Source organism: Rhea americana, unplaced genomic scaffold, assembly GCF_003343005.1.
Source record: "Rhea americana isolate MKP2758 unplaced genomic scaffold, rheAme1 scaffold_55, whole genome shotgun sequence".
Taxonomy (NCBI): domain Eukaryota; kingdom Metazoa; phylum Chordata; class Aves; order Rheiformes; family Rheidae; genus Rhea; species Rhea americana.
Window position 1 is genome coordinate 3507158 of NW_028186701.1, and position 61840 is coordinate 3568997.

The 61840-nt window shown below is 41.9% G+C and overlaps 1 long non-coding RNA gene across 2 annotated transcripts; it reads left to right on the forward strand.

The window, feature by feature from the left end:
* The first annotated feature begins 29130 nt into the window (after nt 1–29130).
* On the forward strand, nt 29131–60745 carry LOC146587993 (uncharacterized). Of its 2 annotated transcripts, XR_014897529.1 has the most exons (4): nt 29131–29294; nt 29976–30020; nt 31437–31576; nt 60573–60745. It is a non-coding gene; the product is annotated as an uncharacterized LOC146587993 (long non-coding RNA). The 2 variants fall into 2 exon arrangements; XR_014897530.1 differs by lacking the exon at nt 29976–30020.
* The last annotated feature ends 1095 nt before the right edge of the window (nt 60746–61840 follow it).

Sequence of the window (61840 nt, forward strand, 5' to 3'; positions counted from 1 at the left end):
AATGTTCGTGTTTAGAGTTGAAAAAAGACAATGATTTAATGAAGTATTGATTTTTTTAAGGATAGAAGGAATTGCAATTGGTGACTGGAGCAGGTCCAAAAAGAGATGGAGGCAAAGCAAATGAGAATATTCATCTACTTATGTTAAGTACTTAGTTTCCCTTAGTTAGATAATTACTAATCTGCYATTACAGAAAATCTTACAAACACAAATGCCATGCCTCTGTAAGCTAGGGAAGCATGTTTACTGTATACTCATTATACTCATAACAGAAGCCCCAGGAAATCAAGGCAATGCCCACTTTGTTTGGTGAAGTCAGTCCTGAAGCTGCAGTGTCCACCACCACAGTACAAGCCCTTAGGGCACTCCAGTTGTCATCTTACCTGGGGCGTGCTTGACCAAGCAACCTGCATCAAAAGGTTCTCAAGCTTGTCCTGCACCTAACTTGTATACTCTGATTACACTCCATGAGCCCAACAAATCAATCCTGCATAAGGAGTCCAGCCCCCTGCAGCCCTCAGCTTCCTCCCTGACCTTGGTGCTGTGGCAGGCCGATATGTGTGAGCAGAAAAGGACATTTTAGAAAAGGGACTACTAACCCCACCAGTTCTGCAATTAAGCACTTTTTGTTTATCTCAAAAGGCTACTAAGCCCTGTCTAGCCTACAGTTGCAGGTAGACTGCTCTCCCCTGTACCAAGAGCTCTGCAAGTCTCCAGAGGTTCATTCCACCAAGCTCGGGCCTGCTAAGTTCTGGGCACTATTATGATCTTCACTTGCTGTTTGCACAGATAAGGTGGAAGAGAGAACTAAGAATCTACCCAAAGCCCTAAATCAAAACAACAAGCAGATATTGTAAAGTGCAAAAATATTATGTTATTGTGAAATGCAAAAAGATGTTTCCCATTCTCAAATGTAAGAAATTTTACTGGTTTTCYGCGGAGAGACCACGGGCAAGGAGTAAGTCTGAAAACCAACCCACATTTAATAGCTTTGTGCCATTCATAACTAAAAATAAAATAAAAAATTTACAAAAGTTCCAGACTTCCTCACTGGGGAACCCACAGATAGAAGGTATTTTCACATAGCCACGCTTTCCTGCTTGCACAGATCACACACTGAAAGACTGGTCACYATTACTATAGCTATCTGGAATCCCCTCAGATTAAAGGTGTCCAGACTATGTCTGGTTTATGGTTGGAATAGGTTACTGCAGAAAAGCAGAAAACRTAAAAACATAATGTGTCCAAGCCCTTAAAGGTATCTAATAGAAACATAGTCTACAGGGGAGCTGAAGGAGTGCAGCAGCAGATAAAAACCTAGAGCTACTAACCCTTTCTGACTTACAATTTCAGACCTTGGATCCAGAATTATGAGCTATCCATCCATCTTCTTGGTTAGGTGAATCTGTTACCATTATACGTAAAAGAACTAAGACAGGTCATTTTACCCTATAAAAACAAAATCAAAAGAGTGGGGAAAAAAGAAAAAAAAAAAAAAAAAACAGAAAATAGCCTGATGGCTTTCAACATTCCCCTGGTCTTGTTCTCATTCTGCATGCTGTCTTTTGCCTCCCTGGCCCACCACTGCCAGCTCACTTGCTTCACACCTAGGCCAACATCCCACAGATGAGGCTATTTAGACAGCCCTCAGGCTCAAAGGGGGAGACATCAGGGGGGCAGCTAGAGGACCAGCTTGTACAAGCTGCTGAGGAGCTGTGGGTGACTGTGGCTATGAGTGGGATGATCTYGCACACAGTGGCCCAGAGCCAGCAGTAAGATCTGGCTGTCAAGTTCCCGCTGCCAGGCCTCCATGARATTGCTTGTATTGCTGCTCCTCATGCTATTTCTGAGTGTGTTAGTGGTCCAGATGTAGCTCATTGCTTAAATGTCTGACTTTCAGGAAATATCCTCAAAATTAAACTCTTTCCAGACCTTCTCAGCAAGAAGGATGTCCATCTCAGCCAGGATGTCATTTACTCTATGCAGTCTACATGCCATTTGCAAGATAACCAATAAAGGCAACCTCAGGCTGGAAGCCACCTTACTCCAGACAAGTAGGTGACCTAGACAAGGTGGAGGCTTGACTCTGGCTCCTGGTGGTCTCAGCTGGGGTGCTGGTCTGTCTGGGTCAGAAGGCTCACAACCCTGTGGATGTGCTCACTGTGTCGCTGYACCCCTCCAAAAGCTGTCAACGGAGTCATGCTTAGGTAATGCCTGGAGCACTTCTTACCTGAAGCAGAATTGCATCTCCTAATCATTACCTCATTCCTGGGGCTGTTTTCATCTCTAGCCTGGCAGCAGACCTTTCCCATTTTTTTTCCTTTTCTGTGGCATTGGTTGTGGCACGTCTTTTCAGTGACMCCATTTGGCCATTCAGGCAATGATCTCCATGCAGCAGTGTTTGCTGCCAGTGGCTTTTCCAAAACAGTAAACTAATTCTTTCTATAGGGAAAGGAGAATGCAGGGCTCCACTCAGGCCATATGGCTACACATTCTGCCCATGCCATGGCGTTTTTAGAGAAGACAAACTGCAAGAAAGTGCACAGGGGTGTGATAGGTCTTGTCACTCAGTTTTCTCATTGCTTTAGAGCTGTGAATAAGAGAAAACTCAGAAGAGGGTATTCCACAGCATTAGCCATCTTTCTGAGAGTAGAGGCTGGAGGTATCGTAAGGTGAGGTTTCCTATATGGGTTTCACCCACTGTAATAGTAGCTGAAATACATGCTGGCCCTCCCTTGACAGCTAGGCATCCGGGTAATCTGGAAAACTGGCCTTGAGCTTGCCAGCCAGGGAACTATTTGTTAGATAGTATTTTATCTAATGATCGTGTTGATGATGGCTTAGGAAATAAATGGCAGAGCAAGGTATTAGAATTCAGATCTCTAAATCCCAGCTATCAATCTACCCATGAGGCCATCTTAATCACTGGTGTATCCCCTTATATGGATGCCTATACACAAAACAAACCCTATTTAAAACAAACCAAAGCAAACCTTTTCTTATCATCTACTGGGCTTTGTAACACACCATATTATTTTCCTTCCAAGCGTAACAGAACTCTGTGACATGATTTATCAGAGCACCGATAACATTCTTTATTCAGTGCAGGTGAGAGAACAAAGAGGTGCCTCAGTGCTTGCCCTCGAGGACCTTATGCKGTGCCTGCACAAACATTAGCAGTATGTGTAGCTGTTGTACTGTGCACTTACAAGGTAGAAGTGTCAATCTGATCTTCTGAAAGGGCATTTTTCATGATGCCTCATGACATAATAGTCTTGTAGCATCTTTAATTTAAAACAAAAATCTACTGCAGAGGATTGCTCTTAAAGTCTCACCAACTCAAAATCAAGCAGGGGGCTGGTATTCAAACTGTAATACCTTAGAGAATGCTGTTCACCTCCCTTTCATTGTTTGTTTGATGGTAATGCAAAAAAGGCACAATCAAGATCAGCATCAGCTGTGCTGTGTGTCACCCAAATACAGCTGCTCACCTGAAAAGCTCATAATCGGTAGGCACATTTAACTAGCTGCTTTTGATTTGTATCGTGTCTTGAGATAACAGCAACTCTCACTTGACAGGTAGAGGACGTGATGAAGAAGCCAGAGGCCAGGTCTCCAGTGCTTGTCAAGAAGCAGTCTGCACTGTGTTACCTGCCTGCCTGAGCAGTACAGAAACTAGTGAAACAAGGTATTGTTAAAAAAAAAAATGATTGGAACCACCAAATCTTAGCTCTGTTGGTGCATTGCATCCATTCTGGGAGTACTGTTAGCAGACCTGTTGCTGGTCTTCAAGCTGATCCTCAAACTCCTCAGTCCACTCTTTGAACACTATTTGTGTGTAACAAGTTGGCATGTGGTCACCATGCCTATTTCTGCTGAGGAGACATCATCTCTCCTCAGAGCCATAACTAAGGGGCCAGCTACCAAGGAATATTCAGAAAAGCTGTATGTCCTAAAGCCTACACCCCACTGGGGTTTGAGTGCTTTACACCAGTCATACAGTAAAGAATTCAGGCRACAGTTTAACAGTACAGAGGCTTCAATAGCAGTAGACACAAGGCATCCCTACCCTGTGTCCAGGCTTTTTTCCCACCCTCACACCACAGTATATCCTCTTCCCAGCTGTATCAGCACAACTGTTGCTGGACCATATCATCTTCCAGACCCAGACATCAGAAGAGTTGCCTAATCCAGYTTACAGTGTGGACCCACAAGCAATTCTTGTTAATACAGCTGAGGGGAAGGAGCCCTACAGGGAGGGAAGGAGCAGCTGAGGAGGGGTCAGAAGCTCCTGAAGCTGGCACTGACACTACAACTGAGATGTCAGGAAAGCCTAGCCTTGGAAACCCCAGGTATGGGCATCTCCACTGATGTCAGGTAACTTACGCCCATTTAAACTTGTCAAGGTCTGTGCCTGGGGAGAACAAGGATGGAGAGAGGGAGAATTAGAGCATACAAAGAGAAGAAAAGACCATTAGCTGCACAGGAACACTGTTTTTAGGTAGCAACTGCCATTCTTTTTCCTCTCTCTTTATTCTATTTCTCTGACATGAATAATTTAGAAAATTAATAGATTAAAAATTAATATATGCCACTGTAGAATGTGCATGAAGACACATTCCCAGAGATTATTCTCTTCCCATTCAGATCGCAGGCCTGAAGCTGACCCTACCCCACTAGATTCAAATATTTTTTTCTTTTGTGAATTTTGGATCCAATACTTAAGGGGAAATTAAAAAGCTGGGAAATTAAATTACCAGCAGACAAGCAAGACAGATCATGGCTGTGACATTCCTACACTAAAAAAATAAAATAAAAGCACAAAGAAAAGAAGGACTCGTTGAAAGGGTACATGAAGAATTACCCTTTGAGAATCTGCCTCTGTATCACTTGAGATTAATTTAGTCAAGGAGGTGACTATGGATATATTAGAAACGCCTGCTGTTTCAACTGTAGGCTCTTCTAAAAACATAAAATATTAAAAATACACAAAGCAAAGGCATAAACCCATGGGAGACTGACATGAAGTAATATGCCCAGTGTTCAACACCCTGTATCTGGCAGTAAAGTTTTTATTCAATTGAGATTATGGCAGCTTAAAATATGTATTTCTATCAGAAGAAGGAAAAAAAAATCACGGTAAGCCACAAGCTAACGATGATTTGCAAGGAAGAGCTGTACACTTGTCAGAGAAAGAAGTTCTGTCATCCAGCCATAAGGTTCAAATTCAAGTTCAAATTTTAGTACAATTGTTACCAATTTACAGCACAATCAATACAAGACATAATTTTTCCAAGGTAAATAGAGTGAACACCAATCAGTGTTTTATCTATTTTTATACTCTAAGGATTCGTGGCACATCACTGTATTTTCCAAGCCCCTACTGTGTGTGAACTTTTATAGGAATATTATTATCTGCCTGATATGGGCATGGAACTTTTTGGTCAGTGTGAGGCTGAACTCTGATATGGTGCGTTCAAAATTTTCCACAGCATAGGCTGGATTTTAACTGCTTTGGGTCGATTGGTTCTTTGTTTCTAGTATATTTAAATTGCTTGTAATTTCTTCACCTTGGGCTTGCTCTCTGTTTGCCTGCTTACCTATTTCTCCTCTATTCTCATTCCTTACCTCTCCTCCCACTCATCTTTTATTTCCATTTAGACCATGTCTTCCTAATCAGGATTACAACCCCACCAAAAAAGAGAAATTTAGAAATTTGAAAAAGAGAAGAACACAGAGGAGAGCAGAGCAGAGCAAAGATCAAAACAGAGACCACACAAGAAGCATGCAATTTGTTTTATATTTGCCACCATCACATTATTTACTACGCCTGTATGCTCCATCCTGTTTCTGTCTGAGTCCAGAACTAGATGGAGACATTGCAGCAACCAGGACCTCTTGAATATCCCTTTTGCTTTTACATTACTTCATGTGTCCTCTGCTCCCTTCCCACAAATGCCGAGCACCCAGAATAGAGCAACACAGCTGTGGGACACTCTACTGCTTGGGAGAGCAGTTTTTCCTCTCCCCACGGCTTGCAGACACTGCTGCTGCCACAGGGGTTTCTCTCCTCCCAAGAGAGGAAAGTAGCCACAGCTAAATCTAGGAAGCCAAGGGCCCTGTCGAGAGCAGAAAGCTACCTTCCCACCAGGAAGCCCCTGTCACAGGTCTTCTGGGGCAGTTTTGAAAGGGACGGGGTGTGGAGAGGCATGCATGTCATACAGGGGAGAAACAGGGGTCTCTCCCCTCTGCTCATTCAGGAAAAATGGGACCGCTTTCATTCAGGGGTCCTCCCAGGCATTCTCATTCCCAGGCAAATGAGGGTGCCCCCTCACTTTGGCAACTCATCTTAGACCCTGGGGAGGTGACCATCCTGCAGGAGTCCTCAGTTACTACCAGCACAAATGCCTGAGCAGCATGAGGAACCAGAGCGTATTTACCTCCATTTGACAGMGCTCTTCTTAGTGGCATCAAGGGCAAGTTCACATACTTAACCCTTGCTAAAACCTGTCTATTGTTGGGGTAGGAACCACTTGATGGTTTTGTTCAGTGTCTGGCACACCACATTTCCAGTTCTGGTGGGTCTTTAATGACTTTCCTTGCACATCTTTTTATTATTAATAATTATTATGTTTGGTTTTCATTGTCCAACACCATAGTGTACAAGTTGGCCTTGCAAAGCTGTTGCTTACAAGCCTCATCCCCAGACATAGCTAAATTTTTAGTGGTGTGCCTTATCTGTGTATAATTCATGGCTCAGCTGGGAATTGTGTGGAATAAATAGCATTATACCATTATGAAATGGCAATAGATGCCAAAGCTGTTATCCACCAGAGCAGAGCAACTTCTACCAGGCTAGAAACAATTAGATTCACAAATGTAACCAGATACTAGTGTTTAATCTCAGCTCTGTTTGGGCATCTGTAACAACTGATTATGTTGTAAGACCACTATGGCTTCCAAATAAGAAATCACAGTGTTTTCATTATGTACTGAGTGTTCATCACATCAGATCCATTCCTCAGCATTTAATGTTAATTACTAGCTTGGTTTTGTATTAGCTGAGAGCTAAATGATGTAGTACTGCAGAAAACTATTAAGATCTGCGTCACATAGGCAAACATAACCATCCACTTCCAGAACGTGAAATGGATAATGACTGGATATAAAAGAGTTCTCAGAAACCCCAGCTGAATGTATTCAAGATCAGCGCTTTCTCTTTAATAGGCCCTCTGCCAGAATGACACATCACTCTGCCTCACTGAAGTCATTTATAAACTGTCCTTTATAACACTCTTCTCCCCCCTGCTTGCGATGTGTCTGCTCTCACAGACAGTCACAGAGGTGCAGAGATGCACCTGACAGTAAAACACTGCACTGTTTAGAAAAGTAAATCTGCTGGAGAACACAAGAACCTAACTTTCCCCACTACAAAGCCTAGAGAAAAAGAAAGAGCAGGAAGATTTAAAAAGCAGAGCTGCACAGAAGGAGTTGGATATCAACCAAGTTCCTAATTCTTTGAGGCTGACTTGGGTTTTCCACTCGAATGCATTCCCTTGGTTTCAGACTGTAATGTAATATCTGAAAGCATCCTGTGTAGTTCTTGCATTCCTGGAGAAAGCCAAGTTGGAGCGCAACACTGGAAATGGGAATTGGAGGTTGAGGTAAAGGGCTGTGAGGTTTGTGCAGCACTCCCCTGGAGGGACCGTGCTGAGGTGTATCAAAGAAAATCTTTAAAGGGAGGGAAAGGAACTTTTTTAAATCTCTACATATCTCTCCCCTCCCTTCCTTTCCTTCTGCCCAAGCATGCTCCAATACAATGAGTCACGGGTAGTTGTCGCAGACTTGGGATCCCCATTGTGTTAATCAGCACACAAAAACACAGTCCTTGGTTACAGCACGGACACGAAAAACCAGACTCAAGAGACAGAGTGCACAAGAGAAAGTAAGAAAATTTTGGTCATCCTGATAGGTAGTGGTTACAGTAAACTACTGGCAAGATTTTGGCCCATGTTTTACAGAGGGGAGTCTTTCTCAAGCAGAGGCTGGAAGACAGGGAGAGCTTTGCAAATTTTTAATGAGGAATTCCTCCCAAGCCCAAGGAGAAAATAAAAGAYGTGCTTGCTGGTGGCTGAGGAAGGTGGAAGTCAACCTCGTGACCATGAAAGAAGGTTTACGGGCAGGGTGACRACAGGCTCTAATAGAGCTTGAAAGTGAAAAGAAATTATTTCTGCCTGATATTACAAAGAGACAAGAGCCAACACAGGGGCATGATCACTACAGAGACTACAGAGCCAGCAAAGAAAAAGCAATGGAGTGCTCCAAGTGACGCACCGAGAAAATGACCATTGCAGCAAAGCTCCTGCTGTAATAAATGTGCGGAGATGCTAGGTGCTAAGAAGGGATGCAGAAAGCTAGGAAAGCTTATAGAAGAAACCCGCAAGACATAAATTGGGCATGATTAGTTAAAGAGAAAATATCATTTACTTGGGCCATCAGAAAAGAAAAAACACCTTCACTAATCTCTGAGAATCTTTACGGCAGAAAGACAGTTTACCTTTGTCAAGAAAGAGGAGTTAGCTTTTCTTCTGTGTAACCTAGCCACCAATTACCTGCTTCATCAAAGCAATTGCTTCAGCCACTGTCAGCCTAACTGGTTATATACTGCCTTACAGATATTCTGTATTTGCATTTCAGATGCGGAAGTTATATTGAAAGCACAGWCTGGACTGTAGTATGCAAAGAGTTCCTAAGCAGATAATTTCTGGGCAAAATCCTTTTGGATTTAATTTGTCTAATTTCAAAACTTTGCCCTGTCTTTAACCAATTCCTTTATGTTATGAGAAGCAGTATAGAATCCTGAATTTGAGATATAGCAGCTCTCACAGCAGAGTTGAGAGTGCTCAGAGTTGCAAGGGAAGCATAGCTGCACAGTAGCTGGCTTTATTAAGAGAAACGGCCTGTTTGTTTTCCCCTCTCTTCTCTCTCCAATTTCTGTTTTTTGCGGGGGAAGCATTCCMTCTTGTCCCCTTGAACACCTAGCTCTTCTGCTTAGCTATGCTAGATCCCTGTTTCTTCAAAACCATGACTGGTAAAGTCCACAATGACAGCCTTCTACAACGCTTGGAAGACAAGGTGGCTTTGACAATGACCTTCGCATGCAGGCAGACAATAAATGTCTTGTGTGTCCCCAACTGCCTTTGTTTTCCTGTGTTTTGCAGAATGTACTCCTCTCATCAACCTGCTGAGGGCTGCCAGGGGCTGCCATTGCCCTCAACAGCGTTAAATTTGCCAGTTAAATGCTTCCCTTAGAACAGAGAGCATGCTACTTCACCATTAAAATGAGCTGCTGCCTGGGGAAAGGTGAGGATGTTAGCTCTAAGGAAAATTTTTTGACTTGTCCAGTAATCCCCTCCCTTTTTCAAGACTTCGTGGTCTCAGTGAAAAGATACTACAAAGATTGTCACCACAGACCTTTTAGTGCTTTCAGATAAATCCTACTGAACCGCTTTGTTTTCATCTTTAACAATAGGCTTGGAYCTGAACACTCCTGTAAATTAAAAACAAATGTAGGTTAAATACCCAGCAGGGATTCCCCTACCTACCCCAAAAGCTAATTAACACTTACTCTACTCCTAGAAGCACGAATAGGCTCCTCCTTATTAGGAAAAAAATTACTAAGACCACAGAGAACTATATGATAATATGCAGTGATTACTATGGAGTAAAACTCTGTAGTTTTATTAAAAWTGCAACAATAGTGGATCCCAAAGTGGAAAGATAAGATAAGTAGTTACATAACTGTGGGGTTTTGTAAGGCCTGCTCTCATTCTGCTGGTGTTAGTGGACTTTTGCTCATGACTAGAGGAGAAAATCGTAAAAAAAAGTCTGTGGCTCTTACATATAAATTTTGTAACTACAGGCCATATCAACATTCCTGTTGTTTCTGCCTTCTGCCAATGGCTGTGGGGCCACATTTTAACAATATTGTACAAGCATTCAGGGAAAGAAAACTTAAGTAGCAACTTCACAGTTCAGGCACATTGGATTTTTCACAATCTCGTATTCAAACTAAGAGCTCTCACATAAGCATCCAGCTGTGGCAACCTGTAGGGTTTGCTAATAGAAAAAGTAAAATTGCTTGTAATGAATTTCGAAGTTTGGGATGGGGGAGGCAGTCATTGCAGATGTTCAGTGTTGCTCTCAGGTAATGCAGATGCTGAAGGAAGTGAGTCTCTTTGCAGCCATCCAGCGCTACTGAAAACAGTCACCTTCCCTGGGCAAAGCATTGCCTGGGAACCGGTTGCGCTGCACAGATCACAAGCATATTTTGTTTTCAAATGATTGGCAAATTATAGTTCAGGAGGCAACTTTACTCCAGGGCTGAAGTGGTAGGGCTAAAAGTATGAAAATCATTTTCCTCTTTTTTTTTTAATCATATATGTCTTGTGAATATGCATTGAATATGCATTTGGGTCACCATTTGGGGCAGGTGGGCATATTCTCCAGGGTATTCTACCAGGCATGTTCTCGCCTGACAAGGCAGCATAGGCGAACCCACTGCAGCCTTATCTGCTCTCTCTTCCTGTCTTATCTCTGGAGAGTCTGTTTTGCTGGAGATTTCGCTCCTTCCCTCCATTTCTTGAATTGGACAAAGCCATTTTAGCCAAAAGACTAGGAGGAATCAGTGGAGGGGTGCTGGTGGAGTGGGGTTTTCCAGTGGTGCACTGCTGGCAGGAACCTGTCCGCAGTGCTGAGCTGTTATGTACGTTCCTCATTTCTCACATAGGTTGATGCTAGTTAAGAAGAACAATTATTACAGTGAGAGGCACCCAAGGAAGCCCAGTTTCTTCACGGGTTGCCTCAGTTTAGATATACCCAAATGCCCTGCAACATCCCCGTAGAAATCAAAATTTAATGAGGTCAGTCAGTGAATTGCAATCTGCTCTTCATAAAACCAATGGAAAGTGCAGATGCCGTGACTGCACTATATACGCAGCATGGTGTGGGGCTGTCGTGAAAAGACATTACCCATCTTTAATCTGCAAGAGACCATTATTTCGTTATTGCTGTATCACCTGCTAGTGTTGCTACAGTTAATGTTTATTAGMGACAGTGTCCCTGTTATTAACTTTGGTTTCTAGCAGTTTATAGCTTGGCGACCACTGTAGTCTTTGCAAGGGTTTTAAGGTTGACATATAAGAATTACAGCCTGGGAACATTTTTATTTCTTAAATTCTATGTTTCATCATTGCCATCATTTTATTTACAAAAAATAATTTCAGAAGGTGTCTTAATTTAAGCATAGAGATTTTAAATTCTTAGGGTATCTGTTCCATCCTTTTTTCACTATTTTTGGCAACAAGGTTTCAAGATAGCTGGATGAGTTGTAAAGGGAAGGAAAAGGGACAGAGATATCTGCCAGCACTAGTTTTCAACACCGCCTAAGCCTGAGATTGGAGGCTGATTCCCCTAGTGCCCACCTGGACTTGGTGGAGAAGGAAAGGTGACTCTAAAAGGCAATTCAGAGGACCTTAATGGACTTCAGATTTGAATGGTCTTGATCGCTGAGRTAGAAGGAGCTAAGGGACACCAGCTGTATAATTTATGTACCTTTAAATGTTACTACTTTCCCTGGGATGATAAGGCTGATTTCAAACACTTCACATGAAAATAGCAGCCAAAGCCTGGGAGAGAAGTAGAGGGAAAAAATGCTCCCCRATCCTTAGACTGAGGGAAAGAGTAGCTTAGTCCCACTGGGCTGGATGAGTAATTTCCRCAGGCTGTACCCATCATGGCACCTCCTGTGATCATAACCAGGCAGACACCTGAATTTGGAGGAAACATGCCCAAAGAACAGCATCTTTCTTGCGAAAAAGGAGCTAYTTCCCCCACACAAGTAAGGTCGTCAGATTTGCTGACAGGGGACAGCGTCGTACCAGAGCGGATCTGCTCTCCATTTCACAGGCTGTCACGGAGCGCTGGCAGGAGGCCATGCAGCCACTGCAAGAGGGCTGAGCCCAGGGACTGAAAGCTTGCAGTGCTGTCCTGGACCATGTGGGGCAACTTAATTTCCCTAAATCCCCGGGGCATAAGTGAGAAAGAGCAGATCCAGAGCGTACCACTCCCTCACAGCCTGTGGGCTGTGAAGCAGCCCCTGGTACCTGGAGAGGGCAGCTGCTTAAATTAATGTGTTGGCAGAGTACATGCTCAACTATGGTATATGTTCTTCATAGGTTAGTTCTTGAAAATGAAAGAAAGAGAAAGAAAAAGCCACTCTAACAGGGAAAGTTGATAACAGAGTTCATAATTAGGAGAACGGATGTCAAATTTTTCAAGGCTGTTTTACCTTGACTGTATGTCACCAACCTTGAACACCTTAAAAAAGAGCAAGTGTGGGTGTTCAGCAGAGACAGATGCCCCCAATTACTAGTTATCCATGCTTAGAAGAAAACTGTATAGAGTTTGCTGCCTTACAGATTTCACTGGTAGGGTTACTTGTCAAAGGAAGTACATATGCATAGTACTAATGTTAGCAATGAGTGGGATTTACAAATGACATTTATCTCCAACATTCAGAGAATAATAGCTGGGGGAGTGAAGGACTAAGGAGCTCTTCTTTGGCTATTTTATTACTCTGATATTGTCAAAAGCCGCAGCACCCGATCTCAGGCTCGTGCACTCTGCACCATGAGGAATTAGTGAGGAGATACGTATATAGCTATATATAAATGTATGTGTGTGTGAATGTATTCGGTCATAAATTGAAAGCATTTTCCCTGATTGCCCCTGAGTCATTACAGTGATCCCTTTTAGTGTGGCTAAAAATACGAACATGGTGTCAGAGAGCAACGAGGGCTGGCAGCTCCCGAAGGGACGTTGAGCCAGGCCCAGGGGAGACCAAGCACTGGCCGTGCCCTCACCCATGGGGCACAGTCCCATAGGGGCTCAGCAGAGCAGGCAAAGCCAGGACTGCTATTGGGGCCCATCAGCAGCCCCAGCAAGGCAGCAATGAACGAAAGCCAGGGACCATCCAGGGAACATCAGGAATGAGAGGAGATGGGACATGCTGGACTGCAAGCTGAAGTACTAGCAGACCACAGACAAGCTACCCGGGCATGCTGTGGCCCCCGGGAAAGCAGCCTTTGGGGCTCGTACTTCATTAGGCAGTAGAGATCACAGCCACTGGTTATAATGCCACAGAAAAGCAACCTCCCTCAGCTCTGCTCCTCTAACCTATTTAGTTTGGATCTGGCTGCTATTTTCATGTGAAGTGTTCGAAATCAGCCTTATCATTGCAGTAAAGTGCATTATCTAGCAGTGTTTTCCAGCTAGCCCCAAGAATAACTCTGATGTCAGCGGGGAGCCCTCTCTCTGGCAGCCGAGCCTTCTTTGCCAGCTGCCCAGAGAAAAGGTCAGCTGGCTCCCTGAGCTCATTAGACAGACCTAACACATGTGGTGCCCAAACCACCCCAAGCAAAGCTGTCCCAGGAAAACCAGCTCCCTGATTCTAAGATCTCACACAGGTTTGAACCTGCCCTAAATTATCTCAGCTGTTGAAGAAGTATATTCCTGCTGGGGGAATGCTGGTGCCTGGTGGTCCAGTCACTCCTCCTCCACCATGTCCACTCTCAAATGGGGCAAGGTGAAGGGAAGGTGCTCAGCTAGCCCTGCCTCCATGAAAACTCCTCTTATCAGGGCATTGACAGCAAGGAGCTTCCAGGAAGCTTGCACTTTTTCACACTGCATGGCTGGCACAAAGGGAGGGGAATAAAGCAAATACCTGGGATCAGAAGTACTTACTGCAGCCTTTGGCCATTTGGGAGACTACAGGTCTTCCTGGCCACTATTCGTGTTGGCCTCACTGGTAAAACCTGAGATATTTTGTCAKTCTAAGGCAATTTATTCTCCAGCTGAAATACAGCCTAAAACTTCCTTTAAATCACTACTCTATCAAGAATATAAAAAAAATGCAGGGTTACAAAGTATAGCCCACCCAGGAACCCAGCTCTGAATTAGCAGTATTAGCAAACTTCATTCATATCACTAACCACAATGACCATTTTGCCTTAGTAAAGACAGAGTTAGGACTTCAGAGTTTGGCCCAAATCCTAGAGTATATAAATAGATTTCTATGAATCAAAGATCCATTATGTAAGACATAAAAATAAGAGAACAAATGAGAGGAAAAATAAGCTGAAGTTCAGAGTCTACAGTGAAGCAGCAGCTGAAGATTTTGGGCACTGAGTCAAGACACAGATCTTTTCTTCCCCCCCCAAGTTTGCCTGCTTTGCTTTAAAAGTGACTCATTCACTCACTCCCCCTTCCACCACCACTTTTCATGTTGTTTCAGACATGTCTGTACATTTTAGCACTCGCAGGACCATCAAGGCTGCCTGTTCGTTCACTGCTTGTCTACATCTGCACTTCCAAATTAGAGGGGAGAAAGGGATGTGCACGTGTGAAAAAAAAAGCCTCAAATATGTAGCCAAGGTTAAAAGAATTCTGGTGCGGTGCATGCGGCAGTTTACAATGAATTGAAATGTGACTAAACGCAGCATGTGACGGCTTTCTATATTTAGCAGTGGCTTTTGCTTTTACACTCTTTGAGATATGCTGTCAAAGAAAAACATCTATGTTTGTGCATTTCAGCAGAAGAAAGAGCCCCTGAAGGTGTAGGAAATCTCAAACAATGCCTGTGTATACATTCCCGTGGTCGCTCGGGCACTTGTTTATGCGTGTTACAGGCTTGCCTGGCTCCCCACCTCTGGCACATTCTCATATACTCTTTGGTCTGACCACAGAATATTTTTAGCTGGGGTGACACAGTCATTTCACCATTGGATCTTCTTGTCACACCTTTTCCACAAGCCATTAATAGAGAAGCTTTGAGAGCAAATCACTGTGCCCTTTGTAAATGTGTTGTGCCTATCATCCCCTTAAGAGATGAGGTATATATACTACATTTACTTTTTTTTTTTTAATTTAGGTTAATTTGCAGGGTCAAATGAGTGATGAGTGTGCATTTTGTGCAAGGTTATAAAGTCATACTGAACATAAATTAGTCTGAAGTCTTTTATTGCAGCTTTTCTCCAGTATTGGTAGATAAAAGGTTATTTTCATACATGCACTTGTATTACACACATCCTTTTAGGATTATAAATAGTTACAGAAAATGATACTTTCTTTCATAGTCCCCTTTTCAGTCTGTTTAAAGCTTTGCCTGACTGCTTTTAAAGAGGGCTTAGAGACATTTAGATAACATAGCAATGCATGCATATAAGAACTTGAACAGCACTAACAGTCTAGTTGGAATAAGAATTAAAGCATTCCCAGTATTCCAGATTTCCATAAATAACATAAATTAACCTCACAGCTATTTATATGCAGCAGCAACCACAATGGCCTTTTATTTCATTCCTTTTTTCTCCCCATTTGCAAAATCAATATTCAGYCGACATTCTGTGGACGGCATCCATTTTTGCAACAGGCTGCACAAGCACAATGGGTATTGCATAAGTTTACTGGGAAACAGTCACCAAAATGTCTYGCTCTAGCCCATCGCTGCTCCATACAGGCCTCTCCACAGGGAGATTCATAAAACAAAGGTAAGGCTTGCTTTACAAGAAGCCCTACATACTGTTATCCCCAAACAGGAGGTCCATCTGGCATTGAACCCATGTCAGCCTTGARACTATACAACAGCAATTGCAGAAAGATATCTTCACATAGGCCAGGAAGGGGATAAAATCCTTGTCCCCCAGTTCTTGCAGCGATTCTTGGTCCGCAGCCCAGTTCTAGACCTATATTCTGTGTTTCCAGGGTTTGGACATAGTATTTTGTGTGCTGCCATAGCAACTGATGCTCACATATCTGCTAGCAGATGGCAGTTCCAGGAAGGAGGCCTGAAAATGTCTGTGCAACAATCTTCGCGTCCTTTGGACATTTCAGAAATACTGTACCTTCCAGGCATCTCCTTCCACAGTTTTGTATATTGCTGGTCGGCAGCACATTGCTTCAAAAGTAAAGATAGGGCACATAGCAAACCGCAGACCAGTGAGACTGATAGTTGTACTGGACAAATCAATATAAACTTTTAAAAAGCATATGGCAAGTAGACAATGGAAAAATATTATATAATGGAGAAGAATCATAATAGCTGTTGTACAGGGAAGCCTTGTATCTCATGAATTAACTAGAGTTTTCTGAAGAAGGTAATGAGAATGTAGATAAGGCTCATTTGGTTGACACAGTAGACATGGATTTTCAATAGCTTTGACAAAATCCCTTATCAAGGGCTCTTAAAGATGCTAAACTAGGAGGAAAGTTCTATCATGGGTTAAAGGAAACAAAGGGTAGGAATAAATCTTAAGATCCTGTGGAGATCTGTTCTGCCTCTGTGTTGTTAAGCATGTTCATTAACCACCTGCAAAAGGCAATGGACAGCAAGCTGATAAAGTTTGCTGATCCAAGTGATTAAAGTCGTAAAAATGAATGATGACTGTGCAATCTCGTGATTCAAAGCAATAGGGCAACAAGACATCAGATGAAAATCAGTACTATGAGCACAATGTCAATGTGCAAAGGAAAAAGCAACCCTAACTTCAGAGACACAGTGGTGGGTTTTGAGCTAGCTATTTCCATCCAGAAGAGTAATCCCGGGGTTAAAATAGCCTGTTCTGTGAAGATGTTAGCTCAGTGGTTAGCAGCACTAAAAGAGCAGGTAGCATCTTGGGAATTATTAGGAAAGGAATAGAGGAAAAAATCTGCAAATCTCCTGATCTCAAAATACATAGTCCAATTACAAAAGGTACAAAGAAGAAGAAGATTGGTTAAAAAAATATAGAAAAAAAATCAAGAAGCAAATAAACAGCCTAGGATTTTTTCACCTAGAAATGACTGAGGAGGAGGATGACAGCAATCTTGGAAACCTTGAAAGTCATTGAGAAATTGAACAGGGARTAATTATTCACTCTTTGCTACACTGTGGGAATTAAATGGCCTCCAAAGAAATTACCAGGTGGTAGGTTCAAAACAAAGGTGACACTTTTTCACAAAGCAAAAATTATATCAAGGAATTCAGTGCCACAGGATGCTGTACATCCCAAACATTTGCATGGGTTTTCAAAAGCAGTTGGACAAAGTTAGAGGAAAAGAGCTATCACACACGAAGCAGCCACCACTGGCTCAGAAAGTTTCTAGGTTAGAGATTGCTGGAAGCTGGGAGTATACCAGTATCACTGTCATCCTGTTATCATTTTCCTACCTACTACCAGTCACTGTCAGAGACAGGGTGCTGAGCTAGCTGGGCCTTTGGCCTGAGCAAAGTCCTCTCATACTGCATCATCTGATTAATAGGAACTGCTCTTGGGCTGTGCCATATGTGAGGCAACACATTGAAAGCTAAGCTACATCAGCTGCTTCAGATTTACCATAAATTTATAATAGCCCACACACAGTTATTGTAACACCCCATCCCTCSTTGGCATTGCATACTGCCTTGCTTTGCACATAAAAAAGAGAAAACTCTTATGAATACAYAAAGAGAAACAAAATACTTGGTCTTAGGCATCTGGGAAAATGGCTAATCTTATTCTTTTTTTTTCCAGTTTTTGTCCTTTTCATTATTTTTCCTGAAATGTCATCAATGATGCTTCTTTTGTAGAGAAAATGAAGCTGTGCTGATTTGATAACCTCCCCAGTCCATCAACTATTCGTTCTTTAGTAAGAAATGGCTGCCGTTTGGTTGGAGCTTTTCCACTGGAATAATGAAGGGTCAAACTCTGAAAACGTTATTCACCCTGCACAGTATCTCGCTCAAATACTAGTCACACTGCAATCACTGCAGCTGCTTAGAAGATTAAAAATTACAAGGCTAATGAGAATGAGAATCTGCCCCTAATGTACCAAGTCTCTCTTTAAGAGTCATATTTGGTTCATCTTACTCCAGCTGCTGCCCCATTAAAGCCTTAAAGAGAACTCATAAATATAAAAATACCCAAGAGCACAGCAGAAAATCCTGCCCTGAATAATTGTACTGAAATGTTCTAAAAGGAACTTAATTTCCTTCTCGGTAGCCTCGGTGATACTTTGAAGAGAGAAGAATGAAGGTGAGGACATGCATTACATTCTGCAGAGGTACGAAAAGAAACTTTTTTGCAGAGAATACATCAGGGGAATATGTCTAAAAGGGCTTATATCTGTGAAAATATGACCTCTGATTTTGCCAAGGTCAGTAAAACCTACTGTGATTCGCTTTGTAAGTGTCGGTCACACAAGTTAAAGCTGCCTCAAGGCAACTTTAATTTCTGTACCCAAATGCAACAAGACATGATGTTTCTGAAATGTTAGCAAAGACCTCCTCTGTGTGGAGGAGCAAGMTTATCTAGACCAACATTTGTTTATGATTATTTATGGATGCAAAACTAGTCAGTGTCTTTTCTATGAATTCATATAGAATGACAGATCAAAAAGCCATTGAGTTCTGTTAATCTAACATGAAAGAGGCTTCTTGATTTCAATGTCTGTTAGCCTCAACAATAATATACGCCAGATGATCTTCACATCCCACAGGCCTGTGGGGCCACTTATTGAGATAATCTGCTATAAATTTGGGTGACATGATTTGCTGTGCATTTCATGGGTGAAAGCTGAGAAGAAGAGAGGAAGGCATTCTCCCCTGAATGCCTTTATAAGGCTGCTCAGAGGCTGTAGCTGCACCCCATAATAGCCATTTTTGGAGAAATAGATGGGCACATGGGATCACACCATTACCCATCCCATCAAACATTCCTGATCCTTAGTGTCAGAAAAATGAGCTCCCAACATCCACTGCACTCATGTTCACATGGGATTTCTTTATTGTGCTAGGAATAGGAGGATTTCCATAGAAGGTTAAAGCATTTTGTGTCCTATCTGGCACTGGCCTGTTATAGATGTTTCTGAAAAAAGGTGCCAGGATCTTATTAAGTAGTTATGGAGTAGTGTGTTCTTCAAAACAGTTTCCTATTTACCTTCACCAAGAAAATAAACTGGCTTATCACCTGTGAAGTGTTTACCTTGCTTAGATTTTCTGGTTATCCTAAGGAGAATAACAATAAATAAGATTTTTTATTGATGTGAATGTCTTAAATGCCTAATAGTGCCTTGACTTTTTTCATATCTTGTGGCAATGAACTTGACAGACTGCTGAAAAAGTATTTACCATTTACTGGAAATGGTTATCTTTCAGTTTCACTTCATTTTTAACCAAGACAGAGCTATACTCATTGTCTGTATGCCATAGGGTGCTCTTCTGAGTCTCCTCTTATTCGCCTCCTGCCTGAGTATGCCCAGCTATTTTGTTCACTTTCCAATGAGAAGTCTCCCTTCACTTTAGTTGTTTTACCACTAGGTTTCTGTATCCCCTTTAGGAAAAGTGGCCTACAACTGAAGCAAGTGTACCTTGTATGCCATATTACATTATAACGGCATTGCAGAAGCTCCTGGGATGTAAATGGTATCCTCCTACTCATTTTTAAATTGCCCCAAGCGTCTTGTTTGTTTCTAGCAGCTACAGTATATCATGTAGCAGCCTAATACTCACAAATCCTTCTAGTTCTTTTGGGAAATCTCGGTCCTAGCTAGAGCTGTACTTGCACTGGGAGGGTGCATGGGGGGTCTATATCCCATTCCCAGTCAGCCACTGAAACCCAAATCTGTACACACCATGGACTGGGAATGCAGCTATGCTCTGGTGTGACACCACCACCAAGCAGCAGTGGTAAGAGTGCATGTTTATGAGCCAGAGCCAGAAACGTTAGTAAAACTACACGGCCCCCACAGACTGAGAGCATGAAGAGTGACGGTTGACCTCCCATGCAGCTGTCAAGTGAGCACCCGGAGGGCACAGCAGACCCAACCCTCCAGAAGTGTTAGGCCACAACTATCAGCAGCACAGTTTCGCCACCGACGACTAACTCCATCTTGTTAGGCCTCTTTGCAGTCCTTTCTGACTCATGAACCAATTACAGGCTGTGTACAGCTTTGTGGCTGCAGTGGTTTCCACTTCTTTCCAGACTGACGCATTTCAAACACTTGTTCTAGATAAGGTGCTTGGAGCTGCTCCTTGTTAGCACTGAGCCATGCTCAGAATCATCAGCCTACTCCTGATCTTTGCTTCTGGCCCTTCAAATATAATTGTCCTCACCCTGTGACTATTTTCTCTAGCAGTTTTTTTTTTTTTTAGAAATTTTGTCAAGGCTTCCTGAAAGCCCAGGAACTCAGAATTTCCTGGATCTCTGTAGAGCAACCAGAACCTTCACTGTGCCTCCAGGCCTTCCAGGCATTGAAATGTTTCCTTCTTCCTTTAAACTCCTGCTTTCTCCTGTGAATATTCTTTATGTTCAGATGAAGAAGCAATGCAAAATTTCACAGGAGGGAAAAGGTATGCAACATAGCAAGATGAGATATGGAATATGATAATGCAGGAATCCTGGACAACTTGAATTGTAGGAGAGTCATCTCACCTCCTGATCAGGAATGTCTTATGCTGATGGGTGCGACCCTTTCCCAGTGACTGTGAAAATCATGATAAGGAAAGTGATGAGACACTCGTGCAACTTGAGCTCTGAGACTTGGGTTTGCCCTCCCACGCATTTTGGGTGGGCAGGCAAACCACAGACTGTCATCTGTGAAGTCAGAAAGCACTGGGTACATTTAATTACTACATTAGTACTTGCTAACACTTTCTATGCCAAGAACTGGTTGTGGAGAGTTTGGGGTTGTTGTTGTTAGTGCTTTGTTTTTACCACGAYGTAACTATTGGGGTAGGAGCTCACACCTCTAAGAGCTTGAGTCAACCCATTAATAAGCACCTACTGCAATAAACAGGTCAGGAAATAATTGTGGCAAAGCAAAGAGCTGAGTGGCCTTGGTTTATTCTCATACTTCTCTTGCAATTGTTTCTTATTCTAGCATTTCCCACTTACAAGGTTTTCCCTCTGGCAATTTTCTATTTCCCATGGTCTTTTGCGTTCTGAAGATGAAGAAAATAAGGTAAATAAAGGCTTTTTTTAGTTTAAAAAATCTCTTCCAGCCACTGGAATCTGGGCACCGCAGAAACTTCCCCTGAGAACTAAGCCTGACAGTTCATTTAAAAAGAGTCTGTGGGTTCCTCACTGCCCATCCTATTTATCAGCAGTGCCCAGATCACTGGCCACAGCCTCATCATGTATCCCACAGCCTCATCACCCTCCTCCCCAGAAGACTTAAGGGAGTGGGCTACAACCAGTAGCAGCAGCAACCAACTCCTGACTCCCACCTTTCCGGTGGGTGCATGGCCKCACGCTGCTGTGTGATTTCATCACATGGCAGCGGCACAGAGGGGAGCCCCAAGGTCCCAAGGAGAGAGGGCAAGTGMCAGCAGGTCCTTGCTGCTGCTACGAATCATCTGACTCACCCCGTGCCCTGGGTGCTCCCTTAGGGAAGCGGACAGCCAAGGTCAGGCTGTATGAGTTGTTCGGGTTAGGAGCAGCTCGCTCCCGAAGCCCTCTTCCCTCGGGACACACGTGGGCTGAGCAGGATAAGCACGGCACGCTCAGCGCCTCCAGGAGGTTTGCMGGGCTGTATGCGACGGGAGCGATCGCGCTGCACCGCGTTGCCTGCCGCAATGATACGTCACGTGGCTTTCTGAGCTAAAAAGTTTGGGTGCTGTTGCTTTCCACGAGAAGGGGAAATTATAATCTTGCTTGGCAGTTTCGCTCAGAACATCGGCTGAGGCATTCACAARAGGTATGTAACTGTTCTGCTGTGAGCTAGTTAAATACTTCAGTAGGCAAATACATGRCCCAAAACAAGCTTTGTAACAGAATTGGGATGTTTCAGTTATTTTTCCGTGCTTGGGATATCTGAAATGAGTCAATGCAAAGTCACTGTTGCTTGATGTTAGCGCATCGGTGACAAAAAACAGTTCAGAGCGCTTTTGTTAGTCAGCATTTCCTTCCTGATCCCACGACAGCAAGCAAGGAACGCGTGCAGCAGGGCTGTGTTCAGGCCTCCCCGYTCACCCTTACCTTCTGCTCGCTAGAGCAGAGCAAACGTGCTGGTGCTGCATGCACGTATACTGCAACCCTGCCACTTGCCCCCGGCCACGGAAATGTCCTGACGCCGTATGTCTCCCCAAAACGTGCTCGGACTTGCAGGATCCGTCTTGTCTTTTCTACCTCAGCCCTCAGCTTGGTGTTGAATCACAGTCACAAGGATTGCAGCATTCCTTGTTCAAAGTAATTGTAAAACACTACACGGGTGAAAACAGGAAGATTCCCTTCCCTCTCCTCTTTATTTTCACCCTGATCTCCCTTTTCCAAACTAGTAACTTTGTTCAGGGGTAACTTGTTCTCTTTCATTTTAYCTTCAATTTCTGCTGTCCATACCCTTTTCAGGCACAAAGGTGACTGATTTTATGCATCAGAGCACCACGGTTTTGCTCCACCAGGAGTTATTACATCCGATGTAAGCACACAGTTGTTTTCATTCAGCTAAAGATGAGATATTAAGTAGATTTTGATTAGTATGAATACATCTGATTGTTAAACCGGAGGTAGATTTCTGTATGTGGATACCCTTAAGTGGACTTAAACTCAACCTCCTTCATGTATAGAAAGGTGAATGAGTATAACCACATCCTAAATCAATCCAGACAGATTTGCGCTGATATGATTAAGCTAGTGGAAGTTTGAGCATGGATAAAATGCTTAACTTCTGGCAAAATACAACGAAGTTCTAGTAACAGTCTTTCTGCCCAGGATAAAATCTGTATTCACACATGCCGTTTTCTAGAAAAAAAGGGAGCACGGATGGCACAGAGAGCACGTCGCACGCACCATTGCGTTACGCTTACAGTGAGTTCAACTGACTGACCAGCAGTTTTGAGCTCTTAGCCACAAGCAGGCAGCAACAGTGACCAGGAGGACCAAGGAGCGCAAGGGTCTCTGCCCAAGAAGAGCGCGCCCTCGGGCAGGGAAAGCGCGCCAGCGCGGGGGCGCATCCACAGCTGCGGACGGATGCTGCCAGCTGCGCTAACYGTGTCACCTCGGCACCCCCGCCGCGCTTTACTCATCCACCCCACTGTGGTACATCACTGTCATCGGTTAGGAGGCATTTATGATGACAGCGATTTTCTGATATCATGGGAGATGATAGAAAAGGCCTACAAGGGCAAAGCTGTCCTTGGACGAGGTACACAGCCCCTGCTGTTACACGCTGTCTGAGCTTCTCTTCAGCAAATACAGACTACTCAGACTTTTCCTTCAACTGCATAACATTGACTGTTTGTTTGTGGTTATAAGATCATTTCTTTCCTTCTGTTTTGTTTGTTTTAGCTCTGCCTTTCTATACCTGTGGCCGATGCACTTAAACAGGAAATGCAACCTTCTTGAGCCACAACCCATCACTGCTCCCTCAGCTGCCAGAGAGAGGTAAATCGGGGTCACCTCTGCCCTGCCGTGGCCCTCTCCATCAAACTCCCAAGTTGGCAGTGTGGATTTCGGCATCCCCAGAGGCCCCTCCTTAGCTCACTTTTCTCTCCGCTAGAAGACTCTGTGGCTGCCTGGAGCTCACCAGTGAAACAGGAGGAGCTCTTTCCTTGGCAGCATTGCAGAGTGAAAAAAGGAAGAGAAACGTAGAAATAAACAAAGTGCATGCAACGTTTTCAACACCAGCTTCATCAAAAATATCTTTCATGAAGAATTCTGTTCCCARAATACACTGCAGCTCTTAGAAAATCTTCTGTTCTGTGCAAGCTCTCAAGCATAGCCAGCCTCCAAAACATGTTGGCACCAACTTACCCTGACCACCCAAGACACTATTTGAAAGTGCCAAAATCTACCTGAAATGGGGAACTAATGAGGTACAGAGGCACCGAACGTATTAACTGGTGAASTAAATGGACCTAAAAGCTGCAGTAGGTGTCCCGATGCCACCAGCCAGAGGTGCTCATTCGTACTGATTGGAGTGGAGCTACCTGGGGCTCTAGACCCTGGGCATGTCACTGAGGCTGCTGAGGGAAAAAAAAGGCAGATAATGAAAAGAAAAGCTACAAATTACACATAGCAGATGTTTCTCCTTGCATGTAGTATAAGACTGTTCAGGAAGGYAGATGAGTGCCTGCTTGTTGTCAGATATTTATATAGTTTTGTTCTTATTTATACTGTCCTCACAGTGTATCGAGCTCTCAGAAGGGTTTTGGTTAAATCATTCTATCAGTGGAATTAATCCAACTTGTTCTTTTCTTGCGCTTCTTTTCCCACTTAAAATAAACTCATTCTAGGACTATACTGCCACCTCTTCCTTTTAAATTTAACCTTGCTATCTTTCTCTCTCGTTTTATCATTGTGGGTCTGAAATTCATTCACATATAAGCCAACTGCTGAATAGTTGTTGTGTAATGTTCCTCGATTTTACTATTTAATCTTCTTTTCATCTTACTCATTTACAATATCTACACTTACATGCATTCAACACTGTTATGAAATATCACATGCCTCCCTTTTGCTTCCTGGGGAGGGAGGGTGAAAGGAAAGGGAAGATTTCATCTCTATCCCTTGGTATCCTGCTCTGAATGTTATTCACTGTGCTAATAACTGTATCAGCATTTTTATAAGCTGATGTGCTTTTAATTGTTTTGCTCTCTCATACACATGAAGTAAGCACTCTAATGGGTTCTGTACCTTTCATCCTTTATTTTATTGCTAATGGTCTTTCCAGTAATATAAAATGACGGATGAGTGCAGTCTGAGAAAAACAGAAAAATCAATGCACGTCCAGACTCCATACCAGAGCAGGCGTGGAGCTGGGGTTGCCAGACACTAGGATCCCTCTTGGGCTGCACCGCAAGCGGGCGTTTGGGGTGAGGAAATAAGAGAGGAAGGGCACATCAAGAAAATCATTCCACTGAGCAGTGGAGTAGGGCAAGTGCTGCAGCTCTCACGCACCCTCTGCCCTGCGAGCCCACCTCCTGTCTGCGTTTTGCCCTGTTTACAGAGAAGGTGGCTCCAGCCGYACTTCATGTACGCACATGTATAGTAGCTACCAAGCATGTGGGCGCAGGATGTTTCCATCCTGCTTGCRAGCGCAGCGCTCAAGCCACAGCTGCGGTCATGCACTATTTGGGCAGTACGTGGGTGGAGTTATCCGAGCGCAAAGCAACCGAGCAAGCTAGTTCTTCTTCTTCCCAGGCTCTGCCCGACGTGAGATCCACAAGGGCRTCGTGCAATGTGCAAAACAATCACAGGCTCGCTCTTTGACCCCAGCGGCCGGGTGGCACGAGAAATACAGATGTCAAGATGTGCATGGGTTGTGAAAAGCAGCAGGTGTAGGCGGACCCACATGTCTTGAACAACTGTGCCAGGAAACATGTGACAGTGTCAGACGGTGTCAAGCGTAACAGAAGAATAGCTGTCCATGTCTTGTGAGGAACACCTGATAGTCCTCTTCATAGTCAAAGGAGCATGTTATACTCCCCAGGAACACAAAATCTCAGCATGTAACACTATATACAGCCATCAGCCAAAAACTGGCATAAATAAATGCTCAGAGGTGTCTATTTGCCACCTCTGGTACTCTAGACATCTCTGTTTTTCCTACATAGTTCAATTTCTGGCCATGAAAACCTGTGTTTTAAGGATCAGGAAGGTTTATACTTTCTTTTAAAAAATAAAAAAAAAAAGCAGTCAAAAATCTATCAGATATACTAAAAATTTTAGTGGTTTCGGAGAAAGGAACCCAAAGGTAAGATGTATTATTTGCTTTAGAACAAAATCCCACCCTTCATGTCAGGCTCTAGCCTGGAGTGGGTACTGTACTGCCAAGTTACAGGAGTCCGTAATGGAAACGGTGACATACCCTCAGCACCACTGCAGTCACAGTCGCTCTATAAATAGCCCTTGCAAATGCCTGCTGTGTGAGATGGGTTCAAGCAGCCACTTGACAGAATCTGGTAATTTAACCATAATCTTTCCAGAAAATACTCATAGGTGGGATCTAAACAGATGCGTGTACGTGCTCTTGCAGTTGGGTCTGGGGCGGGTGTGGGTGTGTATCCGTCCTATCCTCCAGTGCCAGATACGAAGCACTAAGGACGCTGCTCTGCCAGGTGCAGTGCTGCTTCCCAAACAAAGCTGTAATATGACCTACTTTGCTCAGTCTAGTTCTATTCAATTATAAGTGGCCTCTGTTGGGTTTCCACATGTAGACAACATCAAACACGTTTCATTGAAGCGTTTAGATATTGATTTTACTCAGCCTGGGAACTTCAAAGTGGGTTCTTTCCATGTCAACTTGAAAACGCGTCCTCCAGCTCCAGCGCTACAGATTCTCTGTTAGTGMACATGCACATACGACTCCCTCAGCTGCTCCTCGTCCCTCTGCTCTTTGTTTCTAAATTAAGGACAATTGTTGCATCCCTTAATGCCCTAATGACATTAACTATTGYGTATAGTAACCTAGAATCTCTCACTGCTGCTTGACTTCTGTGTCATCACCCAGCCATGCCTAAAAGCTCTGTTTTTTAATTGGATTGCAGAATAAAGTGCAGGTCTCAGGTAGAAACACTGAAGTCACTGGAGGACTGTTTAAAATTCGTGAGCCTATTTCTAAAGGCAGAGGTGTTCTTAGGTTTTCACCATGTGTTTGTTCACCACATCACATGTTCTGGGGATGTGTCTCTAGCTAGAAGCTTCACGGAGACTGTTGTTGTTCTCCATCTATCAGGATTGCATTGTTGGTTTGGTTTGGTTTGATTAATTTTTCTGAGGGGGCTTTTTTTTGGGGGGGGGGAGGGGGAGAAGAGGAGGATGCTCAGTTAGATAGAGGTTCAAGTGCAGCAAATACATTTTGTTAAGAGCATACCAGAAACTGAAAAAGGGTATCTGCTACATTTTCAGCTTGGGGTTCAAATGTTGTGCCTGAGAAAAATTTCCAAGCTCAAAGTAACACTTTTTTTCCCCCTAAAATTATCCCAGTAGTTTCAGATGGGAGATGAGAGGAAGTTATTCCCTTCCCGTCCAGATTTGTTAAATTGCTTTTCTGCACACTGTGAAATGGTTGCCATGGTTCAACCCAAAGCCAGCTGCACCCGGAGYGAAATGCAGCCCTCTCTGGCCTTGAGCCACAGTCCTGTAAAGCGYTTGGTGCAAGGAGCAGTCATTGTCCACCTAGAGTGCTGATGAGCTGGTGTCCTCTGCACCCTGCCAGAGCAGCACAGAGCCAGGGTCCCAGCGTSCCTCCATCCTATCTATGGGCCGATGCACGCACCCGAACGTAATATCCGTCCGGCTCGTTCACAAAGCCACCCTTCAAATTTGAGCACGTGGTACCTAATAGTAAAATGAGCAGGTGAATTTTATTTTTTAGGAGCAGTTTTGATATGGAGAGAGTCTTTACGCAATGTGTTATTATGGTGTGCTAGGTTTGGTATTATTATTATTATGCTGCCTAGACTAGCATCACTGGGTCTAACGGCAGTTATTTCATCATAGAAAACAATGAACTAAGAACTCCACAGCAAACGAAAATCAACAAATACCTGAAGCAAATGAGCAGTGAAACTATGCTGCAGAAGGTCAGATCTCCGTCAAACGAGGCATTTTTGCTTCTTCGTTTACATAAATGAGTGTTCTTGACCAAGTAGCTTTTCCTGATTATTCAGTAATYTTTCTTCCTAAAAATTTAGGGCAGATAGTGTGTCATTTAAATTCATAGCAATTATTTCCTGCAAACCTCATTTATTTGAAAGGGAGAGTACAGAAGTCAATGTAATATCACAGTAATACTTGAGGAGATTTGAGCCTCAGTGAGACTAATCGCGTAAGGTACCAGACAATGAGCAAAACGTTTCATCTGAAGAAGCACAACTTAGRCTGATAGTGGCAGTGGCGATTATTAGAGCTATTCGCAGCTCCTGAAATACCAGGGCTCTTCCCTTGGCCTTTTGCTGAGTCCGTGATTCACTATGTGGGACACTCATCTTTTTACAGCTGCTGCTTCTAATATTTCCATGTTCTGGTATTGCCAAATGCAGCCTGCTCAGTCAGCACTGCAGCACACACAGTTCTTCATGGAGACTTTGATGACAGCAGATGGTTAATCAGCAAATAGTGCCAAAGGCAGAAAGGATAAGATTGTTGTTTTAAGTAGGAATCCTTAAGGTATAGGATAGGGGATGTTAGAGCACTTTCAGCATATATTACCAAGAAAAATGGGACTGTGGATAAATCAGMACAATATAATACTGCCAAAGTGAAAAGCTTGTTATTATATTTCTTTATGCATAACATATACCAATTAACAATTGCAGGTTTCTTTCAAGAGAATGCGTTTGATCCACTGTGGTTTAAAGATGGTGGAGAAAACTGATAGGAAATAATTATGAGATGCAAAATACATAGTAAATGAATGTCTTAGCAGAGATTGTTTTTCTGCATCCTTCCTGCTTTCCCTGGAGCTAAGAATTATGCTGCACTTAACTCTGGACCGGATACTGTTCATTTCTTCAAGGCCCAACATCTTCAGTTTCACTCCACTTACACAGCCATTGGGATTCTGTCCTGTGTGTTAATATAGGGATATTAGCACGCAGACAGACTCCCTTGCAGAGGTATGAGATAAATGATGGAGTCGATCCATTTTATGAATGCTAAAAGAGAATGTGCAATGTCTGGAAAACATTAAACTGACCTGCGAGGTTTGAAACCTGCCTATAAAATTCTCATTTAGATGAGATGCTTTCAGAGTGGATAGGCCAAACTACACTTCTCCTAAGTATTTGCTAATAACTTTAATGGGATGCAAAAGCGTAAAAAAGCACCAGAAGGGATTTAAAAGGGTGGAGAGGGGAAGGGCAGGAATGTCGCTGCTTATAAAAAAATCACACAGAGAGACTAACACAGAATTGTTGAGGTTGGAAGGCACTTCTGGAAATCATCTAGTCCAAATCTCAAAGTGAARCACTCAGATCTGCACATTCACATCTATTCAAAATGGCACTTAGAGGCACTGACATCACATTATTATTATTATTATTATTTGACCAAAATCCTCAACGAGCAAAAACGTTGATAAGGAAAGATACGGTTGGAGTTATAGGACAAACAGGTCCAAGAGAGCTGAAGTACGCAAGGCTAAATCAACCCAGTGACTGTATCACTTCACCATTCAGACCAGTAGAAATCATAGTTGCAAGACTGGAGCCCACATTCTCCACCTTTTGCATGCAGAGAGTCAACAGCCTAACAACAGGAACTTGAGAAGCTGGCAAGGTGAGYGAGGAGACAGCATCATTCAAAAGTGCATTGCAATCAGAGGAGAGAGCAGACGAGGCAAAGCCCAACACAGACTGCTACATCCTTCACTCCATTTGGGCCTTTCGCCTGGAGATGGCTGCCAAAACTTGCTCGGCCCTTTCTTATCTGAGGCACATTGCTCAGCTGCTCTGTCCTGGCTTCGCATGGCCATTAGCCCACAAACAGAGCAGCTGCTGGGGAGAGCAGCTGGGCTCACAGCTCCGCATGTCTCACGGGAGCGGGTTACGAATCCAGGGCTCCCGCCTGCACATGCAGAGGTTGCCCTACTTGCCAAGCTGTGACCACTTCGCGTAAGCCTCTCTTAATCTCTTCCGTGAAAGCCAGCCCGTTTGTTATGGCCCTGTTGGGGAAGGATCCTATGGGAGAGGAGCAGTCAAAATGGTTTCTCCAAATGAGGAGCACACAAGCGAAGCCTGGGCATTGCCTGTTCCTAGGGAAATACCCTGAACATGCAGCTGGTGTAGGAGCGGTGTTGCCCTGAGGGTTTCATCCACAACTTTTTGCATAGCATAGTGCTGCTCTGGGAATGCTTCAGCAGAGCAAAGCCCAGCTAAGACAGGCAGGGTGGAGATGTGAGCCACGGAGTGAAAAACCTCAGCAGCAACAGGAACCGGTGATCTTGCTCATGTTTTCCAGGGGAAATTCAGGCTGATGAGAAGTGCTAGATCCTAGAAAGGTTAGGTAAGTGCTGAATAAGGTTTTGTTTTGTTTCCTGGAAAGTCAGTGGCGTCTGAGTGCTGGACTCAGGTTCTCACAGAGTCATTTAGGCAGCAGTTTCTTTGGCCAGGGCCCATGGGAGCGTGATGCCTTGCTCCCTCAGGTGTTTCRAGAAATCGCGCCCAGAAAAAACAGAAGACACCCAAATGTCCTGCTGAAGTCGGGGAACGGCACTGGTGGTGACCCATGAGCAAGGATGGCTCTGAGGATTTAGTGCACCCCAATGGCTGCCAAAGCCTGTTGRGAGAGCAGGAGTCTGGCACTGTCTCAGCAGCACTCGGGGTGGGGGGAGCCACAGAAAAGTGCATTTGGCAAGGATAACACCTTTCGTTGAGACAACACAGCCCAGCTTTGAAAAGACAGAGAACAAAAGGCTGACTGGCAAACAGGGGAAGAAAGTGCTGGAAAGGAATTTGTTTCAACAGGAAGCTCAATAGCTTGTTGTAAAACAGGCTATGATTCTGTCATTTCCATGTTAATCCCTAAAAAGGGGCAGCTCCAGCAAGCAGCAGCTTTTCTGGTGAAAAAACAGTGGAGGTTTGAAAAAGACAAAAGGGAACTTTAGCTTCCCATCTGGATCAGCAGTAAAAAATAACAACAGAGAGCAAGCTTTTTCCCTTTTTCTCCTCCTTCCAGAAATTCTCTGRTTTCATCTTTTTGAGCCTTAAACATTCATTTAATCCCAGGCTTGCTTTTAAGAAAAAGAAAATGTGTAGAAGGCCTTCTGCACCCCAAACCTATAGAAGCAGCTCCAGTTTTCATTACCAGAAATAGTAAGCGGAAATAAAAAGCAGGTGTGGGAAGGCTTTTCTGAACGATGCCAGGGCTGTGCTTTAACCTTTACTGGAGGGAARCATACATCTGCGTATGCCAGGCTGTTGCCTTATTGCATAGTTCCTTTACAGCCACAGAACCCCGACAAAAGCAACCAGACATTCCCAAGGTCTTTTAAGCATGTTTGCTGACAGTCTGTGCCACTGAAATATTGCACTGACCTTTGACAAAGACAGTAAATATGGTTTGCCAGGCTGTATGGAGAAAAAAATCAGGGCATTGGGGAGCTCAGAATTAAACGCAGAAAATGATAACATTAAAACAACTTTGAAGAGCAGTGAGAACAAAAATAAGCACCTTATTTGCCTGTCAATCACACCATGTCCTTCCTGCTTTTTTGCATATATTACTGATAGCTTCTTTGAATCACTTGAGATGACTTTGGTTTGATCCTGTCGGATGCTGAGTGACAGCCACTTCCAGACTCAGCAGCTCCAGAAGAGGTGTTCAGCACTTTGCAGTGAATGCGCTTAGATTAGCCAGTGTAGCCTGCAAAAGTCACTTATTCTGCTTTTTCTTTTGTTGTTTGTTTCTGTGGCAAAACAGCAGAGATCTTGGGATTTGTTCTTCCTCCTCCTATATACCATTCAATGAGGCAAGAATGAATGCCCTGGAGGTAGCTGTACGCTGCCAACTCAAGCCTTTAAAATGAACACAAAATCACAGCCGAGCCTGAACAAGGAAATGTAAGTCTGAACCTGGCCCCATCGAGAGTGCTTGCTGGAAAGGCCCCCTGAGGCTACTCCGGTGCTGTAATAATCTACGTAAACAGGGATGGTGTATTTTTTCATCCTCCGTGTTGCTTCAGTAGAAAGGGGAGGAAAAATAAGCCACTTGCGTATACAGTCATTTAGGCCCAGTCATGATTCCTTTAAAGCTTGTGCCAATGGATTTTAGTCATTCTCTGGCAAAGGTTTCTCTTTTAACCACAAACACTGAATAGTTATTGGATGAGTCACCACCTTGAGTAATCTAATTCCTTGACCAGTACATGCTTGCTTGCTGCACTTCAGAGTGACTTTCTTTAGTCAGATACTTTAATACATGCCTTTCCCTGTGAAGTTTTTCTTTCCTGCAGTTTCCAGGGTCACAGGACGAAGGAGTCCACTGTTCAAGGTAATTCCCACTGCACAACCAGGCAGTTTTGGGGCTGGGAGTGGCACTGCAGTCCATTGCCCTCCCTCACCTCAAAATCAGCATGGGCTGTCCTTGAGAGCACAGCAAGCTCAGGGTTAGACAGTAATTTTTCAGACAGCAAGCCCTTACTCAGCAATCCTGGTCATATCTGGGGGCAAAATGCAGCTTTATGCAGCTTTACCAACAAATTGTAAAACAGCCACACCTGCAACAGCAGGTTGTAACAGCGAGTGTTAACTGTTAACCTGCCTTGTAAGAGCAGCTGAAGGAAARCCTTCCAGTCAGCCCTTTGGACAGCAGCAACTAGTGCCGAGGGCTGCTCGGGTTGACTTAAGAAAGGRAACATTAACAACAACCACAAGAAGCATGTGCTGGTGTCGATGGCAAACCACACCAAAACCCAACTGCTTGTGCTTTTGCACGGAGAGTGGAATGCTTCCCATATTTGAAGTGTTTCATGTGTTTTCYTTATGAGAAAATGTACAGCTAAAAATTTTGGGGGTTTAGAAACACTAGAGAAGATTGATATTTCTCCTCCCTTTAGAATATGTAACATTTCAGGAGAGCTTAAACATTCGAGAATTAAATTTTGGTGACTGTTCACAAGAAGCCTTTTGAAGAATGTTATTAAAATTCTTCATAGCCCCTTCTTTCATGATTGCAGCTTTCTCTGTCATTTCCTATTTATGGGGGACCAAGCTTTCCTCAAGGCATCTCCTGGCCACTAGTTACAGCAAACTCCTTCTCTTCAGAGGAGGAACACAACAGAAAGGCAGCAAATGGGGAGGATCAAATTATACTCTGATGTTTTTTTTCAAGCCAGGAAGAGCAGACTATAATAAAAGTACCCTAATAKAAATTTATGATCCCAGTAGAAAAATGTCTTAGAATAAGGTGTCTTTATGTATTTATGTATATATGAGCACTGCTGACAAACAGAGCAGAGCCAGCTGTGACCAAGTTTGATAGCCATGTCCTATCCAGACCTAATCTGTATGCACACCTGGACTCAAAATGAACACACTTCTTTGAACGGGGAAAGAAAATACGTTTTACATGAATTGTCCAGTGAGAGGATTGATCCTGTTTCATGAATGAGCATAAGAATATTATCATTCTTAACGTTAACACCCTTCGGAATTTTTTTTTCAATAATTATACCATATTGCATGTATGTATTAATCCAGGCTTTTAATATATCTTTTTTCTKTCTTAAATCTTGGTATCAATAATGTGGCTATCTCAGGAGTAGAGAGTAGAGTCTGAAAAAACACAGGCTATTTGTATAACAAAATATTTAACAGTCATTTTAATTGTAAAAGGATTTTTTTCAATATGTATGGAATAAAAATGGTGTCAAAAACACAAAAATAACAGGAGAGGCAGGCCTGTTCAGAGACAATCTCAAGGAACCCAACTAGCTAAACCAACATTGTCTACAAAACATCAGTCAGTGGAGACTGGGACAAATGGTATTCACTGGTGCTTTCACTAGCAGGGGCTAAACATTTCCATATTTGATATCATACTAACATGACTACCTTTGCTGTTCTCTCGTAGTCCTTCTGTCAGCTAATTTTTCCTATCCTAACAATAGAAGCATAGCTAATCAGACAGGAAAGGACAGGAAAAAAAGTTCTCAACCTTTTTTTCCATTATGGAACTTGAAAAATTTTTCAGCAGTAGCAAGGACCCCTTCAGAGATCATCACATACGTAGATTACTGGGTGGCATTGGTGAACATGTGGTTTTTCAGAGTGTAACTTGACATCACATCTGAGCAAAACTGTTGCCAAAATGAGTGACCTTATTCCTTCATCCTCACGTGCTTATTTGTGTCCTCTTTCTTCCCCTGGCACTGGTGTTCRTCTGAGCCTACCCAGTGCAAGGATCTGGACCAGCAGGCAACAGTTCACTTTGATCCCTAGGCTTGGTTTCCTGATGGCTTTGTACCTTAACTAGATGCCTGCAGGGCCAGTGACCTTCCCTTGCTAGTAATAAGCCTTTGCTTTACAGATGATTGTCAAGCCTATGTTTTTAACAAGACTTCAATTTCATCACTACAACAGTTAGCTTAGTTTAGCTCCTAACTGGTTTTATAGTAGCATCTATATAGAATCATTTTGTTCTTATGTAACCCACATACAGTCTGAACAATGTGAAGAAGATACGGACTGAAAATTTAAATTATGCTTCAAGACCCCAGCCACATGCCACAGGCCCAAAGTAGGACAAATAAAGATTTATACCTATGGCCACTTCACGGGAAAGGAAATAATTAGATGATCTGGATGCCTAGATGGGTCCATTAGGCATCACCTCTGCCCCTGTGCATAGCCCCAGCACTACTGTCCTGGTCCTAACCCATTACGCCACTTAAAAACCCCAACCCCGCCTTGCCTTGCATTGGCCCACAGCTCTAGGGTATATCATCTCAGGTGTCCCAGAGATTAACATACCCAGTTGTGCCATGACAAAATCCCCGAGACACGGGAATTTGCTCTAGTCATTGCCTATCACATTTCTGCATGTAGTTAAGCACATGAGGGCAAGGTGGATTGTCCTGCACTTCACTCACCCGTGAAGGAGACAATGAGTCTCTGCTTCCTACTTCCAGAAAATAGGCAGAAAAGGCCAGAAATAGTCATATCAGCCATCTTCTCCATAGACTCTCTGCCAGAAAAAGGCATTATTCAGAAAGGTAACTGATCTCATTCTAAAGCTATGAGGTAATGTCAGGGCTACCACCATTATGGAAAGCTATTTCAATATTCATTTATCATCACTGTTAGGAAGTTGGTTTTATTTCAAGGTTGAATTCATTTGACTTCAGCTTACAGATATTGGATCTTGTTGTACTTTTATCAGTGAGATTAAAACATTGCACAGGATCTCATTTCTCTGTGTAAATACCTATAAATACTGACCAAGTCATCTTTTAGCCATCTCAAACTGTATAAGCTTTATCTTTTAGGTTTGTTTTCTAGTCCTTGGGTCATTTCTGTAGCTCTCTTTTGAAATGCCTGCAGTATTTCACGTCTTTCTTGAAGCATGAAAATGAGAAGTGGACAAAGTATCATAATAGCAGTCATTAATTCAAAATCACTTCCCTACTTTTACTTTATATTCCCTTATTATACATCAATGGGTTGTACTGGCCAATTTTTCCCACAGCATTGCATTAAGTGCTTGTGGTTAGGTAATTATTTGCAATGACCCCTGTGTCCTTCTCTTCAGTACTACTTTCCAAGAAAGAGCTCCTCATTCTGTGCAAGATTTCAATCAAAAGATAATGTGGTATTAAGTCAAATGGCATTGAGAAATATTAGTGTGAAATTCTACAGACCTGCAGGCTGGCGGTCCTGTCAAAAAAAAAAAAAAAAAAAAAAAAAAAAGCAGTGTGTTTTTTGTGATGAGGCGTGCTGCCCCTGAAACCATGCTAACTGATATGTGTTATAATTTTAACTGTAACTGTAGCTTATCTTATTCTTTGTAGTGTCCTGAATTAGATCTTGCCCAAAATCTCCATCGGGGTCTTATATTTCCCTGAACCACAGCATTCATTCCTTTCCACAATATCAGAAATCTTTAAATATCTGAGCAGCCTGATTCACTTCTTTCAGTCTCTTGGCTATGAGTAATCTGAACAGGTTGATTTGAAAATTTTGATCTCCAGCGGATGCTGCTTCATGTCCTTTTTTCTGTACCTGAGAGGCTTCAAGTTCTTGCCCTACCTTCTTCTGAGCTGGGCGTATCGTCCTGTTCCATTCCACCCACAGAACAGAAATCTTTCTGAAAATGTCTGCCTTTTCTATATCCTATTTACAGGATCTATTATCCCTTTGCAAGCAACAGTGAGCCCTTACTAATGTAGGAATTTTTAATTTYTCATAGGATAAAAATACTTTCTTACTGATATTAGCCCTTCAGCCCCAAGCAACATGAATGATTCCTTTAGTTCTCTTCATCACTGTACATTATCTGTCATTGTTAGCTTCACTTTTCTCCCATTCTTCAGCATGGAAATCTTTCTGGCAGCGCAGTTTATCCACATGACCACAGATTCACAGCTTAGGGGACACCAGTAGGATATCATTGAACAATTCCCAATTTGATATAATGCTTCCCACATTGCAAATCAGTTATGTCAACAGAGGTATTGAGTTTCTGGAAAATTCTTTCTTTTGACGTTCCAAATATACATGATAGATGTTGGTACTTTCTTTACAAGGCCAATGAATCCAGGCTGTTCTCACTGGTGCAGGGGCAGCTGCCAATTTTTAGGTCAGTGATGATTTCATTTCATCCAGCAGAATGAGGACCAGTATACAGAGCTGTCGTGTGTTCTACTGATACCTATGTACCGCAGCATGGAGGTCAATACTAATTTAATCTGCTTTTGTGACTGCAGTGAAGCCCTAGCACTTCTGCATTAAGAAATCATTTGTCATTTCTGAAAACTCAGAAAATGTTGTTATTGGCCAGAAGAGTCTAGCCAGCGCACCTCATGAGAAAGGTGTGCATGATAATGCAGTTTCACTGCATAGTGTATAAAAAGATTAAAAGTAAGCAAGATTAGAGGCACTTTAATAAAATGCTCACCAGCACCTATACCTCTTTAATTCACCAGTTAAGAAGGAAACCTGTAACCTTTCAGAGATCCTGGGAATCATCTAAGCGTCTAAAAAGTAGCAGTGTCTTTAATGGACAGTGTAGTCACCACCAAATACACCAGTCTGGGCTGCCAACACATGAGTGTCCTTTACTGTTGTGATGATGTTCTTCACCTCACAGAGGSGTGAAGCTGCGAAGTGCAGTGGGATCCATCTGTGCCTTGAAGAGCCTTATGCGCTTCCTCCCCACCTGGCTGGGGTGGAGGAGAGGATCATATGTATTGTCTGTCTCAACTTTGACCAGCTGGGAGGCCCTTATGGGCTTCTCTGAGGTTTGTTTCATTTGAAACAAGAAGCATTTCTCAGTTTTCTACTCCACCATCTGTGTTCCTTCTCTTCTAGTTGATTCTTGCAGGTTCTTCACTTCAAATGTCTGATTCAGCACCTGGTGGTGATTTGATACTTCCAGATGTGAAGATAACGTTCCGGTTCTTCTGCTTCTGGTAACAACAAATTGCCAGCCTTTTTCTTTGTTTCTCATGTTTCCTAGGCAACTTAACTCCACTGCCAAAGCTCAAAAGGTCTGCCATTATACTGACTAGATTGAGGACATTTTTCAGAAAAACTTCCTTAGTTCTGGTCTTTTGGAAAATGSCCAGCTCTTCCTTAAGACCATTGATTTTCTTCAGGAAGTTCTAGTAGAAGGTCTAGTAGCCCCAATTGATGGAGACCACGTGCACTTTCATTTTGGGTAAGAAGCAAATATGACATGTGCTACCAAAAGAATCAGTAACGCTCTTTTCATCCTGACTGCTGTGGCTAAATTGCATCTTTGGAAAAAAATCAAACCCCCAGCAAAAACTCTTATGAGAGCTATCTCTGATCCAACTTTATCTTTTTTTCGGGAGTTATCAGTTCGCATAAAAGTAACTAAACACTGCTGCCTTTCTAAGACAAGTGCTGCCACTTTTAAAAGATACAAAGTCTTAATGCTGTTTGAGGATGATACAAAGATGTACAAAGAAATTGACACTATTAAGGTCCTATTCCCCAAAAAGTTTTAAAAGGGATTAAAAGATAACTATAATAAGGATTAAGGAAGGAAATACTAGCATTTTTTTTTCAGTGCTTAAGTCTCCAGAAAAAATATCAGRCAAAGGATATTTATACTGCATGTAAGCTTAGCTACAAAAAATAAGCCTATCATATCCTTATGGTATTTCKTCTTTTGTTTTGTGGCTTTCAGTTTATTTTTTTAACTACAAAGACAAGCATTCTATTGTTTAGATCATCATGTATGAATACTAGTTTTTTAAATGTACTTTATGTCAAGTTACCAAAATAATATTAGAGAATTGACAAAAAGTGGGTCTTTGACAGGAGAGTTGTGTTGTACAATAATTAGAAGCTGTTGTGTGCATTGTTCTGCTATTACAGTTTCATCAGTGCAATAATAGGATCCAATGCTGCTCCTATTCTAGTAGAGAGGATTTTTGCTATTGGCTTTTAGGACAGTAGAGTCAGATTATACATTATGTTAAATGAAATGCTTAACAGATTTATTTTCTTAAAGGGCTAACTCTTTACACTGAGTTGCTGAAAGCTGCTACAGAATCTAAGAACGAGCTGTTTCAACCTTTCCTGGAAGCTCCATGTTTTTGATCTGGGTTCAACAGGATTACAAAGGATCAATGAACACGAACAGACCTRGTGGCTTGAAAACTAGCCCCAGAGTGGATGTGAGCGTAACTTGCCCTGCATCCTGCTCACTTTCAGTCCACAGCTGCCTCACAAATGTCTTGCCCATGGCCTCTTTGAAKGCACCTAGGAACATCCTAAACCACCAAGCAGCCTCAAGTAGGCAGCTGCTGCAGGACAGGGGCTGCATCTGCATGTGGGAAACAGTCCGGTCTACTGTTGATAGGAATGTTGGCATAATCAATATTTATTCTCTTTAGAGATTTCTGAGGATCTCTGAATCCTTTCCTTGACCAGATTCTGTCTCTTATCGCACCACTGTTTGCCCACAGCATTACCCTAGTGTGGGTGGGAAGAAAAACATGTTGTGCACCAGGTACAGCTGTGGGAAATGGCTAGGTGCTCYCTGCTCTGAGAGCAGTATACCTACATATTCATAGGAGAAGCCATAARGAGAAGCACAGAGCCAGGGTGTGCAGGAATTAAGGGCTAAATCTGCAATTAGCTCAGATCAGCAATGCTCATGAGACGCTGTTCTTACGTGTGCCAGCCAAGGATCTGGCTTCTGACATCTTTCTTGGCCATCAGAAAAGGACAAAATACAATGTAGCTGTGAGCAAAAGAAGAATAACGAAGCACTTCRCTAGCAGCAAGGGTTAGAGAGCTGTATCGGTTTCTTCAGTCACTGTCGGAGTCCCTGCTGCTGGCCTCATCACCTGCCTGGTTCAGGCAATCTCTTCTCTAGGCTGCCTTAGCCATCTGGTAAGATTACAAACAGAACAAAGCAACAAAAAGGAGAAGAAGGAGTTAGGGGGAAAAGCGTGTTCATCCTCCTTCCCCCCTGCAACGCCTCCTTTTCATCCTCTGAATGTATAAATCCTGGCTGTGGCCTGGCTCCTAACAACTGCATGCATAGAGGTAGCCAAGGCCATTTGATTCAGTTCTATTGGAAATGTGATTTCTCATTGGTCTTACACAAAGGTCTATTAATTAGGGCTGATAGAGCTTAGTAAAAAATCTGCTTGGCTAGCAAGTGCACTTTCTCACTCGCTTTCTCTTTTCTTAGACCTTGCCAAGATCTCAAAAACAGAGGGAGCTTAATTACAGTCAGTGGATTAATCTCCAAGGGAAAGAAATTGTAATTAGCACTTTGAAATGTGCCACTTATTTTTCTGGGCTTTCAGAGTTTGTCGGTGTCTGTCTGTCCTTCTGTATGGCTAGAACAAATGTAATTCTGCATAGCTTTTAAGTGCAAATGGCAGCTTGACTTCATAAATCCTCCCAGATGATCTTGTAGAGACTCCTGTTTCTTCAGTTTCTCTCTTAAATCCTGTTCACCACTTTCTGTGGGTCTTTTTCTAGTTTCAGTCACCAGTGGTTCTTCAGCTAAGGCTGTTAAGGCCTCCCGGTGTCTCTTTGAACTCTTACAGTCTCATTTTCCTACTTCATGACAGTAACAAGTAAAACTATGGTTTCAATAACCTGTGGACTTTGAGCTGTTCATTAATGGCATGAGTTGTAACAGCCCATCAGTGATCAATAGGAAGGCAGTAAACTCAGTGCCTTATAGTATATCACGTATGTTCATGTTCAAGTAGATTTGAAGGTGAAAAGAAGTGTTGAGAGGAAAATTTAAAGCCACAACAAGCCATTGAAAGAGATTTCAGTGAACAGCCTAGTTCACAAATGGGAATTAGGCACAATTTTAAAAATCACTTTGATAGATGAGAATGTTCCCAGCAAAGACACACCAAGCACTCTGATTTATAACAGCCTTTGAACACAGTCATGTCCCTGATACACAGCACCTTTTGCTGTTGAGTTTGCATACATGCTAGCTAATTTTCCAGAGATGTACGCTGGGCGCATCACACAGCGGCAGGCAAGATCAAGCCCTTTATGTGTGCACAGCAGCAGTGTATCAAGGAGAAGAATAAAAAGAGGAAATGAAATACTCTCCTATGGGGGAGTAAGCATGGAGGGAGCCTTCAAGATGTATATCCCTTAATCCTTCTATCTAGTATATCATCATTCCTCAACAGTGCAGTAAAGCTACCCCTTCATTAAGACTCTCAGTCCTAAGAAAGGTGACCCAAACTCCCCTTCCATCCATTTGAATCTTGCTCTGACAGCCAGTGACTTGTTAATTATTAATATGAAATATTTGATGGTACATAGAGCAGCTGAACCCAGTTTAATGTATGCTCAGGGCGACTCTCTGAAGCTGAAATCAGCCATTCTGGTGCTTTGGATTTTTCTACTGAAGTTTTCCCTTTTGCTTCCTCTTTTACTTCCCTCTCTTTCTTTCTTGTGCCTTTGTGCCTTCATGCTGAGATTCTGCTTTCATCTCAGCAATGATCTTACAGGTCTGCATTTCAATTCTATTCCCTTACTTACTGATCAGACTTAATGGAAAAATAAGAAACAGGATGCAACACCTGGCTTTCCCCCATGCCTGGAAACTATTTCTTTCTTCATTCTGAAATGTTTAGTCTGTCCAGTGTTACACATTTTTAAACACTTTGTGCATGCACAGCAGCAGTGTATCAAGGAGAAGAATAAAAAGAGGAAACGAAATACTTTCCTATGGAGGAGTGACTATGGAAGCTCATCTCTATGTACCCTTGGAGTTTGAGCTGTGGTATTAGCTTCAACTGTAAGTGAAATCACATCACCCAGAGTTAAACATGTGCTACATGTGGTAAATACAGGCTTTGRAAGACTTATCTTCTGGCTTAGGGCACGCTTTTAGGATGCAAATCTCCTCTGTAGAATGATTCRCGTGCTATGAGATTATGATTTTCTACCTGCGTACTTCATCAACACAAACATACGTTATTGAGGTCATAACCAGCCACCCACCCTGGATGTAGCACAGTTACCTATAGAATCTGGTGCTTTATCATTCAAAATAGAGGGACATCATGTGCTTGACTGCCAAGCAAATTCTTTAGCATTGATTTTCAAAAGCACTTTTCCTGTCTCAGGGCATGTCACATTCRGCTATGCCACCCTCTCCCTTTTGTTCACGCAGCATCTCCCGTGGCAATCAAGAAAATCCCACTTTCGACGAGCAAACAAGCTAAACTCTTGTTTGCAGCTTTCTCATTTTTTGTTCACCTGGTTGCATTTTGCCCTTTGGAGAGTCATGAGCTGTGATAATACACAARGGCTGTGCCAACACGGTCCCAGAATCCAAGCTTAGCCCTGGAGAAAATCTCCCTCCTGATTGGCAGGAGAGAGCCCCAAAGCACCCATGTTATTATTCCCCAGTGACCATGAGAGTCAGCTCAGTTAAAGCCTCTTTGAAAACCTGATCTCCAGGCCATTCAGCAAAACATTAAAACAGCACAGCTGTTTAACAGTGCTAATATGCAGGGGCAGTGGCAAAGAGCACTAGAATCTGGAAATTCCTGACTCTGCTCTTTCCTGCTTGCTGCACCATCTTTACTCRTTTTATGATCACCACAGTATACCCAGTAGTTATGCACTTACTGTGTGATGTATGTCCATCCCTCTCTAGAGAGATACGTGAGCATGTATTTAACCAATATTCTGTTGTATGCTRTAATTCTAACCCATGTTAGGGACCTAGCAAGCAACGTACAGCAGAAGCAACAAGCCTAGCTCTTTGTTTCATCTCTGCTCATTTAGTAGCTGTACTAAATTGCTCACATTATGTTTTTCCTGAAGAATAACTTTAAGTAGCTTCATAAAACGGCAGTATTTGCATTGCAGAGGCAACCTTTGTTCTACTTAACACAAAGTAATACTCAGTAACTGTGCAAAKGCAGACTGGCAGGTGATTTGGAAAGTATTTTGGAAGAGTTTAGAAAGCAGGATTGAGACTTTATTATTATTATTATTATTGGAAATTTGAACATTTTCTATCACATTAACTGACTTACAGCAATTTATTTTGCCGCTATCATAAAGAGAGGTAATGAACCATGAAGTTTCTTCAGGAAATTGTCAGCATCTGCCTGCAAATAATTTTCAAACACACGTGAGCCATGAAGGAAGAAGTGATTCAGAGCAAACTGCTTGTCCGTATACTAATGGAAAACCAGTCAGGGTCACTGGTGTTTGGCACACTTGGGAGATGGGCCTGTTTTAAAGGCATGTCACTACTATGTGACAGTGAGAAATTTAAATGCGTGTTAGTCATTGCACAGATAAGATTAACTTCTTTGAAAGCATATGTTTCCACAGATGGATAATCTTAGTGAAAGGATAATCAATAAAACAAGAAGAAATTCAACAACCTGCTTTTTATTCTCTTCAGAATCTCACTTTTTAAAACAATTAYCTCTCTGCTATCTGTGACACCTCCTTTGTTCCTCATGGTAGGTGCCTAACACTAAATCAAAACTGAAACCCATATCTAATCAAAGATAATAGGAAGTTTAAAAGATTTCCTTATCAGTTCCAAACACATACAGCATCACATAGTAGTTACCTAGGATTAGGAAGCTTTCTGGATGTGATTCAGTGATAGCATTTACATCATATCTCTGTAACTTTGGTTACAGCCATGGCACTGAAGAATTGAGCAACATCCTCAGATCATGTTATGTTGGAAATCTGTGGGAATGGATTCTCCATGCCTGGAGCCTTCTGTGGTCATTTGTACAGGTGCAAGGGGAATATAAAATGCAATTAGTTAAATGCGAATTGTTTTATTCTCACTATGCCTAGATGTGATTGATTGTGGTAGAAGGTAGTGAAAAGTTAAGCTCATACTTGTTTTAATCTTTAGAAGTTTCCCTGTGATAGAAAAGTTGTACATTTCCTCTATTCAAGCTTCCCTTATCTCCAGTTAGGATATCTATCATTCCCTTTCTTGGGTATTTTTTCCTTGATGTAATAGGAAAAAAGAGTTTCTCACTTTTTTTCTTTACTGATATATCATCATTAAAAGTACCTCAGACTTTGTTATGACTTCACACAAAACACTGGTCGTTGATGTTTCTCTGACTAGGAGGAAGCCAATGTTTGTCTTCATTCCACGTTCACTGACCAGAAAAATAACTTGCTTGAACTCATCACAAGCAGAGAGTTAGAATTCATCAATTTACCCATTTTCCCCTGTGCTCATCACTTTAATGCTRAGCATTTCATAACTTTTGAGTGGATTTAACTCCGAAGTAGATCAGTGAGGTAAGGAAATTAAGTGATTTGTCAGAGGGTGCAAAGGAATCCGATAATGCAGCCAGGACTAAAGGCCAGATCTCTTCAGTATCAGTACACTGCCTTAGCCACGAGAACATCTTTCTTTCTCTTTCTCCCTTAATAACCTTAATAATCATTTCTTCCACAGATTCTGTATCTTGCAGCAGCCTGAGTCTCTGTTCATAACTTCCTTGCATTTACCATGATCCCATCATACTCCTTATGGTGTCTTCAAGAAATTTTTGTATTTTTTTTCAATATCAATACAAACAAACAATTACAGTATTCTCARAGTAGCATTATAGCAAACCCAGCATGAAACAGATGGAAGAAATAAAACGAGGTGATGATATGCCACTATAACAATTGTGAGAAGACAATATATTGCTAACATCACTCCCAATCTGCTTCTGCTCCAGCATGTATAAAAAAAGCTTTGTTAACAGAAATCATAGCTAGCTATTTATCAGAATTATGCTTAAGGTTTGTTTTATGTGGTATTTAACTGGGAGAAGGGCATGCAGCAGCTATTCTCAGAGTACATATGTCTGTAGCATAAATATAGGAGAAATACCTGATTTTAGTTATGTTTTCTAGCAGTATTCTTTGGCTGGGAAGAAGGAGAGAATGAGAGCTTGTAGTGGTTTGTTAGACAAAGAGAAGAAACAGTCAATATTCTGGATACAGCTTTATTGATGCCAATCACATTTCCTAAGCTCATTACAAAAATTAATAAAGTATGCTAGCCAACAGAGTAAATGGATGGTGTCTATCAGATTGTCTGGGGTTAGCAATGGTCTCAGCTGTAGTCATGTAACTCCCAGTGAAGTCAATGGGACAGGGTCTCCAATGATCTGCTCCAGGTAAAGCCATTCTCCTCCTATAAATCAGTGCCAGTTCACAACTGACTGACTGACACCCAATTTGCACAGGTATTGATCAAAGAATTTGCCCCAAGAATGTTAATCTTACCTAATTGAAAGCAGAATTTCTTCCTGTTAATTTGAACTGAGACATTTTCAACCTGGTCAGGAAAAGAGTCTGTGCTGTACCTGAGCTGGCCTGTCCTGGGATTCTTCAAGTCCCCATATTCTAGCTCCCCAATTCAATCTGAATTTATGCTGCTGCATTTTAAAAATTCTCTCTGCATGCCTTTCTGGCAGCAAGCCTGGGACCATAAGTCCTGTCATCCACCCAACTCTGATCATGCAACATCACTGCAGAGGTTCCTGGCACATGGAGAGGCTGCCAAACTATGCAAAAAGACACAGGGTAAATACAGTGGTTATTCAGCAAATTTACCCTCAACAGCAGCATCCCAGATGCACTTGAAATAAGACACAGACACAACTGGGATACTCTGAATAAAAACATTCCTACTTACCTCCCTTAGGTTTACTGTACATGCAAATTTCACTGAYGGGGAGGACTATTAAATCAACTGAGGATAACTTAATCTGTTGGTATTCCAGCCTACATCTGCAACTTTAAGCTCAGTGGAAATATTTCAGTGCTTCCCCCCCTAAAAGAGCACCGAAAGCAGTTTCATGCAGCTCCCTCAGCCTTCCTCCTGCATTGGAAAGAGAGAGAAAACAGGTCACGTGTTTCCAGCAGGGCGAGGAGCGGAGCAGGGCAATGTCTAGTAYGCACGGAAGGGATGTACATGGCAACTTTGTCAACCGTGCTCACTCAGMCCACCGGTATTCTGCAGGAATCAGCACACAGAGTGGAAAAGAAAGACAGCTGCTGGAACTTCTGAAACTTTACCTCTTTAGTTGACAGAAGGAATCTCAGGACCATCATATGCCAAACAATTATAAAGCAAACCCCAGTTTTATCCAATCTTTTTCAAGGTCTGGCTTGGCAGCAAACTGATCCAGACTAAAGAATGGCAGCCACAATATGGGTTAGCATTTATGCAGCTCTGTAGCCGCAACCACATCGCGTAGCATGAGAGTGCAGCTGCACTGTGCCTCTACAGGAGAGGCCCTGCTGGTGTGTCACCTCTCTTGGATGCTCTGCCAAAATTGATCACAGAAAATCTCAGCTCTTGATTTTGAAGAATGCATTTCTAGACAATACGAATATTAGCATATCAGAATATGAATATGAGAATAATGATTAGGATAATAATTAGATTATTGGGAATATTAGAATGATCAGAGTTAGGAGAGAGGGACAGCAGTTATAATTCACTCTGATGATGTCCATAACAGCCTGTTTTCAGGAAGTGTCTTAGRTTTTTAGCAGAAAAATCTAGGAACTATAGCAAAAAATCCCAGATAATYAGAAGCACTGGCATTGGGAGTGATTGCCCTTTCTCATTATGCTATAAAACAGAGAAACTTGCCTTTACATGAATTTCCAAGAACCTATATTATTCTTATGCTTTTATACATGCTGTCCTCATAATATTTTTATAGGATGCGACAAAGAAACTACTTCAATAAAGCTTTTCTTTCTTCATGTACAGAGGAACTATAACTTTTCATTTAGCCTTTTAAGATATGACACATCCTTTGACACTTTCTGACTCCCAGTACAAGGCAAAGGCAACTTCTGAGCTTGTTGTTTTGGTTTTCCTTCTCTTTTTGATCTGTTTGGATGAGTCCTTGTCAGTTGAGAAAGAATTTTTATCTCATACATTTCTGGATGCTGCAAAAAATTTCTTCTCTACCACCAGAACATGAAGCATTGTTCTTGTCTTATTATTATTTTGCAATAATACCAATTTTTGCAATTGGTAAGTAACAAGATACGCTTTTCTTTGATTTCTTGGTTTTGAGTGTTCAGAACGTATGTTTCTGCCAAGGTATGAGGGCTTGGATAATATTAACAAGTAGCAATATCCTCTTACAGGGCACTGTCCTACAGTATATCTCAAAGTGCTTAACAAAGAGGTAATCTCCATTACAGAGAAGAGAAAACTGAGGTGTCTGCTTCTCCACAAGTTCAGTGCAAAGTCATGCATCTGAACTTAAGCTTTTGATAATGTTGAATGTGCATGAAGAGACTAGACTTTGCATTAAAGCAGCTGAAGTGCAGGTACGGGTTCCCATCAACTAGCTCTTCTGTGGGAATAACATGAAGCAGAGGGATTGCTAGCAAACACCTAGCAGTGAGATAACATATACACTGCCATGACTGTTTCCTAGAAAAATATGACTAGTTCAAGGTTACCCAAGAGCAAAATGCATTACAGCTCCCAGGTCTCACATTGCCAGCTCCAGTACTCCATTTTTGAGATGAGAATAAGGGAATTGATCTAATGTGGCTAACTTAGAAACATACACTGCCTTAGTGGCTAGAGTCATGGGGAAGRCAGACCAATCTTGAAATTCAGTACATGAATTCCCTATTTAATCAATTAGTAGAGGAAAATTTCTCTAAGGACTATCAGGAGGGCAGTTTAATTACCTGCCTTTGCAGGATCCCTCTTTCTTTTCTGCATGGCTGATTTGAGGAGGTGAAGAGCTCTGCTGCTGTGACTGTACTGCTTCTAAGCTCTGAGCTAGCTCAGCTTACTTTCTCTTCGGTAGAAAATCCCCATGTGCTATGCAAGTCACTGCTCACCAGCAAAAGATCATAACTATGCAAGCAAAATTCTTGAGTAGGGCRCACTCTGCTCTGCCTCTACCCAGAGAGAGGGTCAAGACTGCATCCATCCTGTGAGGAGCCCATTTCAGACCATGGTCGGTGGATCCCTTATGTACAGTCTTATGGACAGCTTCRCTGGGAGAAATAATCAGTGACTGGCATAGAGTAGGGAGGTAAACCCACAAGCTTTCCATCAGATGGACCAGTCCAGTAGTGTAAAACCCCGATGTAAAAGGCTAGTAATGTCTCATAACAGAACTTAGCTCTCCAAAGAGATTTTCTTGGAGATAGAGATTGGAAGTGAACCAATTTCTCTAGGACTATCCAATTCCTCTAGTCATTTCAGAGGACAGTTCAGGCAAACAGCAGAAAATGTTGAAGAGGAGCTCTCTTTTTCACTGCATAGGACTGAATTCTGTTTATCTTTTGTTTTTCCTAATTTGTTTAAAATGTTCTATTTATCAAAGTTTTTTCCTATGACAACCTCTCTTTAATAACTTTCTGATTTATTGTTTTTTATGACAGTGACTATTGGCCTTAATGAATAACATAATTCCTTCTGTCCTAAAGAGATGTCAGTGACTCCATAGATGAATATGCACTTACTATTCTTTACTTTCTGTGGTCCATAGGCACTTTCCCATGTACTCTAGAACAAAGCCCACAAATACCCAAGTTATGAATGATTTTACTTTCTTCTGCTAATACTAACATTGGCCATTTTTGATCTTTGGATCTTTAAAAGTGAAATTAAATTGTCACCATTTTTCATATGAATATGCTACTATAAAGGCTAATAAGGAGCAGGCTAGTTTGCATAACTCAGCTAAGAAAATAAAAAAATCAAATATCCTTGTGTGGATATACAATAGCATGCATAATACTTTTTGCAATTAAGTCTGCTTTTGATAGATTCATTTTTTCCTTCAGGTTAACATTGAGACAACATTGTGCCCAGTCACACCCATATTCATTTACAGAATTTAGCCTTAAGCTAATTCAGATATAATTATTATTCTTTCCTCCTACTTCCCTTTAAACTACTGTAAGCATAGTTTGCTTTGAAATGAGCTGGCCATTTTTTTCCCATAAAGTACATAAAGTAATCCAGTGCTTAGAGCACTTACTTCTTTCTCTCTTTATTTTACACAGCACACACGGCTCTTAAGATGGGAGAAAAGAAGAGATTATTTTTCTCTCCTTTTTAATTAATCCATTTTGTACCAGAGCAATAATAAGAAGGCAAAGATAACTGAGTCAAAGGGTTTTTCTCTCGTGACATTTTCAGTGACAAGTTAAAATGAAAATTGCTTGGAATTAGAGGTTGGGTAAGTTAGTGAACTAGCCTTGTATCTTTAAGGGTTTGGCTCAGTTCTAGTTCACATCAAATACATAAATTAAGTTTGTGGTCTTGTCCTCATMCTCATTTGTATGAATTACAAGCTACAAGAGGGCATGTTGTAAGTCCACAAAGCTAGCAGCCAACAGAGGCTGCTGGATACAGGTGTTTTATTTCCGCTGTAGTCTCCCGAATGAGGCAGTCTCACTGTTTCCTCCAGGCTCTTCATTCAGGTCCCTCTCTCTCCTCCTCCCTCACCTGCCAGTCTCCCTTCCAAAAATCCCCACTCTCCTTCTTAAAAAAGATAAAAATAATAATAATAAATCAGCTTGACACAGAGTATGGAAGAAATCATCTGCAATGGTTAAAATTAGGCACAGTTTATGAGCAGCTGACAACAGAAAACTATCTGACAGCCTTAAATTTAAATTGTTCTCTTGGCTTAGCCTAATATCATTGTTAATATTTTTTTAAAAAAACAAACATCTCAGTGACTTGGAATGTACATTATTAGCTTGAACCAAGACAAGTGAAACCTTTGCAAGAAATTCAAAAGCCTTAAAGGCTCTTTCAAGGCAGGAGTTTCTGTACTGGAAGAACAACGTGGTGCTGTGAACTTCAGAGTCATTGCCCCCAGGACAACACGAGAGGAGCTTTCACACAGACGTGTTAGAAATTCTGCCCAAACCAGCTCAGCACAAGTCACAAGTAAACTGTAAATAGATAGTAAATCAGAGGGAGGAGATAGAGCAAATAGCCAAAGATATTAAGATAAACAATACATAATTATTCAAATAGACTAAACATAAATAAAGCTGCATGTGTGTCTCTGTAGGCCCTCCAGGTCACTAAGGAATTAAGGAGGCAATTAACAAGGATTAAGACATTTTCAAGAACTGAATTAATTATTTGCATTTGTCTCCACTGTAGTGAGGGATTTTGAAATTTATGGAAATTACAACTGTGATATTATAAAGATAAACATTTCTGTAGAAGAGGTTCTGGAGCAAGTTGAGAAAGCCAAGTTCATAAAGTTAAAAGTATCCAGGGGTGCTCAGAAGAAGCTAAACTGCAGAGCTAAACTACTGGCCAGAGCACGCAATATGAGTTTAAAAAACAAGGGTGTTTCCCAAGACTAAAGAATTTCCCTATTCCAATATATGAGTCAGAAACRAATGTAGGTAATGCAGACCCCAGGKCTGAGGATGCTCGCTGTGCGCACCCAAGGACAAAGTCAATTTTGGTATGCAGAATCTGGCCAGGGCAGCTCTGCAGCTGTGCTGCAGCTCTTTCTCCTCAAACCTGTAAAAACTCCTGCCAAATTAAGGAAGTGCAAAGTGTCAGCAAGTTTTCAAAACACTTTTGACAAAGTTTCTCATAGCAGACTGATGGGTCAAAAACAAATAGTGGAATAATATGCTGCATGATATATTGATTAAGCAAATAATCTCSGTATGGGTCTGTGTGACAACAGTAAATATTAAATCACCAGTGACTTGAATGTTAATTCTTATCTCTTCCCATTCCCATTGTATCTGCTCATAGTAAGGTATTTTGAAGAGCCTGCTTCAACGTTTACCTTCARGAGGGCTGGGCTCTCCCTGACACCCCCATCCCCAGGATGCCGCTACTAGGTTGAACAGTGATGGCGATATCCACTTTAATTTCTTTCTGTGCTTGTTATTTCTGTAGGCATAGCCTTGCTGAGTCATTTTGCCACCTGAGAGTCTGGGCTCTCCAAAGGTGAGCAGGTGAAAAGCAGAGTGCCCCAGGCCCCATGTTGATCTTTGGATGATTTTTCACCGTAATTTAGAGAGGAGTAACAATGTGTTGCTGAAGTTTATGCACACAACTAAGACTGATAGGCAGCATAAATCATGGAAGACTCTGAGTAATTTCAGTAGATCACACATATACACCCCAGGCATGTAAAATGTAGTCTGAGGAATACAGTTTAACATGTATAGGTGAAATAGCAGTTTCTTCATGTGAAATGGTGTTCTCTTCACTTGATTGTTTCAGGAAAATTCAGTATAGCTCACTAAGGACATCCTTCCCCCCTCTCCCAAGATGCAGATAAAGTCACTTAAGCAAAAAAAAAAAAATAATAATAATAACATAAGCCATCCAAGACAAACAGACTAACACTTTCAGACCTTTGTATTTGGTAGGCTGCATTCTCTGTGTGAGGATCAGTGCAAAACAAGGGCCCCGATTTGGGGCTTTTGTATGGTATTTGATATAGCTATAGCTATAACTGAAGAGACCCTGCAGCAGGTAATAGAAATAGAGGCATAGACAACTTTATGGTGGAAAGATGAGTGGAAATAGGCCAGATCCAGTAAAATATTTTTATGGTCCTCCTTAGTCCTCATACTATTTGCTTGTTCCCATACCTTGCTGCACTCCCAGTTCACCTGCTGCCTCTGCCTCTCTCAGAAAGGGGCTTGTGGCTCTCAAGAGCTTCCCAGCTCTCAGCTTGCAATGAGCTACCATACTCACCACTTTTTTCCTCACCTTTTGAGCACAGTGGCTATCCCACTCCAGTGCCCTGTTCCTGCCGCCCCCACTCCACCAATCTGCCTGTCTTCCCTGGACTTATAGCACTGCCTCTTGCTAAAATGAAGAGGTGCTGCTGGCTCTCTACCCCACACTTCTGATGCTGGTGAGCCTCAGCACTGAGGAGCATTGCACAAGCAGAACACCTAGTAGTGAGTTATCAGGCTGAGGGWTGCCTCGTGGATGGAGTCTTGAGTCTGCAAACAAATCCCTGCTGTTCTGCCCTGTCCTYAGCCAGTCCTTCCCACTCCCTCCTTTGTGCCAGTCCTGGTCTTGTCTGATCTCCCAGTCAGCTGGTTCAGGAAGTTAAGCTGGCAGAAAACTAATCCTGCAAAGAAATGTGTAGCCACTTTAGCTCCTGAACCAGCTTACTTCAGGGTCAGACAAGCATGAGTGCCAGCACAAGGGGGGAAGAAGGGGGGAGAAGCAGAAAACACAGCCAGCGGTAAGGATAGGATTGCAGCAATGCGGATTAGAACTGTTTTGAGCTGTCTTGGAAGCGCAACCTTAGGCACCAGCCTGCTTAGCACTGTCAAAACTGAGACTTGCTTGCACACGTGTAGAGTTGACAACCTCAGGCAGCAAAGGCAAAACTTTGAGACGAAAACCTTTCAGCCCTACAGAGCTTGGGCACCTCTTTGCTTAGGAGGCACATCTCTGTTCAGGATTTCAGCATCATATCCTCAGGCTTAAGCATTTATGACCCACTGGGAGTATTTAAGCCATTTTTTGATCTGCCTGTTAAGGTCCATGTGCTGGGATTTAAGTGACTGTTTGGAGAGGTACATGGAAGAAACCCTCACTCCATGGAGAGAGCATAGGCAGGATTATTGCTTCACCATCAGGGAGCCCAGACCACTCAGTAAGGACGCTCAAGGTTGTTCAATGTCCTCAAAGGGAAGATTTGAAAGGGCTGCCTACATTCTCACCTGCACCAGCAGAAAATTTGGAGTAGGCTGGGAAAAAGAGGGAGTCTTCCAGGACTTCCAGGAGATGGTACATATTTCCACAGAATAGCCAAAATGGAGCCTCTGCTATTCCATGAGGAAATGCTGATAGAGCAGCAAGGAGCTGTCATCACTGCTGCCTTCCCTGAGCGTCTTCTCTGCCTTGTTTCTCTGCCTGCTGCTGCCCTCTCTTTTGCAGTGTCAGATGCAGCAGGGCCAAGCAGCGTCCTCTATCTCCAGGCAGACCTCTCCTACAGAAAGACCTGCCCCAGTCTTGTAGAAGGCTAGAAAGCAGAGCTGCTAGGGAAGTTAATGAAAAAAAATGACTCAAAACCAATAATTTTGCAATTGGGGGGCAGCAAAGATTTAATTGATTCAGTTATGRAAGACTCAAGGGGAATGGAGTGATAGCTTGGGTATTTTTCATCTAGACTGTTTGGTCTGATCCTCAGGGCAATGCGTATTAGGCCAAATTTTCCCTAAATGAACAAAGCAAAAAACTTCCATGCAGTGTATATTCAGCCTGAAGAACTTCCTGGTAACTCAAGTTATTGAGGCAGATTGTTGATTAGGATCCAAGAGAGGATTAGAAACTCTTTTAAGCATAAATAGTATTTGCAACTGTGTGAGTAAAGCAAACGGATACAAGGGAAATCAAACCTCATGCTTCAGGGCATAAACTGTTCTCTTATGAGTCAGGATCAACCTTTTTTCCTCTATACATAGTTAGCTAGGTGCTCGCTGTGGTTTTGATTTACTCTGAAGCATCAGTTACTGGATGCTGCCAGAGGCAGGATGCTGGACTAGATAGAGCCATGATGTGTTTCTATAGGGCAACCCTTTTGTTCCCATATTGGCAAAGCGTTGTGGGAAAGCTTTAGTGATTCATGACTTCAGCAGCTCTTGGTCTTCCAGAGCATTAGTATCTYATTTCCATAAGCACTAAATTTACTCTCAATTGCTAGAGAAATAAACAGGCAAAGTTACATGAAGCACTATTTATCTACATGGCACAGGCAGCATTTATTTAAACTAAATAGAGATAGGCTTTTAAGATCTGTGTAGGTCATTTTTCCAAATAAGAAATGAATTAATTTTTGTATTCCATTTCAGCTGCAAAGAAATCTCACAACTTCCAGAAGGTTTTGTACTTTGAGAAATATATCTTTATGTCCATGTGTGTCTCTACATATAAATGTATATATGTTTATACACACACACACATATATATACACACATATATACACATATACATACATATATTTCTGTTGGTCCGATAAAAGGTTTTGATTTACTAGCATTTCCTTACAAATTAAAGGCAGGCAAGGATCGACCAGTAATGTAGGTGACAGAGCATGCACTAACAAAGTCTGCCTCTCCATGCTGCCTCTTTGATGTACTTCATCTTTGCCCTAAAGGAATTTCATTATCCTATGGTGAGCCAGTAATGAAATCTGTACTCAGAATCAAGCCTTCATAGAGAACGGTATCTTGACTCTTTGTTCTGTACAGACTAGCTGTGTGTGGTAGGAATATGTTTCTATTTGTGTGTGATCTGAGTATACTTTGAATACTGATCTCCAGATAAAAAGGATAGAGATCTAATTTGACAAAATATTAAATTCCTCTATCTTGCTTTATCTAACAAAATTCTGATGCCTATTAGTGTGATGAACATTTTGGGTGATACTCGTAGTGTTAAGATCATGTGAGAAAAATCTCTGCACAGCGAATCAAATTGTGTGTCAAAGACCCTGATTTATAAAGAGTGCAGAGGGCTCTTAAGTACTATTTTTAGAACAATGCCGCAACAGATTTACACACAGAGAGGAAAAAACCCTACTCTACAGTCACTTAGGAGCAAAGTAGCATTTCACTGCATAACAATGAAGTACTAATTGCTCTTTGTCATCACTTTTTATGCAAATTGCCAAAGAACATTTGCCCAATGTGTATTTTACCTTTTAACAAAGAAAGTAGTCATGACAAACTAGACCAAATTTCATAAGCTAAGGACAAAAGTAGGCTGTATCATACATAAATTGCAGCTAGCAAGTCTATTCCTTTGAGGACCTCTATCAACTTACCCACAAAAGTCCATAAACAAAAAAAAAGGTCTTTTGGCCTACATTTCTAGTTCAGTTATATTAAGTTCAGCTATTAGAAGACTGAAGTTCCTTCTTACGGAACTTAATTGTCACTATTTGCATCTTTGTTTACTTTTTCCTTTTCTCTTGGGATAATCACCAAATATCACCAATTGTCATTTTCTTACAGACTGCTTTCAAGCTTTTACTCAATTCATTATGTGGATTTGCAACATTGTAGCTGGCCAATTATTTGTTTTAAAATGTTTTCTTGAATTTCTTTTTAATAAAAAAAAAATTATTATCTGTCTTAAATTCCATACATTCTCACAACTTTTAAACTAAACTGACAGTTCCTCAAAGAACACCAGAATTTCAACAGCTCTGGAATAACATTTCCCTTTTGATCCAATGACTGCAGTGTAAGAAAGAGAAACATATAATAAATCACCTTTGTTCTACATGAAGCTTTACTGTTTTAGTCATTCTGCAACTGTCACTGAAAATTTGATATGAAAATTACMTAGATGGCAGACCAGGTCAAAATGCAGACATCCTAATGGACTGCATTGTGTCAAAGCATTTTCTTCAGAAACATCCCAACATACTCACGTTTTTGGGGGGGKTTTGTTTTTTTCCTGAGGAACGTAAGAAGGATATCATTGTGCAAGGAGTTTCTGACTTGCATAAGCAATGAATTCATTTGGTGAGCTAGTGGGTCTTTTCAATTTCTAGTTTCTACAAACTTCAAACATAACAGAGAGTTCCAGCAGAGTCTCTTTTCTACTCATATGCTATTGACAGCAGACCTTTATCATTCACAGCTTCAAGTTAACACAGCAAAGAGCAGCTTTAAATCACTCCAGTAATCGAGGTCATAATTATTTGCCACAGCTCAAAAAAAAAAAAAAAAAAAAAAAAAAAAAAAAGCAAACTGCAGGCCAACGCACTCTTGCTTTCCCCTCTAAGACAGAACAGTGACATAGGATGGACCTCTTTCTTAAATGCTAACATTTCAGAAACAGTATCTGTTAATCAGAAAATACATGAATATAGTTTATAAACCTCTCTGCATCTTCACTCTTACATATTTTTTGTCCCCGTCTGATGCTTAAATCACAAGAACATCCTGCTATCCAGCTTTTTTTTGAAAAAAGGCAAAAGTGATCAATGTGATAAGTAAGTGAATCAAATAATCTTTCATAATGTGGAAACTCACAGATCTATTGAGGTTCCGAGTTATTTGGTTACTATAAAGCAAAAAGCAAAATAAATAACCCTAGCAAAAGCCAAAGCTGTTGGTGTAGTACTGAAGTACTGTAAAATTGCCTCAGAATTACATTGTAGTCAGGAAAAACAATTCCAAAATAGTTTGTCTAATAAAAAACTATCAGAGGCAGTGCAAGTTGTTGCTCCAGTGTGGCTATGGCATGCCTGTTGATTGCCTTTGCCAGTATGTCTGCATACTTCATGTTCTCTCATCTGACCTCCTGTGTGTCCTCCTCTGGCTTTTGTAGAGAGTTAGAAACTACTCCCAGTCTCCATAAACCTCCTTATGCTCCACTGATGTTCCAGCTGCAAAAAGTTTGCATTATTATTAAACTAAACATGAATCAACCTTCGTCTCTTCAATTTCATATTCCTCTGCGTGTACATGCGCTATTTCCTACTGCTCTCTCTGAAGGTCCACTGCGTATTTTGCTGAGCTTCTCAGTCATACCCTGTAACACAGATGTGTCTATCTCCAGTGCACTTGCATTTCACTCTCCTCTGCTGGCTTCTGTCAAAGCTAGTGGCTTTTCACTCTGCTTCCTCCTTCCCTCCCTTCTCCCCCTGCTCACTCCCCCTGCTCACTCCCACCCCCAGCACTCCAGTCTTCTATCTCAATCTCACTAGTATTTTAATATCTTCATGGCTTCACATTTTCTGCCATCTGCTACATCCTGCATGACTCATCACTAGAACACAACAGAAATCCCTCTTCATGCCGAAGCAACAGTACACTCAGCAGAGTACATGTTCTCCTTCATAAGCAAAGGAAACACACAGCTGTCACAGCGGCCGGGTGGCACCAAGGACCAAGGGAAGAGATTATTAAGGGCACAAGTGGCAGCTGGGCATCTAGTTAGACATTTCACCACCACTTGGCAGCTCTGAAGAAACTCGTTGTGATTCCTTACAAAGCGAGAAATGTGTCCTTGTTGTGGCTGCACGATCCAGCCTGCAAGGAAACAAATTTATTTATATGAAGTCTCTGTTCCAGTTATCCAATGAAAGCAGAATCATGTGTGCTAAAAATTCAGAGCTGTTACCAATCCAGTATTTGTGTTTGTGAGCAATAATTACCTCAAGCCTTTTACTCTAATTAATGGATTTGGGTCTAGTCAGCCACTAGTGTATGTGCCTAAACTCTCATTGATGATAAAGACTATGTAGAGTAAAAGACTCCTTAAAAATAGTAATTTCTCAATGCAGAATAAGATTTTTCTCTTACTCATCTTTTTTCCTTCCCAAAATCATGATTTAGGATTAAATCTTGCCAGAATAGCGATGTTTTGGGACATGTCAGAATTTGGACCCAGATAGTTCAGAAATAATTTCTTTTCTTTTGAATACAACATGGAATGAAAAAGTCTCCTTCCTGATATTTAGTGTCTAGAGCACAAATACCATCCCATCATCTCTCAGCTAATCTTTGCAAATACCTCCTTATTCTCAAATCCTAGAAGTTTTCCCTTTCTGAGAGGCTCTTTTTTTTCCCAACCCTCTTGTGCATTCCTTCATTTGCAGCATGACACACTTGTCAAGGCAGATGCTTTGTTTATGCTCTTAAGGTTTGCTGGAGAYATTATCACTTTGTTTTCTGGATAACTGTAAAGAGAGTTGTAGAAATAATGGTTTCCCAACTGTTCTGAGCAAGTTCAGCTAAAAAAGGTTGAGYTTGGTGCACAGTTGCCCTTAAATGACTTTCAGAGCTGATTTGTCCACACCAATTCTCATTGATGGGGCAGATGAACTGAGGTTTAAATATGTTATTTTGGATGGCCCTGTTTTGGGGAGCAGACTCAKTAATCACACAGACCAACAGAATCAAGGAACTTGTCAGATTTCACCATTGGAATATTAAAACATAGCATAGTTTTATATTCTATTTGAAAACACAATTCTAAATGCAAATTGTGAAACATTACCTATTAATCATAAATAGCAATGAACATAGTAGAAAAATTAAGTAATAGTAGATCTAACTAAAATCTCAGAAGAAGGCATTGCTTTAAAGACAAATGGAGTASTATAAAGCCTTAACTTTACTGGTTACCTACAAAACTTACTGTGGGCTGTACTTGAACTGCTTATCAGGGCATTTCAGTGCAAGACAGCAGAGGGCTGTAAGGATTGTATTTGCTCTGGGGCTGACTCCCGCAGAACCAGTGAAAAGAATAATCTTAAGCCATTCATTGTAAGTGTCTAACAGGTGTTGCAATTGCTTTTCCCAAATTACTAGACATCAACCCAAAGTCTGGCAGCTCTGACAAGCATTCASTTGGAATTGTTTACTGCTCTTTTCTGTAAAAAGAAAATGCCAGAGAGACCCTAATGTTTGACTTAGAGACCATACAAAGTGGTTTGGACATAACATATAAACCTTAATGATTCTTGACCCTCAGTTTCTTGACATACTAAGTCAACAGCTCCTTAAAGGTCCRTTTATATTTTGTTATCCACATCCATTTTTTTGAAGGTCAGTGTCTGCCTTCTTTTTTTCCTGCCTTGCTTCCTGRCACTATAATTTTAGTCTTGACAACAATATTTTAATTACTTATTAAATTAATACTTTATTTCAAATATTATATCTCAGTGGCTCCTCAAAACACCACACGGGAAATCTGATGGTTTGCGCATGGCAAATGTTCCTTTTTGGAGCTTTTGATGTTATGTCAAGCCATGCTGTGGAGACTTTACATTGTGGATCTTTGACATCACGCTCCATGACAATGTCTCCTTCTTAGCTGTCACAGTTACTGACTCCGGGTGTGCTATTCATACYGTCAGTATTCATGGAAATGCAATATACCTGACGTGTGTTAGAATCTGGCTGTGAAAAGACATATGGTGCATGTAGCATAATCAGTAATCAATGCTGAATTTCTTAATCACTGCAAAGAAAATTATGCAATTTCATGAATTCTACCTGCACAACCCAGAAGAATATGTGTCTAATTACCAATAATGACTCAGATCTGTGTGTAGGACCTGGGTTTATCCAGGAAAGCTGATCTTTTCCATCCCRGTGCTGCTGTATAAACTGTACATTGGAAGGAAATGACATTTTCCTCAATAAAAAACTGCARGGTTTGTCCTTATTTTTCCTTTGTCTCTCCTTCCATTACCGCTGTAAAGATGGAGTTGTGTAAGAGTACCACTAACATGCTACTCATTCACAGTGTCTTCAAGTCAGAGTGGTTTTAGCAGAGACTGCAACRAAAGTTGTTCTGTGCAGTACTTTGATCTTTTCTTGTAACTCTTTAAGACAGGAATTATCTATTACTAGGAAAAAGCCACTTGTTTTATAAATATGTGATTGAAATATCCTGCAATACACAAGGCTCTCCAACAAGTGGCACTATTAAGACTATTAAAAGTTAAAAGATTGATATGCAAATGAGATCTCAGAAAGGGCTGTTGGGACATGTTTTACAATATTGCTTTCTATTTTAAATCTTTTAAATATACATATGAAATATGATTGAAATAGATAGTCATAATTCAGATATTCTAGCAAGTTTTGTGTTATCCATAAAGAAAATATTGAAAAGGAGGTCAAGAGCCACAAGCTCAACCAGACCGTCTTCTCTAAAGGGATGAAGCCATGGAGCTGTGGGGAAACTGCCTAATTAAGACATTAGTAAGGGTAGTATGTAGCCAGGAAATTGGTCCATAGGGCTAAGCTAAAGCCAATTCTTAAATGTATTGAGGTAGCTTTTTCTTAAGGATGTTGCAGCATTCAGGGTGAACTATCCTTGAAATATAAGATAACTTCTAGATTGCATGTCTTCACATTTACTCTCATCTTATTTTGTTGCTGTTGCTTGACAAATGGTTGATCATTTTGAGAGGCTATGTATGACTTCTCTTTAAAAAATGTATTTGCCTGGAATATATGTTTGGCTGTATTACAAGAAAAATGGTTCAGAAATAGTTACGTATACAAGAATTGAGGTGTGAATATGGTTGATAGCAATGAAAACAGGATCAGACTAGATTTTTGTTACTGGAATGTAAGCAGCTTGGAAGTGAATTAGAAAGCCAATGTACTAAAATATAGCATATATAAGATAAAAATAGTATTTTAAAATGATAGGTTCCTTTTGGTTAGTGCAATATTCTTCCCATCTTTTCAAATCTAATCTGTCAGCTTTTCCCCAGATTTCTGGTATATGACCATCAGATAAAATGGCCTATAATAAAATCATGATCTGAATGATACACAGGAATCTGAACTCTGTCTTCCATTAAGAGTGAAATTTTACTTACCCTGATATAACAAAATTATTAACAGCATCCAAGTACCAAAGCTGCATATAGGTACTTACCGAGATTTTGAGAAGCCTGTGTGCACAATTCCTACCTGGCTCCAGCTTCTTTCACTCTGTGCTGATTTCCATGCTGCTCAAGAGTGATCTTGTTCACACCAAAGTCATTGGAAATTTGATCATGGGGTACAAAGAATTGTAAGACCTAAAGGGGACAATTTTCCACTTTACACTTACTTTAAATCAAATTGTAACATCCAATTTAAAACATTGGCCAGTAAGATAAACAGTAATTATTGCACTTTTCAGAAATGGGTGCTGTGGGCAGAGGTTTATATAGACCTTTTTGTTTTCTGTTTGACCAGCTTTGACTCACTTGTGGCTGTATCTCCTACAGTGTGTTGTAAATAACAGAGTATGTGCACTTTGAAAGCAGTGGTATAATGGGCATGCAAAGTGCTAACTAAAGCATTACAAATGCTGCATGCCTTTTATTTTTATCTCTTAGCCCTTCTGAATGTAGTATTTTTATCTCTTGCCCCAATAGAAAATTATTTTTGTGTCTCTAGGACAAGCAAGGCAACAAGGAGACTCAGCCTTGCCAGCTTTTAAACACAGAACAAATCCCGTTACACACTGTAGGACTTTTGATATGCTCAGTGCTATGTACGTCTGAGAAACCAGAACCTAAATGGCACTTGTGAGCAAGGTTTTATATAATCATTACTTGGAAAGGGAAACATAAGTTTATGAGTCAAATTCTCCAGTGGAGTGCTATTATGCAGCCACATGTAGCTATGAAAAGTAGGTGTAAAATGCTACTAACTGAGAATGCTTTTCAGTTTGCACAAGCGTACAACCATGCAAAATGCAAGCCAGGGGAGAACTAAGCTTTTGAAAAGTGATGATGTATCTGACATAAGATACGAAAAGTTGTTTCTGTGTTGATACACAGTATTTGCATAACCTTCTGTAGTTAACTAGACTTTGAAAATGCAGGTAGCCCGATGAAGAAACTGTAATTCAGAAGACAGCAGTGAAACAACTTCATTGAAATTGCTCCTCACGGAAAGAAGATATGTGAAACACTGTGCATCATCTGTCTATAGTTGGGGGGGGGGGAGAGAATAAAAATACACATTAAAAACTGACATAAGCAGAGAATAAAATAACAAACATATGCATTAATTACTAGATACGCTTTTGTTAGCAGTAGGTCACCATCATTCTTCATTGACATTTATTGCAACTGCAATTTCTTTTTCAAGACCACTGACCCAAGAAAATGTAACCCTCTAGTTATCCAATGCCCTTTAATTAGAGATGTCTCCAGAGAGACTCTCACTCGTAGCCCCCATTGTGAATCATTTTATTTTCTAACTTTCTGTTTCATTGACACTCTTTCATCTTTATGTTTTAGTGTCTTAGCCCGGTTGAATAACTCAGGCTCATACAATTCAGTTTATTCATTTACCAACTCTCCCATTTCATTTCACATCTCATGACATTTCAGGTCCTTCTCAAAAGCAGCCCCTGCTGCAAATCAAGGTAATTTGTAGGAATCGCCAGCTCTCCGCGTTGCAAGCGGAACTATGGTGCCAGCCTTCGAAGCGGGAAAYGGGCTTGAAACGTCGCACCTTAACACCCCGCAGGACAAGGCAACGAGCAAATAACGATCCCGCGCGGGGAAGACTGGCAGGGGGGCTGCGGCGGTGGCGGAGGGGCGTCGTTGTTCGTCTCGGGAGCGTTTATCCGTCCTTGTGAAGCTTGGCAGGGCTGACTCATGGTTGTTGGGCGCCTGCGGTTGTCAATGTTCGTAGGATGAGGTTTCCCCGGGGGCGGGGCGCGTAAAATATCACCCGGACCAGCGCCGAGGCGCCGGCGTCCCCCCGGAGGATGACCGAGGGGGTGTTTTTTCGCCCTGCCCGCCCAACCGCCGCCGCGGGTCCCGCCCGCCGCCGCAGAGCCGTTTCGCACCGCCGCCCCCGCCGCCATGGCGGCTGGCGAGGCCGCGCGCCGCCCCCAACGGCCCCTCGCGGCGAACTACGACTCCCAGAGCCCTCCGCGGCCGGCGGCGCGAGCCCAAACACGGGGGCCGGCACGCGCGCACGCACACGCACACACACGCACGCCYCCGCGCCGGAGGGAGGCGGCGGGCCCGCGCCGCGCATGCGCCTCCCGCGGGCGGCCGGAGGGGCGGGGCGGGTGGAATGTCAAGCGGCGGCGGCGCTATTCGCGGAGCGGCCGTACGCCGCTTTCCGTGCGTA